Genomic DNA, 65,393 nt, shown 5'->3' with positions numbered 1-65,393 from the left:
CAATTCCAGTATGGTACCGAGCTTTGTGTTGCCATCTTCACAATTGGGGTATAACCCTTTTTTGTGATCCTCTAACATGCGATCGAACTTCAGCTTCTCCTTTTGACTTTCCATTGCGTCCTTGCATCGACAATGACCCGGCGGAGATCATCATCATCGGGCACATCGTCTGGTTCCTCTTGATCTTCAGCAGCTTCACCCGTTGCAGCATCATTGGGCACATCGCCTGGTTCCTCTTGATCTTCACCAGCTCCCCCCGTTGCAGCATCACCGTATTCAGGGGGCACATAGTTGTCATCGTACTCTTCTTCTTCGCCGTCTTCCATCATAACCCCTATTTCTCCGTGTTGGAAATATGCCCTAGAGGCAATAATAAAAGCTTTATTATTATATTTCCTTGTTCATGATAATTGTCTTTATTCATGCTATAATTGTATTATCCGGAAATCGTAATACATGTGTGAATAACAGACACCAACATGTCCCTAGTAAGCCTCTAGTTGACTAGCTCGTTGATCAACAGATAGTCATGGTTTCCTGACTATGGACATTGGATGTCATTGATAACGAGATCACATCATTAGGAGAATGATGTGATGGACGAGACCCAATCCTAAACATAGCACAAGATCGTATAGTTCGTTTGCTAGAGTTTTCCAATGTCAAAGTATCTTTTCCTTAGACCATGAGATCGTGTAACTCCCGGATACCGTAGGAGTGCTTTGGGTATACCAAACGTCACAACGTAACTGGGTGACTATAAAGGTAGACTACGGGTATCTCCGAAAGTGTCTGTTGGGTTGACATGGATCAAGACTGGGATTTGTCACTCCGTATGACGGAGAGGTATCACCGGGCCCACTCGGTAATGCATCATCATAATGAGCTCAAAGTGACCAAGTGTCTGGTCACGGGATCATGCATTACGGTACGAGTAAAGTGACTTGCCGGTAACGAGATTGAACGAGGTATTGGGATACCGACGATCGAATCTCGGGCAAGTAACATATCGATTGACAAAGGGAATTGCATACGGGGTTGATTGAATCCTCGACATCGTGGTTAATCCGATGAGATCATCGTGGAGCATGTGGGAGCCAACATGGGTATCCAGATCCCGCTGTTGGTTATTGACCGGAGAGTCGTCTCGGTCATGTCTGCTTGTCTCCCGAACCCGTAGGGTCTACACACTTAAGGTTCGGTGATGCTAGGGTTGTGAAGATATGTATATGCAGTAACCCGAATGTTGTTCGGAGTCCCGTATGAGATCCCGGACGTCACGAGGAGTTCCGGAATGGTCCGGAGGTAAAGAATTATATATAGGAAGTGCTGTTTTGTCCACCGGGATAAGTTTCGGGGTTATCGGTATTGTACCGGGACCACCGGAGGGGTCCCGGGGGCCCACCGGGTGGGGCCACCTGTCCCGGGGGGCCACATGGGCTGTAGGGGGTGCGCCTTGGCCTAGATGGGCCAAGGGAATCAGCCCCACTAGGCCCATGCGCCTAGGGTTTCCATGAGGGAGGAGTCCCACTAGTGGAAGGCACCCCTAGGTGCCTTGGGGGGGAGGGAAACCTCCCCTTGGCAGCCGCACCTAGGAGATTGGATCTCCTAGGCTGCGCACCCCCCCCTTGGCCCTCCTATATATAGTGGGGGAGAGGAGGGACTTCACACCCCAGCCCCTGGCGCCTCCCTCTCTCCCCGTTACGTCTCTCCTTCGTAGTATAGGCGAAGCCCTGCTACTGTGACGCCCTGCATCCACCACCACGCCGTCGTGCTGCTGGATCTTCATCAACCTCTCCTCCCCCCTTGCTGGATCAAGAAGGAGGAGACGTCTCCCGTCCCGTACGTGTGTTGAACGCGGAGGTGCCGTCCGTTCGACGCTTGGTCATCGGTGATTTGTATCACGTCGAGTACGCCTTCCTCATCCCCGTTCTTTGAACGCTTCCGCGCGTGATCTACAAAGGTATGTAGATGCATCCGATGACTCGTTGCTAGATGAACTCCTAGATGGATCTTGGTGAAACGAGTAGGAAAAATTTTGTTTTCTGCAACGTTCCCCAACAGTGGCATCATGAGCTAGGTCTATGCGTAGTTCTTCTTGCGCGAGTAGAACACAATTTGTTGTGGGCGTAGATTTGTCAACTTTCTTGCCGCTACTAGTCTTTTCTTGCTTCAGCGGTATTGTGGGATGAAGCGGCCCGGACCAACCTTACACGTACGCTTATGTGAGACCGGTTCCACCGACTAACATGCACTAGTTGCATAATGTGGCTGGCGGGTGTCTGTCTCTCCCACTTTAGTTGGAGCGGATTCGATGAATAGGGTCCTTATGAAGGGTAAATAGAAGTTGACAAATCACGTTGTGGCTTTAACGTAGGTAAGAAGACATTCTTGCTAGAACCCTAATTCAGCCACGTAAAACTTGCAACAACAATTAGAGGACGTCTAACTTGTTTTTGCAGCAAGTGGTTTGTGATATGATATGGCCAAAGTTGTGATGAATGATGAATGATCTATATGTGTTGTATGAGATGTTCATGCTATTGTAATAGGAATCACGACTTGCATGTCGATGAGTATGACAACCGGCAGGAGCCATAGGAGTTGTCTTTATTCTTTTATATGACCTGCGAGTCATTGAGAAACGCCATGTAAATTACTTTACTTTATTGCTAAATGCGTTAGCCATAGTAGTAGAAGTAATAGTTGGCGAGCAACTTCATGGAGACACGATGATGGAGATCATGATGATGGAGATCATGGTGTCAAGCCGGTGACAAGATGATCATGGAGCCCCAGATGGAGATCAAAGGAGCTATGTGATATTGGCCATATCATGTCACGTTCATTATTTGATTGCATGTGATGTTTATCATGTTTTACATCTTGTTTACTTAGAATGACGGTAGTAAATAAGATGATCCCTCATACTAATTTCAAGAAGTGTTCCCCCTAACTGTGCACCGTTGCGACAGTTCGCTGTTTCAAAACATCACGTGATGATCGGGTGTTTTATTCAGACGTTCACATACAACGGGTGTAAGACAGATTTACACATGCAAACACTTAGGTTGACTTGACGAGCCTAGCATGTACAGACATGGCCTCGGAACACAGAAGACCGAAAGGTCGAGCATGAGTCGTATAGAAGATACGATCAACATGAAGATGTTCACCGATGTTGACTAGTCCGTCTCACGTGATGATCGGACACGGCCTAGTCAACTCGGATCATGTAATACTTAGATGACTAGAGGGATGTCTAATCTAAGTGGGAGTTCATTAATAATTTGATTAGATGAACTTAATTATCATGAACTTAGTCTAAAATCTTTGCAATATGTCTTGTAGATCAAATGGCCAACGTAGTCCTCAACTTCAACGCGTTCCTAGAGAAAACCAAGCTGAAAGACGATGGCAGCAACTATACGGACTGGGTCCGGAACCTGAGGATCATCCTCATAGCTGCCAAGAAAGATTATGTCCTACAAGCACCGCTAGGTGAAGCTCCCGTCCCACAGAACCAAGACGTTATGAACGCTTGGCAGACACGTGTTGACGACTACTCCCTTGTTCAGTGCGGCATGCTTTACAGCTTAGAGCCGGGGCTCCAAAAGCGTTTTGAGAGACATGGAGCATATGAGATGTTCGAAGAGCTGAAAATGGTTTTTCAAGCTCATGCCCGGATCAAGAGATATGAAGTCTCCGATAAGTTCTTCAGCTGTAAGATGGAGGAAAATAGTTCTGTCAGTGAGCACATACTCACTATGTCTGGGTTACATAACCGCTTGTCTCAGCTGGGAGTTAATCTCCCGGATGATGCGGTCATTGACAGAATCCTCCAGTCGCTTCCACCAAGCTACAAGAGCTTTGTGATGAACTTCAACATGCAGGGGATGCAAAAGACCATTCCTGAGTTGTTCTCAATGCTGAAATCAGCGTAGGTAGAAGTCAAGAAGGAACATCAAGTGCTGATGGTCAATAAAACCACTAAGTTCAAGAAAGGCAAGGGTAAAAAGAACTTCAAGAAGGACGGCAAGGAGGTTGCCGCGCCCGGCAAGCAAGTTGCCGGGAAGAAGCCAAAGAATGGACCCAAGCCCGAGACTGAGTGCTTTTATTGCAAGGGAAGCGGTCACTGGAAGCGGAACTGCCCTAAATACTTAGCAGACAAGAAGAACGGCAAAACAAAAGGTATATGTGATATACATGTAATTGATGTGTACCTTACTAGTGCCCATAGTAGCTCCTGGGTATTTGATACCGGTGCAGTTGCTCACATTTGTAACTCAAAGCAGGGGCTGCGGAATAAGCGGAAACTGGCAAAGGACGAGGTGACGATGTGCGTCGGGAATGGTTCCAAGGTCAATGTGATCGCCGTCGGCACGCTACCTCTACATCTACCTTCGGGATTAGTTTTAAACCTTAATAATTGTTATTTAGTGCCAGCTTTGAGCATGAACATTGTATCGGGATCTCGTTTAATTCGAGATGGCTACTCATTTAAATCCGAGAATAATGGTTGTTCTATTTATATGAGAGATATGTTTTATGGTCATGCTCCTATGGTGAATGGTTTATTCTTTATGAATCTCGAACGTGATGCTACACATGTTCATAATGTGAGTACTAAAAGATGTAAGGTTGATAATGATAGTCCCACATACTTGTGGCACTGCCGCCTTGGTCACATAGGTGTCAAACGCATGAAGAAGCTCCATGCAGATGGACTTTTAGTGTCTCTTGATTATGAATCATTTGACACGTGCGAACCATGCCTCATGGGTAAGATGACCAAGACTCCGTTCTCAGGAACAATGGAGCGAGCGACCAACTTATTGGAAATCATACATACTGATGTGTGCGGTCCAATGAGTGTTGAGGCTCGCGGTGGCTATCGTTATGTTCTCACCCTCACTGATGACTTGAGTAGATATGGGTATGTCTACTTAATGAAACACAAGTCTGAAACCTTTGAAAAGTTCAAGGAATTTCAGAGTGAGGTTGAGAATCAACGTGACAGGAAAATCAAGTTTCTACGATCAGATCGTGGAGGAGAATACTTGAGTCACGAGTTTGGCACACACTTAAGAGAATGTGGAATAGTTTCACAACTCACGCCGCCTGGAACACCTCAGCATAACGGTGTGTCCGAACGTCGTAATCGCACTCTATTAGATATGGTGCGGTCTATGATGTCTCTTCCCGATTTACCGCTATCTTTTTGGGGCTATGCTTTAGAGACTGCCGCATTCACTTTAAATAGGGCTCCCTCGAAATCCGTTGAGACGACACCGTATGAATTATGGTTTGGGAAGAAACCTAAGCTGTCGTTTCTAAAAGTTTGGGGATGCGATGCTTATGTCAAGAAACTTCAACCTGAAAAGCTCGAACCCAAGTCGGAAAAATGCGTCTTCATAGGATACCCAAAAGAAACTATTGGGTATACCTTCTACCTCAGATCCGAAGGCAAGATCTTTGTTGCCAAGAATGGGTCCTTTCTAGAGAAGGAGTTTCTCTCGAAAGAAGTAAGTGGGAGGAAAGTAGAGCTTGATGAAGTATTACCTCTTGAACCGGCAAATGGCGCAACTCAAGAAAATGTTCCTGAGGTGCCTGCACCGACTAGAGAGGAAGTTAATGATAATGATCAAGATACTTCTGATCAAGCTCCTACTGAAATTCGAAGGTCCACAAGGACACGTTCCGCACCAGAGTGGTACGGCAACCCTGTCTTGGAAATCATGTTGTTAGACAACGGTGAACCCTCGAACTATGAAGAAGCGATGGCAGGCCCGGATTCCGAAAAATGACTGGAAGCCATGAAATCCGAGATAGGATCCATGTATGAAAACGAAGTATGGACTTTGACTGACTTGCCCGTTGAACGGCGAGCCATAGAAAATAAATGGATCTTTAAGAAGAAGATAGACGCGGATGGTAATGTGACCATCTATAAAGCTCGACTTGTCGCTAAGGGTTATCGACAAGTTCAAGGGGTTGACTACGATGAGACTTTCTCACCGGTAGCGAAGCTAAAGTCCGTCCGAATCATGTTAGCAATTGCCGCATTCTACGATTATGAGATATGGTAAATGGACGTCAAAACGGCATTCCTTAATGGTTTCCTTAAGGAAGAATTGTATATGATGCAGCCGGAAGGTTTTGTCGATCCTAAGAATGCTGACAAGGTGTGCAAGCTCCAACGCTCGATTTATGGGCTGGTGCAAGCATCTCGGAGTTGGAACATTCGCTTTGATGAGATGATCAAAGCGTTTGGGTTTACGCAGACTTATGGAGAAGCCTGCGTTTACAAGAATGTGAGTGGGAGCTCTGTAGCATTTCTCATATTATATGTAGATGACATACTGTTGATGGGAAATGATATAGAACTCTTGGACAGCATCAAGGCCTACTTGAATAAAAGTTTTTCAATGAAGGACCTTGGAGAAGCTGCTTATATATTAGGCATCAAGATCTATAGAGATAGATCGAGACGCCTCATAGGTCTTTCACAAAGCACATACCTTGATAAGATATTGAAGAAGTTCAATATGGATCAGTCTAAGAAGGGGTTCTTGCCTGTGTTACAAGGTATGAAATTGAGCTCAGCTCAATGTCCGACCACGGCAGAAGATATAGAAGAGATGAGCGTCATCCCCTATGCATCAGCCATAGGTTCTATTATGTATGCCATGCTGTGTACCAGACCTGATGTAAACCTTGCCGTAAGTTTGGTAGGAAGGTACCAAAGTAATCCCGGCAAGGAACACTGGACAGCGGTCAAGAATATCCTGAAGTACCTGAAAAGGACTAAGGAAATGTTTCTCGTTTATGGAGGTGACGAAGAGCTCGTCGTAAAGGGTTACGTCGACGCTAGCTTCGACACAGATCTGGATGACTCTAAGTCACAAACCGGATACGTGTATATTTTGAATGGTGGGGCAGTAAGCTGGTGCAGTTGCAAGCAAAGCGTCGTGGCAGGATCTACATGTGAAGCGGAGTACATGGCAGCCTCGGAGGCAGCACATGAAGCAATATGGGTGAAGGAGTTCATCACCGACCTAGGAGTCATACCCAATGCGTCGGGGCCGATCAAGCTCTTCTGTGACAACACTAGAGCTATTGCTCTTGCCAAGGAGCCCAGGTTTCACAAGAAGACAAGGCACATCAAGCGTCGCTTCAACTCCATTCGTGAAAATGTTCAAGATGGAGACATAGAGATTTGTAAAGTACATACGGACCTGAATGTAGCGGATCCGTTGACTGAACCTCTCCCTAGAGCAAAACATGATCAACACCAGAATTCCATGGGTGTTCGATTCATCACAATGTAACTAGATTATTGACTCTAGTGCAAGTGGGAGACTGTTGGAAATATGCCCTAGAGGCAATAATAAAAGCTTTATTATTATATTTCCTTGTTCATGATAATTGTCTTTATTCATGCTATAATTGTATTATCCGGAAATCGTAATACATGTGTGAATAACAGACACCAACATGTCCCTAGTAAGCCTCTAGTTGACTAGCTCGTTGATCAACAGATAGTCATGGTTTCCTGACTATGGACATTGGATGTCATTGATAACGAGATCACATCATTAGGAGAATGATGTGATGGACGAGACCCAATCCTAAACATAGCACAAGATCGTATAGTTCGTTTGCTAGAGTTTTCCAATGTCAAAGTATCTTTTCCTTAGACCATGAGATCGTGTAACTCCCGGATACCGTAGGAGTGCTTTGGGTATACCAAACGTCACAACGTAACTGGGTGACTATAAAGGTAGACTACGGGTATCTCCGAAAGTGTCTGTTGGGTTGACATGGATCAAGACTGGGATTTGTCACTCCGTATGACGGAGAGGTATCACCGGGCCCACTCGGTAATGCATCATCATAATGAGCTCAAAGTGACCAAGTGTCTGGTCACGGGATCATGCATTACGGTACGAGTAAAGTGACTTGCCGGTAACGAGATTGAACGAGGTATTGGGATACCGACGATCGAATCTCGGGCAAGTAACATATCGATTGACAAAGGGAATTGCATACGGGGTTGATTGAATCCTCGACATCGTGGTTCATCCGATGAGATCATCATGGAGCATGTGGGAGCCAACATGGGTATCCAGATCCCGCTGTTGGTTATTGACCGGAGAGTCGTCTCGGTCATGTCTGCTTGTCTCCCGAACCCGTAGGGTCTACACACTTAAGGTTCGGTGACGCTAGGGTTGTGAAGATATGTATATGCAGTAACCCGAATGTTGTTCGGAGTCCCGGATGAGATCCTGGACGTCACGAGGAGTTCCGGAATGGTCCGGAGGTAAAGAATTATATATAGGAAGTGCTGTTTTGTCCATCGGGACAAGTTTCGGGGTTATCGGTATTGTACCGGGACCACCGGAGGGGTCCCGGGGGCCCACCGGGTGGGGCCACCTGTCCCGGGGGGCCACATGGGCTGTAGGGGGTGCGCCTTGGCCTAGATGGGCCAAGGGCATCAGCCCCACTAGGCCCATGCGCCTAGGGTTTTCATGGGGGAGGAGTCCCACTAGTGGAAGGCACCCCTAGGTGCCTTGGGGGGGAGGGAAACCTCCCCTTGGCAGCCACACCTAGGAGATTGGATCTCCTAGGCTGCGCACCACCCCCCCTTGGCCCTCCTATATATAGTGGGGGAGAGGAGGGACTTCACACCCCAGCCCCTGGCGCCTCCCTCTCTCCCCGTTACGTCTCTCCTTCGTAGTATAGGCGAAGCCCTGCTACTGTGACGCCCTGCATCCACCACCACGCCGTCGTGCTGCTGGATCTTCATCAACCTCTCCTCCCCCCTTGCTGGATCAAGAAGGAGGAGACGTCTCCCGTCCCGTACGTGTGTTGAACGCGGAGGTGCCGTCCGTTCGGCGCTTGGTCATCGGTGATTTGGATCACGTCGAGTACGCCTTCCTCATCCCCGTTCTTTGAACGCTTCCGCGTGTGATCTACAAAGGTATGTAGATGCATCCGATGACTCGTTGCTAGATGAACTCCTAGATGGATCTTGGTGAAACGAGTAGGAAAATTTTTGTTTTCTGCAACGTTCCCCAACACTCCGTGCCTCGTCCAAACATTATAGTGTGGCATGAAACCCTTGTAAAGGAGGTGGGAGTGAAGGATTTTCCGGTTAGAGTAAGACCTCGTATTCCCACATTGAGTGCATGGACAACACATAAAACCATTCTGCTTGTTTGCCTCAGCCGCATCGAGAAACTCATGCACGCCCTTAATGTACTCGCGGGTGTGTCTGTCACCGTACATCCATTGCCAGTTCATCTGCGTGCATTATATATAATTAAGTGTCCAAATTAATAGAAGTTCATCATCACATTAAAACCAAAGTGCATACATAGTTCTCATCTAACAACATATAGCTCTCTAGAGCATCTAATTAATTAAACCATACATTGAAACTATGTAAAACATTTCAATGCGAAAACAAATGCGATCATAATCGCAACCAAGGTAACAATTGATCCAATGGCATAATGATAACAAGCCTCGGTATGAATGGCATATTTTCTAATCTTTCTAATCTTCAAGCGCATTGCATCCATCTTGATCTTGTGATCATCGACGACATCCGCAACATGCAACTCCAATATCATCTTCTCCTCCTCAATTTTTTTATTTTTTCCTTCAACAAATTGTTTTCTTCTTCAACTAAATTTAACCTCTCGACAATAGGGTCAGTTGGCATTTCCGATTCACATACATCCTACATAAATAAAATCTATGTCACGTTGGTCGGCATAATTTTCATAAACAATAAATGAACCAATAGTTATAAAGATAATATATATAGCACATCCGAATCATAGACAGGACGAGGGCCGACGGGGGCGGATACCAAAACCATCGCACTATATAAGATGCAATAATAAAAGTAAGAAAATAATACAAGTATCTATGTAAACATACAAGTAAGAATATTTTTCTTTTCAGAAAGAAGATAAGAACAAGAGGCTCACCACGGTGGTGCCGGTGATGAGCTCGGCGCGGGTGATCGACGGCGGTGAAGACGGGGACGGGGCGTGACGGGCCGCTAAACCTAGACAAATATTATGGAAAATGGAGCTTGGAGGTCGAGCTTGGAGAGGAGAAAGCTTAAGTAGTGTGGCTCGGGCATTCCATCGAACACCTTGTGTGCATAGGAGGTGAGTTAGAGCACCACCAAGCCCTCTCCCCCTCGGCCAGAGAAAAACAGAGCACTGGGGTGCTCTGCTCGCGAGCGAGGGGTATATATAGGCACCTCATTGGTCCCGGTTGGTGACATGAGCCGGGACTAAAGGGGAGCCTTTGGTCCCGGTTCAAGCCACCAACCGAGACCAATGGTGGTGGGCCAGGAGCGAGGCCCATTGGTCCCGGTTCATCCCACCAACCGGGACCAAAAGGTCCAGATGAACCGGGACCAATGGCCCACGTGGCCCGGCCGGCCCCCTGGGCTCACGAACCGGGACCAATGCCCACATTGGTCCCGGTTCTGGACTGAACCGGGACTAATGGGCTGACCCGGCCTGGACCAAAGCCCCGTTTTCTACTAGTGTAGCTCGGGCAACACACACACCAAACTCACACTACATAGTAGATAGATAGGGTAGCTAGGGCAACACCGCCATGTCTTCACCGTCGTCTTCACCTTAACCGCCGGCTTCACCATCTTCTTCGCCGCCGGCTTCAGTACTCCTCCTCCTCAAGGCCGTTGTCGCCGAGGTAGTACGGGAGGCTGTGCATGCGGTTGCGAGCGGGGAAGACGCTCTCGAAGTCGGTGAAGATGTTATAGGTCGTGAATGCGATGAACTCGCACCCACACCAATACACCTTGCCAAGCAGGTAGTAGGCATCGAACTTGTTGGTGAAGTGGACGACGAGCCCTACCACTTGAGCGTTGGCGTGGGGACGCTGCTCCACGAGGTTGAACATGGGCGGCGAGCCCGCCGGGAGGTGGTGGAAGCCCGCACGGAGGAACCCCCGTGCAAGCTCAGTGCTTCCCCTCCAGCGGGAGAACGTCGGCCGACACGCGGAGGGATTCCTCGACGACGACGTTGGCGGGGTACCGCCGTTCCGGCACGGTGGGCGGCGCTTGGAACGTCGACCCGTTGTACTGCATCAGTGGAACGACTTTGGCTTTTGGGGGAAGAAGAGAAGTTGGAGGCGCAGATGGATCTGTAGAAGAAGAGGCAATGAAGGGCAGTTTAAATAGCCCAGGGAGACGAGGTGGGTACACGCGCAAACGGCGTAGATCGTGACTCAGTGCGTGCGTGAACCGATGCGATCATCAATGTGTGAACGTGAATCGATGTGAGCGTGCTTTGCGTGCTCTGCGTTGGCGGCTGCCTGCCTCCCCCTTCTGCGTGCTCTGCGTTGGCGGCTGCCTGCCTCCCATTCACGAGCGTGCGTGCAGCCTGCGGTGTGAACCGATGCCTCGACATATGGACGCGACCGTGCGTGCAGCCTGCCCCTTCTGCCACCGACACGGATGCCTGCGACGCGTGAAACGACGCTGCGGAGCGACTGAATCCACCGGCAACCGTGCGGCACGGATCGATGCATGTGTGTCGGCGTGCATGCATGTTATTAGGTCTAGATCACTAGATGCGTGCGTGGCGGTGTTCGCATGCATAGCAGGCTACATCGATGCCAAAGCCGAGCATGCATAGCAGGCTGCATCCATCGATAGCAGGCTTTTTTAATTTATTACCAACAAACTAACGGGCCCGTCCTATGAACACAAACACGGCCCAACCAACGAAGCCACAGCCACAGTCAACAGAGTCCAACGTGGCCCCACAAGTCAGTTAACGGTCAAGACGGCAAACGTCTGTTATGAATATTTGCGAGAGTTTCAGCTAAGGGAATGGGGAAAAGTGAGCAAAAATTTAAAGCGTGGAAAAAACTGAACACAACTAAGAAATTAGGGGCACAGATGGAATAAGCCCTAGAAGAAATGGGCGGTAGGCTCTTCGCCCTACAGAGCCAAGAAATCGAGCTGAAGATCATGGACGCATGCAGAAGATGGCGTGCGCGCGTACGTACCTTCGATCGCACTGCATCAATCTCCCAGATACGCCTCCGGGAATTAAGTTCTCGTCATCCCCTGGCCGGCCTCGATTCCAGGGGCGCATGGCATGCGTCAAACTGGCCTCGCTGTCGCACGATCCAGAGAAAAGTGGCGACGCATCCATCACCTGTTGACCATGGCACGCACTCTTGCAGCGCTGTCCGGCTGCGTGTCGCTCGCGTCGGCGCTAGCTTCAGACTTGCGCATCGCTCGACGCCTTTGCCCGCGCTATAAAGATCGCCGGCCTCGGGGCATGCAAAGGCACCCACGTACGACAAGAAAACTGCACCAGTGCACACCAGTGCTAGTGTGTGACACGCCACTATGAGGTCTCTGCAGGCTGTGCTCGTGGCGGTCCTCGTCCTGCTTGCCGTCGCCGCGACGACAGACGCCGCGTGGGCGCCGATACCGGATCGCGACCTGAACGGCATGGTGGTGCAGCAGGCGGGCCGGTTCGCCGTGCTCGTGCATGACATCACGCGCCGGACGACCCTGGTGTTCGTCAAGGTGGAGCGCGGCGAGATGGAGCGGCCGGCGGGCGGCGGCCTCGGCACCAACTACAGGCTCGTGGTGACCGCGGCGAGGGCGCCCGGCGGGAGCAGGGGCCAGTACGAGTGCGTCGTGTGGGGCGTGCCCGGCTCGCGCACCAGCACCTGGAAGCTCCTCGGCTTCAAGGCGCTCTAGCTACATGCATGGCCACCGAGCACTCGTACGTGTGGGTGTGACGGTCCGAGGCAAAGCCGCGCGCGTACTCCGCTGAATAATCTACGTTTCCCCGGCATATAGTATGTGCATGGGTTTTTTAAGTACTGGTACACGTCGTTTAATTTGTTACGCGAGTAAGGCACGGCAAATACCTGTCTGCGTGCAGTCCGCACACAGTAGCGCCGGAATAAGCAAGTCCGCAGAGTCTTTTTTGTCATCACTGCCCGAATGATATATGTTGGTGATTTTATAAGAGTCTGGATACTGTGATTGTTCTCAAAGGTGTTTTCCCTATACTCCACTATAATTCCAGCGTCAAATTTTTGAAAATGGCAAATCGAATGTTTTTTTATGATAATATGTGTTTGCCGATGATGACAAATTTAGTTGATATGCATGTCAAATCCGTCTCAGTTTTTTTTTTGTCAGGGAATTTTTGTGCTCGTGAACTAAATTTGCCATAAAAAAATTAAATTTTCCATGCTTAAAAAAATTGACGTCAGATTTTTTGCATTACCGTTTTTCTATACCAATTACGAAATAAGAGAGATTATAGTAACAAGTACAATGCATTAGTAGGAGATTGTGCTGTCTACCTTCAATCTCCACATCCTGGAAAGAAGAAAACATAGGTGATTCTCACGCATTAGCAAAACTCAAAACTTGCTAGTCCTACTTCCCGCGGTTGGCCGATCTTCGGGGGACTGCGTAAACCTAACACATCCGGCTAAAATCGTTCTCGTCCTGAAAAAGCCCGAGGCCACAAAAGTCGAAGACTAACACCTGATCAGCGTGATAATATGTTCAAGACAAGATGATGCTTAACCTTCTGGTGCCTGACATTCCGACACTAGTATCCAAGTGCTAGAGTCCATCTAGTGTCCATCTAATTGGTCCAGCACGCCAAATCCAAAACTATGCTTAATCACTCAATGAATTATCTCATGTATCTATGGTTGTAAGCATGTACAATTGATACAGCTGAGCTCAAAACCAAACCCAAACTTCATACCATATAATCAAGCCATAGTGATCTCCCACGACAATAAGTTCATTACAATGGATAGAAGTCTAATACATCAAAAGCAGAGCAGTATAAGAAACGTATATGGTTCGGCTATGGCGTAACATCAGACTACATATATATGGATAGAGATAGTTTGGTCTGACTGCTTTGTCGCCTGACTCTCTGCGTTGTAAAAACCTGTTGATGGACATATCCATTGAGTGTGCCATATGGACATCATCACAGTAAGAATACAGTTCTTCTACTGACCCTTATGTACAGCAAGATTTAGCCATCCGACAAATGAGTAACTCCTTGACCAGAGCTAAGAGCTAGTATCAATTTCAGGCACCTTGACCAGATATGCGCAATACCAATATATCTGAAAATGAGCACAAAGAGACACCTAAGTTTCAGAGGTGACATTACCTTGTTCTCAAAAGCCTGACACTTTTAACCAGAATTAAACCAACTATCAGTATATGACTACCACGAGCGACGCCGCCGCAAACACCACAACACAAGAGCAGCATGAGGAGTCTATTACACATCATCATCGACCCAAACTTCGAATGATGATTTGCCTGATCGACCTGCTCTGCTGCATGCAATGTAAGCCTCCTATATCCTAGCACGGCATGTGATATATGAATTAACATGGTAAGTGGATAACAGAGTAAGTACATAACCTAGAGCGAAAACATGGTTCGCTTTAATTTAAAATTTGTGGTTTCTTACATCCAAGCCCATTCTGTAGCTCTATAACTACATCAATTTAGAAAAATCTTACACTGGATCCGGTAGTTATGTTTTTAAGGCGACGCCTTACCGCCTTAGGGGGGGGGGGGGGGGCGCTTTGGCGCCTAGGCGACGCCTAGGCGGGCGCTTTGGACACCTAGGCGTCCAAAGTGATCGATTTTCCAAAGCGGAGGGGGAGCGCTTCGATGCCTAGGCGTCGCCTTAGGGACGCTTTAAAAACGTAGTCTGGTAGGCATAGAAGCCTACTCGTGCTTACCATCATTTAGATTAGAAAGATGGGGAGGTTGTGCAATTTCCTGATGTACTAATCATCTAATACAAATAACCAATGCATCAAAAACCTCTTTTACGTGGACCATATAGAACAACAGGAGATGGGATAGTGACAGTACAGAATAAATTGCCGGCAGTGGAGATCAGTGGCCTGCCTGGAATCCTTACGTTGCAGGAGTAAGCGGGGTTGTCAGTTAAGCTGGTCAGGATCTCTCCAAAACCCCGTTGAACGCCGATGGAAACTTTAGAAGCATTTAGGCACTAAAGGTGACATCCCAACACCTTTCTGTTGATGTCTTGCCTACAAAATCACACTCAAGCATCACATCATGTAATACATGTCGTTATTAAATGTTGAATAAATAAACACTTACCTTCCTTGGAGACTAAACACTAACCTATGTAGTTGGAAAAAAACTGAAAAAAAGAAAAGAAGATTATAGACAAAGTGAACTATATCTGTCACCAAGCAAAATAATTGAAGTGGAAGGTTGCTTCATATAGCAGAGCATCAACGACGTGTGCCTCGACCAGGAGTGGAGGGGGAGGAAGTTAGATGAACAGATGGAAGAGCATGGAGAGAGGAAGCACCTAAACGTGGGAAGAGGGGCGCCACCATGGCTAGGGTCATACCAGCGCATTTTCACGGCAGAGCATAAATTCAATGACCCACACTAACTATCACGAACCTAAAAGCATGCAGCAACGTGCTATCTCATTTACCACAACAGAAAAATCAAAAACTCTCCGAGATAACTAAATCTATTTTAACCCACATCTCACATCAGATCCATATATTACAACCTCAAGACGACTGAATCCGTTTTAGCATTCATCCCTCACAAGATCCATTGATTCGTCAAACTAATACCAATCAAAAGGAACACAATTGAAACAACAACGCACCTCCTGGGCAGGTCCTAATTATCAGATGGCAAAAACAACTCCAAGACAACATAATATATGTTAGCCCTCAGCTCTCACCAGATCCATATACTACAACTCCAAGACAGCTGAATTTATTCCAACTGTCATCTCTCAGAAGATCCATTTATTCATCCAAAAGTACTAACCAAAAGAGGGAAAAAACATAGAAGCACCTCCTAGGCAGGCCTAATTATTATATAACCTCAAGAACTCAATTTCTCTATTTTACAAAACCATATGGATCCAAGAACTCCATTCCTCTGTTTTAGGCTCTGGCCCTCAGCAGTTCCATTTATTCTTCAAAATATCAATCAAAGCACTAAAACACTAAAGCATCTCTAGGAATAGTACTCATCACACAACCCCAAGAAACTTAGCAGGCCTAACTCTTTCTTACACAACAAAGCCATATTTCATTAAGAACACAGCTAGATCCAATGTGCAGCCGCATAAGAAGCCATCAACAGAACAAGACGAATCTAAATATCCCATTCCTTGGAACCTAGCTAGACCAACAACAACAAAACCACCAACACTCCACCAACAGAGGAGCAGCAATTGCAGGCCCTACCAGGACAATACAAAGAAAAAAAGACATAAATCTACACCGCACCAAAAACAACCAATAGCACCTTTGGCCTTTACCAGAGGCAAGACAAACAACAAAAGGCCCTTGCCGGCCAAAGACATGGTCAAGCCTAAAAGAGCCCTTGGACCTGCCGTTGTATGCCTAGCACTCTAACAGAAGAGGACCGAAAAGGGGGGAGAAGAGGGATTAACCTGCAAATCCATGAATGGAGACGCAACCGGATCAGAATTAAGGAGGCACCAACAACACTGGACGAATCTGCAAGGAAAACAAGGGGAAGTCAGAGATGAAGAGAAGCCAGCGGCCAAGAAGAGGGCTGAATACATGTACCTGTAAATCAACGACCACAACAGCAGATCGACGACCACCACAGCAGATTCGGCGGAGTGACCAGATTTGATGGGACCTGCACAGAAACAAGATTAGAGATCAATGAAGAACGGCGTGGAAAACCAAAACGCAGCAAGGTTGCCTTGAGCAGTGCTGGCCCCATTTGCCAGGGGCACAATCGTCCACACACGCGCGCACTGCACCCACACACACACACAAATAGCCGCTCGGCCATGGCCAGCACTCAGCAGTAGCAGCGACGAACAGCGGCGGCAGCAGGTGGGCCAGCAGTGCATGGAGCAGTGATACGTCTCCAATGTATCTGTAATTTTTGATTGCTTCATGCTATATTATCTACTGTTTTGAACTATATTGGGCTTTATTTTTCACTTTTATATTATTTTTTGGACTAACCTATTAACCGGAGGCCAAGCCCAGAATTACTGTTTTTTGCCTATTTCAGTGTTTCGGATAAACGGAATATCAAACGGAGTCCAAACGGAATAAAATCTTCGGGAACGTGATTTTCTCACCAAACGTGATCCAGGAGACTTGGACCTTGCTCCAAGGAACAAAAGAGGCGGTCACGAGGGTGGGGGCGCCCCCCTAGGGCGCGCCCCCTGCCTCGTGGGCCCCTCGTTGCTCCTCCGGCGCACTTATTCCTCCTATATATACACACATATCCCCAAACGATCAGAACAGGAGCCAAAAACCTAATTCCACCGCCGCAACTTTCTGTATCCATGAGATCCCATCTTGGGGCCTGTTCCGGAGCTCGGCCGGAAGAGGGCCGTCATCACGGAGGGCTTCTACATCATCATAGCCCCTCCGATGAAGTGTGAGTAGTTTACCTCAGACCATCGGGTCCATAGTTAGTAGCTAGATGGCTTCTTCTCTCTCTTTGAATCTCAATACAAAGTTCTCCCCCTCTCTTGTGGAGATCTATTCGATGTAATCTTCTTTTTACGGTGTGTTTGTTGAGACCGATGAATTGTGGGTTTATGATCAAGTATATCTATGAATAATATTTGAATCTTCTCTGAATTCTTTTATGTATGATTGGTTATCTTTGCAAGTCTCTTCGAATTATCCGTTTGGTTTGGCCAACTAGATTGGTAGTTCTTGCCATGGGAGAAGTGCTTAGCTTTGGGTTCGATCTTGCGGTGTCCTTACCCAGTGACAGAAGGGGCAGCAAGGCACGTATTGTATCGTTGCCATCGAGGATAACAAGATGGGGTTTATTTCATATTGCATGAATTTATCTCTCTACATCATGTCATCTTGCTTAAGGCGTTACTCTGTTTTTAACTTAATACTCTAGATGCATGCTGGATAGCGGTCGATGAGTGGAGTAATAATAGTAGATGCAGAATCGTTTCGGTCTACTTGTCACGGACGTGATGCCTATATACATGATCATGCCTAGATATTCTCATAATTATGCTCAATTCTATCAATTGCTCAACAGTAATTTGTTCACCCACCGTAGAATACTTATGCTCTTGAGACAAGCCACTAGTGAAACCTATGGCCCCCGGGTCTATTCTCATCATATCAATCTCCATCACTTTTATATTGTTTTGCTTTTTTACTTTGCCTTTACTTTTTACTTTGCATCTTTATACCAAAAATACCAAAAATATTCTATCTATCAGATCTCACTCTCGTTAGTGACCGTGAAGGGCTTGACAACCCCTAATCGCGTTGGTTGCGAGTAGCTATCGTTTTGTGCAGGTACGAGGGACTTGAGCGTGGGCTCCTACTGGATTGATACCTTGGTTCTCAAAAACTGAGGGAAATACTTACGCTACTCTGCTGCATCATCCCTTCCTCTTCAGGGAAAACCAACGCAAGCTCAAGACGTAGCAAGAAGGATTTCTGGCGCCGTTGCCGGGGAGCCTACGCAAAAAGTCAATATACCAAGTACCCATCACAATCCCTATCTCTCGCATTACATTATTTGCCATTTGCCTCTCGTTTTGCTCTCCCCCCAATTCACCCTTGCCGTTTTATTCGCCCCCTCTCTCTCTATCCTCCCTCTCTATTTGCCTCTTTTATCCGCTTGCTCTTTGTTTGCTCGTGTGTTAGATTGCTTGTTTGTCGCGATGGCTTAAGATACTACTAAATTATGTGACTTCACCAATACCAATAATAATGATTTCCTTAGCACTCCGATTGCTCCTCTTACCGATGTTGAATCTTGTGAAATTAATACTACTTTGTTGAATCTTGTTATGAAAGATCAATTCGCCCTCCTTCCTAGTGAAGATGCCGCTACTCATCTGAATAGCTTCGTCGATTTATGTGATATGCAAAATAAAAAGGATGTCAATAATGATGTCGTTAAATTGAAGCTATTTCCTTTTTCGCTTAGAGATCGTGCTAAAGCTTGGTTTTCGTCTTTGCCTAAGAATAGTATTGATTCATGGAACAAGTGCAAAGATGCTTTTATTTCTAAGTATTTTCCTCCCGCTAAGATCATCTCTCTTAGAAACGATATAATGAACTTTAAACAACTTGATCATGAACATGTTGCACAAGCTTGGGAGATAATTAAATTAATGATACATAATTGCCCTACTCATGGTTTGAATTTGTGGATGATTATACAAAATTTTTATGCCGGATTGAATTTTCCTTCTAGAAATCTTTTAGATTCAGCCACGGGAGGCACTTTTATGGAAATCACTTTAGGAGATGCTACTAAACTCCTAGATAATATTATGGTTAATTATTCTCAATGGCATACTGAAAGAACTTCTAATAAAAATGTGCATGCGATAGAAGAAATTAATGTGGTGAGTGAAAAGATGGATGAACTTATGAAATTATTTGCTACTAAGAGTGTTTCTTCTGATCCTAATGATATGCCTTTGTCTACTTTGATTGAGAATAACAATGAATCTATGGATGTGAATTTTGTTGGTAGGAATAATTTTGGTAACAACGCTTATAGAGGAAATTTTAATCCTAGGCCATATCCTAGTAATCCTTCTAATAATTATGGGAATTCCTACAATAACCCTTATGGAAATTATAATAATCTACCCTCTGATTTTGAATCTAATATTAAAGAATTTATTTCTTCGCAAAAGAATTTTAATGCTATGATTGAAGAAATATTGCTTAAGATTGATGATTTGGCTAGGAACGTTGATAGAATTGCTCTTGATGTTGATTCTTTGAAACTTAGATCTATTCCACCTAAGCATGATATCAATGAGTCTCTAAAAGCCATGACAATTTCAATTGATGAGTGTAAGGAAAGAACCGCTAGGATGCGTGCTTCTAAAGATGCCTTTATTAAAGCGTGTTCTTCCAATTCCTATGAAAATCAAGATGAAGATCTAAAAGTTATTGATGTGTCTCCAATTAAATCTTTATTTTGCAATATGAATCTTGATGAAACTGAATATGATCTTCCTTTACCTAGAAGGCGTTCTAAAAATTCGGAGTATTTAGATTTAATGACGAAATAGATGAAAGTGTGATTGAAAGAAATAAAAATATAGATGTTGCTAAACCCACTATATTGGATTTCAAGGAATTTAATTATGAAAGTTGCTCTTTAATTGATTGTATTTCCTTGTTCCAATCCGTACTAAATTCTCCACATGCTTATAGTCGAAATAAAGCCTTCACCGAACATATTGTTGATGCCTTGATGCAATCTTATGAAGAAAAACTTGAGTTGAAAGTTTCTATCCCTAGAAAACTCTATGATGAGTGGGAACCAACTATTAAAATTAAAATTAAAGATCATGAGTTTTATGCTTTGTGTGACTTGGGTGCTAGTGTCTCTACTATTCCCAAGACTTTGTGTGATTTACTAGATTTCCGTAATATTGATGATTGCTCTCTAAACTTGCATCTTGCGGATTCCACTATTAAGAAACCTAAGGGAAGAATTAATGATGTTCTTATTGTTGCAAATAGGAATTATGTGACCGTAGATTTCATTGTTCTTGATATAGATTGCAATCCTTCTTGCCCTATTATTCTTGGTAGACCTTTCCTTAGAACGGTTGGTGCGATTATTGATATGAAGGAAGGGAATATTAGATTTCAATTTCCATTAAAAAAGGGCATGGAACACTTTCCAAGAAAGAAAATAAAATTACCATATGAAACCATCATGAGAGCCACTTATAGATTGCCTACCAAAGATGGCAATACCTAGATCTATCCTTACTCGTTATGCCTAGCTAGGGGCGTTAAACGATAGCGCTTGTTGGGAGGCAACCCAATTTTATTTTCATTCCTTGCTTTCTTGCTCCTGTTTAGTAATAAATAAATTATTTAGCCTCTGTTTTGGTTATGTTTTTTGTGTTTAATTAGTGTTTATGCCAAGTAGAACCGTTGGGAAGACTTGGGGAAAGTCTTGTTGAACTTGCTGTAAAAAGCAGAAACTTTAGCGCTCACGAGAACTGCTGTCATTTTTATTTGAAGAGTGCTATTTAGTTAATTATTTTTTCAAATGATTAACAGATAAATTCCTCACGTCCATCAATTTATTTTAGAATTTTTGGGGTTCCAGATCTTTCGCTAGCTACATATTACTACAGACTGTTCTGTTTTTGACAGATTCTGTTTTTCGTGTGTTGTTTGCTTATTTTGATGAATCTATGGCTAGTAAAATAATTTATAATCCATAGAGAAGTTGGAATACAGTAGGTTTAACACCAATATAAATAAATAATGAGTTCATTACAGTACCTTGAAGTGGTCTTTTGTTTTCTTTCGCTAACGGAGCTCACGAGTTTTCTATTTTGAGTTTTGTGTTGTGAAGTTTTCAAGTTTTGGGTGAATTCTTTTGATGGATCATGGAACAAGGAGTGGCAAGAGCCTAAGCTTGGGGATGCCCATGGAACCCCCAAAATAATCCAAGGACACCAAAAAGTCAAAGCTTGGGGATGCCTCGGAAGGCATCCCCTCTTTTCGTCCACTTCCATCGGTAATTTACTTGGAGCTATATTTTTATTCACCAACATGATATGTGTTTTGCTTGGAGCGTCTTGTATTATTTGTGTCTTTGTTGTCTAGTATACCACAATCATCCTTGCTCTACACACCTTTTGAGAGAGCGATACATGAATTAAAATTTGATAGAATGCTCTATGTGCTTCACTTATATCCTATGAGCTAGACAATTTTTCTCTATGTGCTTCACTTAGATCTTTTAGAGCACGGTGGTGGATTCGTTTTAAAGAAACTATTGGTCTCGCATGCTTCACTTAAATTAATTTGAGAGTCTCTTAATAGCATGGTAATTTGCCTAATAATAATATTCTTGGTATTCAAGATTTGTGAAACTTTATTTTGAGTGTGTTGAATACTAAGAAAAGATTGAAGCATGATAATTGTTTTGAGATATGGAGGTGATAATATTAAAGTCATGCTAGTTGAGTAGTTGTGAATTTAAAGAATACTTGTGTTGAAGTTTGTGATTCCCGCAGCATGCACGTATGTTGAACTGTTATGTGATGAAGTCGGAGCATGATTTATTTATTGATTGTCTTCCTTATGAGTGGCGGTCGGGGACGAGCGATGCTCTTTTCCTATCAATCTATCCCCCTAGGAGCATGCGCGTAGTAATTTGGTTTGATAACTTCTAGATTTTTGCAATAAGTATATGAGTTCTTTATGACTAATGTTGAGTCCATGGATCATACGCACTCTCACCCTTCCACCTTTGCTAGCCTCTCTAATACCACGCACCTTTCGCCGGTATCATACACCTACCATATACCTTCCTCAAAACAGCCACCATACCTACCTATTATGACATTTCCATAGCCATTCCGAGATATATTGCCATGCAACTTTCCACCGTTCCGTTTATTATGACACACTCCATCATTGTCATATTGCATATCCCGGTACACCGCCGGAGGCATTCATATAGAGTCATATTTTGTTCTAAGTATCAAGTTGTAATTGATGAGTTGTAAGGAAAATAAAAAGTGTGATGATCATCATTATTAGAGCATTGTCCTAGTGAGGAAATAATGATGGAGACTATGATTCCCCCACAAGTCGGGATGAGACTCCGGACGAAAAATAAAAAAATATATAAAAGAGGCCAAAGAAGCCCAAAAAAAGAGAAAGCCCATACATATAAAAAAGTGAGAGAAGAATAGAGAAGGGACAATGTTACTATCCTTTTACCACACTTGTGCTTCAAAGTAGCACCATGATCTTCATAGTAGAGAGTCTCTCATATTATCACTTTCATATACTAGTGGGAATCTTTCATTATAGAACTTGGCTTGTATATTCCAATGATGGGCTTCCTCAAATTGCCCTAGGTCTTCATGAGCAAGCAAGTTGGATGCACACCCCCTTAGTTTCTTTTTGAGCTTTCATATACTTATAGCTCTAGTGCATCCGTTGCATGGCAATCCCTACTCACTCACATTGATATCTATTGATGGGCATCTCCATAGCCCGTTGATACGCCTAGTTGATGTGAGACTATCTTCTCCTTTTTGTCTTCTCCACAACCACCATTCTATTCCACCTATAGTGCTATATCCATGGCTCACGCTCATGTATTGCGTGAAGATTGAAAAAGTTTTGAAAAAGTTAGAGTATGAAACAATTGCTTGCCTTGTCATCGGGGTTGTGCATGATTTAAATACTTTGTGTGGGGAAGATGGAGCATAGCCAGACTATATAATTTTGTAGGGATAACTTTCTTTGGCCATGTTATTTTGAGAAGACATAATTGCTTTGTTAGTATGCTTGAAGTATTATTATTTTCTATGTCAATATAAAACTTTTTCTTGAATCTTTCTAATCTGAATATTCATACCACAATTAAGAAGGTTTGCATTGAAATTATGCCAAGTAGCACTCCGCATCAAAAATTATCTTTTTATCATTTACCTACTCGAGGACGAGCAGGAATTAAGCATGGGGATGCCAGATACGTCTCCAACGTATCTATAATTTTTGATTGCTCCATGCTATATTATCTACTATTTTAGACTATATTGGGATTTATTTTCCACTTTTATATTATTTTTGGGACTAACCTATTAACCGGAGGCCCAACCCAGAATTGTTGTTTTTTGCCTATTTCAGTGTTTCGGATAAACGGAATATCAAACGGAGTCCAAACGGAATAAAATCTTCGGGAACGTGATTTTCTCACCAAACGTGATCCAGGAGACTTGGACCCTGCTCCAAGGAACAAAAGAGGCGGTCACGAGGGTGGGGGCGCCCCCCCTAGGGCACGCCCCCTGCCTCGTGGGCCCCTTGTTGCTCCTCCGGCGTACTTCTTCCTCCTATATATACACACGTACCCCCAAACGATCAGAACAGGAGCCAAAAACCTAATTCCACCGCCGCAACTTTCTGTATCCACGAGATCCCATCTTGGGGCCTGTCCCGGAGCTCCACCGGAAGGGGGCCATCATCACGGAGGGCTTCTACATCATCATAGCCCCTCCGATGAAGTGTGAGTAGTTTACCTCAGACCTTCGGGTCCATAGTTAGTAGCTAGATGGCTTCTTCTCTCTCTTTGAATCTCAATACAAAGTTCTCCCCCTATCTTGTGGAGATCTATTCGATGTAATCTTCTTTTTGCGGTGTGTTTGTTGAGACCGATGAATTGTGGGTTTATGATCAAGTCTATTTATGAATAATATTTGAATCTTCTCTGAATTCTTTTATGTATGATTGGTTATCTTTGCAGGTCTCTTCGAATTATCCGTTTGGTTTGGCCAACTAGATTGGTAGTTCTTGCCATGGGAGAAGTGCTTAGCTTTGGGTTCGATCTTGCGGTGTCCTTACCCAGTGACAGAAGGGGCAGCAAGGCACGTATTGTATCATTGCCATCGAGGATAACAAGATGGGGTTTATTTCATATTGCATGAATTTATCTCTCTACATCATGTCATCTTGCTTAAGGCGTTACTCTGTTTTTAACTTAATACTCTAGATGCATGCTGGATAGCGGTCGATGAGTGGAGTAATAGTAGTAGATGCAGAATCGTTTCGGTCTACTTGTCACAGACGTGATGCCTATATACATGATCATGCCTAGATATTCTCATAATTATGCTCAATTCTATCAATTGCTCAACAGTAATTTTTTCACCCACCGTAGAATACTTATGCTCTTGAGAGAAGCCACTAGTGAAACCTATGGCCCCCGGGTCTATTCTCATCATATCAATCTCCATCACTTTTATATTGTTTTGCTTTTTACTTTTCCTTTACTTTTTACTTTGCATCTTTATACCAAAAATACCAAAAATATTCTATCTATCAGATCTCACTCTCGTTAGTGACCGTGAAGGGCTTGACAACCCCTAATCGCGTTGGTTGCGAGTAGCTATCGTTTTGTGCAAGTACGAGGGACTTGAGCGTGGGATCCTACTGGATTGATACCTTGGTTCTCGAAAACTGAGGGAAATACTTACACTACTCTACTGCATCATCCCTTCCTCTTCGGGGAAAACCAACGCAAGCTCAAGACGTAGCAAGCAGCAACAACAACAGTGGTAGGAGCAACAGCTAGCGGCAGTAGGAAACAGCAGTAGCATCGCCTAGCAGAACAGCAGAGCAGCAGCAGGCAAGGCAACTAGCAGCAGCTCAACAGCCAGCTGCAGCAGCAGACGCACGCGGCAAAAGGAGCACGAGGACACGGGGAGGGGGGGGGGTCTGGTGGTGGCTACAGTCTCCTGGGTTGTACAATCATCCAACACACACCACTTCCATCATTTACAAACCTTCTCAACCTAAGAACCAACAGCAGCTCACCTTGCCTCATGTTGAGTCTCAAGGAGGGTGTCAAGGAGGCGAGGCACCCCAACTGCAACAGGGTGAATCAGAGGCAACCCATCTTAACTCGACGTCCTGGTCCTCCTTCAGGCAACCGTCAACGGAGTGAGCAGAAAGTAAAAAGTAGGAAGATGGACAAACCAATAAATGTTCCTTTTGATGAAAATGCCCATTCTTATTTTAGTTCATTGTACCTTGCATCTTGTCAGTTCACTGAAAATTAAAGCAAACATTAAAAAGGAAAAGGTTGAGAAAAGCGGTCCTCACCGAAGTACAAAATATAAAGTAAACATGAATACAATGTATTTTATATTTGATTGACTCTCAAACACATGCTGTTATTAAAGTAAAACAATAGAAAGGACGTGTACTTTTCGAACACATTCAGATTCAGAACAGATCAAACTGGTGGAATTGATTCATCATGGTATTGAGGCACATGTATCTTCTAACAATAGAACAGTTTACTTAGAAAATGCTCTTTCAACAAAATGATTAATGGATCATCAGATGGACTGGTTGTTAGCATGATCTGTCATCTCGAATGTGAATGAAAGAGTAAACTATTTTTCAAGATTGTTCACCTAAATTTAGGAGAAGTGCAATATAAATCAAGGCATCTTCAGATGCCTAATTGGATGAATATGTTCCGACGACCAAGGAAGTAACAATAATATAACTAATATGATATATGCATACTCCTATCTAGGTATCTAAGTTCCTGCAGGAACAGAAACTATCAAAATTCATATCGACTATTTTAAATGTCCGAGAACCCCTGCCATAAGCACAGAATAGTTAGACCAAGCATTTTAAAGGAATGAAATAGCAATTGGAATAGTAGATCTAACTGACGACATGGCTAGAATAATCACAGAGCGAGCAAGTTCTTGATAGGCCATCATGGTCATGTAGTTGTAATCTACAACGACAAACCCATACAATTGTTGCAGGTATCTATTTACCTGGAAAGCAGCACCCTCATAAGCAATCAACAATGCCAAAATTCATCATGTCATCCAAAAATATATACATACATACATACCCGCACCTAAACTCCAAAGGGCCATAATACGACCTATCTACATAAGAAGCTAGAAACCCCAAGAGCAGAACAACCTCAAACATTTGTGCTAGATTCGATGAGTCTGGAATATCCTGACACCAACCAGATCTGAATCTCAGGCAGATGTGATGGTTGGGACGTTCTCCCAAGAACTATAATATTGGTCTCTCGGTAACCGGTAAAGTGGATGACGTGGCCAACACACCCAACCGGAAGACCTATTATTGTAGTATCTTGTTTGAAGAAGTTGGCCACCTCCTCATAAGGATCTCGTAGAATTTATTCCAATAGTAGTTCCTTATGGATTTTTGAGTTCCCGAAGTCCGACCTTTTACTTGATGTCCTAGATACCAAACTATATCAATAAATGGGTTATGCTAGCACATCAAGCAGAACATTAGAAGCAGAGTGCTAAATGTCTCTCGGTCGATCATCCAGATCTTGATTCCTTGGCCTCGCTAAGGTGAAATCGGAGAAGGTGTTATCTCCCTTTACATCTGCATCATCCATCACTATTCGTCATGGTAGTATGTTGTGTTGCCAGGATCCTTGACACGGATATTGGTAAAACTTGATGATTATGGAAATGCTCAAGTTCTTGAGAGCACGCGCAAGCACTAGGATTATCGTCGGCATTAATTGGGATCTCCTCTCAGTTTCTTTGATTATGCCATAACCTTCCTAACAGTGGAATCACTCTCTACTTTTGAGTTTCTCCCTAGTTACTAGAATCATTCCCAGCATTTGCATTTTGTTCCTAGCTTGCACCGCCATTGTGCCATTCAACCTTGGACTACCCTTCTTGGTAATTCCTGGTCAGGACCACCTTCAAAAGTGGTCCTACCATGGGTCCCATCCATTTCTGATGATAAGCAAAAATCATTCCTTGCGTTGTCTTCAACAAGGTAGTGCACATCATCCATTCGAATCCGGATATGCCATTCCTTTGAACTCCGCCAGACGATCGATTGTGATTGCCTTAGGCTGGTATAAAGAGTTTCAATGATCAAGATATCAGAAGTAATTCTTTTTGCCATTTAAGGGAATAACCCTACGAGTCACCTTCCCCAAGGTGCCCCATTATGGGATCATGGCAATTATTTCCTCGCCACCTTGACACCATCCACGATCTCTCTAAGTGTGGGATTGTTGCCCACCAAATCAATCCTCGTCGTTTGTTCTTCCATCCCTCTCGATGTGTTTTGTGTCTCAACTCGAGATGTTTCAACATATCATTCCGTGAGTTGATCATGATTTGCTTGATCTTCGAGAAGATCAATCATGTAGAGTTTCCTCCCGTCGTCATCGTGTTGAATGAAGATCTCGAAAACAAAGACGTCAAGATCAATGTGATGCAATATATCGGTATCTTCGAGAAGGGCAGTTGGATCGAGAAGACTGTGATAGTTTTGTGACCCCTCTGTCTTCTTACTTCACTTCTTGAATCTCAGGATGAGATTCTTGTTTTAGTGGGGGTGAGTTGTCACATACCTAGTTCTAGTATGCTCTGAGCTAGCTAGTCATGTGTTGCATCATGTTTAAATTCTTATGAATTTGAATTGGGGACTGTTGAAACCCTAGCACAGATGAATCCAACTAGGTTCAAATAACAAAATCATTTTCAATGAACCCAAAATTCCTTTGGAAAAGTTCATCATTTTTGAATTGGTTTAGAACCTCTGCCAAAAATGGTGCACATTTTCCTAGGTCACTTTGGATTTTTGAATGAATTCATAAAGTATTTGAATTTGGGCATTTAATTGCTATAAATAATTAAAATGCCCAAATAATTCTGAAAGTGGTTGAGGGCTATTGGAAATATTTTCAAAAGTCCCCACAATTATTTTCAGGGTTTTTGAAAATGCCTTGGCATTTTATTTAAGTTAAAACAATTATAGAAAAATAGAAAATAGAACAGAAAAATAAAACAGAACACAAACTTACCTGTAGCCTACCTCGGCCCAGTTACTATGAAGCCCAGCCCACGCAGCCATTTGCCAGTCGTCGTCCTCCTCTTGACAGAAGGACGCGAGGGCGTGTGCCCACCGCGCGCCGGCACGCGCCGGCCACCTCCTGCTTACCTGCTTGCCGCTGGAGGCACCCGAGGGCGCCACGCACTCCCCTCGACCCCTTGCACCTCTCCCCTCTCTCCCAGGACTCCATCTCCCTCCTCTGCTCACTTCCACAGCGCCACCGAGTGCTGCCGTCGCCGCCGCTCGTCGTTGCCGCGTCCACCGGCCCTCCCTCGCCCATCCAGCGTGTCCAGAAGAACCGCCGCGGTCCGCTACGTCGTCTCGCCCGAGCCCCGAGCGCTCGCGCGCCTCGACGCGACCACCCCGACCTCGTCTTCGTCGTTCGGCCGCCGAGATCGCCGGCGACCTCCCGTCCTCATCAGCCCCACCCCGAGCTCACCGACTCGCTCGTCGTGTTCTACGTGAGCTTCTGATCATCCTCCCCCTCTCCGTTCTCTCTCTTGCACTCTGTAGCCGCCACGCCCCTCTCGCCCGACTGCGCCGCCGCCTGCACTCGCCGCCGACATGACTCCAGTGACCACTTGGTCCGGGCGTCGTGTCCAACACACTCGCTGCCTCGCGTAGCCGCTGTAGGGGTCACGCACGCGCTTCCACGGCCATTGCTTCTGCATCACCGCGCTCACCCGAACGCCGCCGGCGCCCCGAGCTCGTTTCCGGCGAGCTCCGGCCGTCCCCGCTGCCACCACATGCCGCGTTGGATGCGGGTGAGCTCCAGCTCCCCGCAGCTGCCCTCGGCTGCTCGTTTGGGCGCCGGGGAAGCGATCCCGACGCGCTCCGCCGCGTCTGGACTCACCGGCGGTTAAACGCCGGCGACCGCTGACCCGTTGACCGGCGTGGGTTGACCCCACTGCCCTGTTTGACCTCCCCCTCTCTCTCACTGACTTGCGGGCCCCGCTCGACTAATTACCCTAGTTAGCACTAATTAACTAGTTAGGTTAGTTACTACAGTCACTGACAAGTGGGCCCTGCCTAGTTAGTCAGGGCTAACTAACTTAGTTAGTTGACTGGGTCACTCACTAGTGGGTCCCACTAGTCAGGTTTGACCTGGTCGATGCCTGTTGACTGCCGACGTCACCCTGACGCAGTGCTGACGCAATAATGTAATTTATGGATTAAAAACAATTCTGGAAATTCCTAAAATTGCTTAAAACTTCCAAAAATCATAGAAATTCAACCGTAGCTCAGAATGAAATAAATTATATATGAAAAATTATCAGAAAAATCCAATCTATCCATCTGTACCATTTTCATGCATGTTAGAACAACTTAAGGCCACTATTTAGGACAAATCAAATGAATGATATTTAAATAACCACATGTGGAGTTTGAATTTGAACTTTGGGTTCAAACCAACTTCATTTAATTGTGTTGCTAGTTGCATTAGCTCAGTCAACAACATATTGCCATGTCATTGTCATGCATCATGTTGTGCATTGCATTGATTGTGTTCCTTCTCTATTGCCGGTGGTTGTCCCCTCTCGATAGACGTTGTACCGACGCTGTGATCGTTGACACTGATGAAGACCCAATGATATCTTCAGAAGGGCCAGGCAAGAAAAACCCCCTTGTTCATTCCGATATACTCCCACTCTCTCGCTCCTGCTCTCTTTTACTGCATTAGGACAACAACGATTCAACTGTATCATGCTGCGGTAGCTGAACCCCTTCCTCTGCATGACCTATCATTGCCACAGTAAATAGATGAAACCCACTAGGATGAGTAGGAGTTGTTTGAGCCCTGATGTGCCTACTCATTCATGCTTGTTTGTCATGCCTGCTATTGCATAGAGTTGTGTCGGGTCTGATTCATCGGGAATGAATTGGAATGGTGATGAACATGTCCTACTGTGTGTGAGCTAAGTGTGTGAACACGATTTGGTAAAGGTAGCGGTGAGAGGCCATGTAGGAGTACATGGTGGGTTGTCTCATTGAAACCGTCCTCAGGAACTAAGTTCTGTGTTTGTGATCCATGAAATAGCTACTACCACACATTGGGCCCTGAAATATGACCCCGCTCGACTTACTGACCCTCTCGTCCTCTGTCCAGGAGTTGCAACTAGTTTCTGGTGTTTATAGGTTATGTGTTGGCGGCCGTGCGTAGCGCTGACCCCAGGGGTTGGCTATGATGCGGTAGATACACCGTGGCACGATGTACCGAGCGCCCGTTTGGTGTCTCGGGAACCCTGAACACATCGTTTGGGGCTGTGAGCGAAACTCCGGCCGGATCTCCTCGCGGATGGAACCCGAATAGGCGATAAACCTGGACTAGAGACTTGTGCGGTTAGTCAGGCCGTGGTCTACACCCACGTCGGCTTTCGCTTGAAGTCTGCCAAGCACATGTCGTGTGCAGACACTAAGTGGTGGAAACATGTGTGACGAAGTACACCCCTGCAGGGTATAAAACTATTTGAATAGCCGCGTCCGCGGTAAAGGACTTCTGGGTTGCCTATAACAGTTCATAGACAAGTGAAAGTGGATACTCTAAATGCGCAAGATAAGCGTGAGTGCTATGGATGGCGTTCTCATAGGGAGACGGGAGCGGATCCATAGTGGGGTATTGATATGGTGAATATGTGGACTCGTGTGCGCCACCTCAAAAGAGTTGCTTGCAGTCGTAGTTCAGGTTAGCCACTGAGTCAAAGCTAGCTTGTTATAGTTAAACTCCACCACCCCCCTTGTTGATACCGATGCATATGTAGCTAGTTCTGATGTAAGTCTTGCTGAGTACTTTTGTACTCACGTTTGCTTAATTTATGTTTTGCGGAGAGACGTTAGTCTCGCTAGTAGTTCCGTGTGGACTTCGACGTTTAGCTTGATACCTCAGCTACGATCTTGTGCCCTCGGTAGCATCTGGTAGATAGTCAGGCTTCTTAGCCTTTTTCATTTGTAGATGTCTGTACTCAGACATGTTAAGCTTCCGCATGTGCTTTGATTTGTATGCCATGATTGTTGGGTCATGAGACCCATGTTTGCAATATCTCGCTCCTCGGAGCCTAATGAATAAATACTTGAGTCGTAGAGTTATGTTGTGATGCCATGTTGTATTTACACATATCGAGCATATTTTGTGTATGATTGAAATTCTTGGTATGTGTGGGATCCGACAATCTAGTTGTTTATCCTTGGCAGCCTCTCTTATGGGGAAATGTAGTCTAGTGCTTCCATGAGCCATAGTAGTCCGCTACAGCCCGGTTCACCGGAGTCCTGCTAGCCCAGCACTACTGCTCAGGACACTTGACTGGCCGACATGTGTTTCACTTTGTTCCTGTGTCTGTCCCTTCGGGGAAATGTCACGCGGTGACATCCGGAGTCCTGCCTAGCCTGCTACAGCCCGGGTTCCCGGAGTCCTGTTAGCCCAGTGCTATAGCCCGGATTGACATGCTGCTGACCGACATGCTCGATGTGACTCATGTATGCATGTCCCCTTAGGTTGGTGCCGCTTTGGGTTCATGACTAGCCATGTCGGCCCGGTTCTCTGTCATATGGATGCTAGCGACACTATCATATACGTGAGCCAAAAGGCGCAAACGGTCCCGGGCCATGGTAAGGTGACACCCGTGGGAATACTGTGCGTGAGGCCGCAAAGTGATATGAGGTGTTACCGGCTAGATCGATGTGACTTGGAATCGGGATCCCGACAGCTTTGGTGTCAGAGCTTGACTGCCTGTAGGATTACCAAGCCATACTGGTCGAAGTTGAGTCTAGAAATGCTTTAGTTATATAAGGGAATTGATTGTGGAAGGGAATGTAAGGCTCTTTTTACTCCTTTACCTTATGCCCTTCTGATCTGAGTCAACCTCTTCTTTTCTATGAGGTTAAGAAACTAGGCCTTCTCATCTATCTATCAGGATGACGTGTTACTAATCCATAGACTTATAGGATTGATGGATTCATGTCTCAGGTCAGTTTCCAGTACTTCCTTGTGTTCATAGTTGGTCTCGGAACTTTGATATTGTGATGTTAAGTGGTTATGCCACCATTTTGTAGGATGTCTCAAATAATTTTGAGCATTTACAGCCGTTATGTTGTCCGAGTCATCCCAGGTCTCTAAATAGTCTGATGCATTTGCAAATCCTTCCTTCCCGTTTCTGATATCCTTTTGGGCCAGATTAACCACACTAATCGGTGAGTTGAGGCAGTCTGTTGCCTCGACATGTAGGTTGGAGCTAGTATTATGACCCTAGGTGTTTTAGAGGATCACCTAGTAATCTAGCCATGTCTTGTGTTCCCAGTGTGATGATTTTGGCCATCATTCTCGAAAGCATCCCGTGATGCCATTTAGTTAGTAGGTATTCTATTCCTGGGTTTGAGCCCGAGATTCACTCCAGTCACCTCCTGTTGATAGTGTTTGCTCGTTCCTTTAGGATATTAGTAACCTTGCGACGGTCCTCGAGGTCCGTGGTATTTCCTTCTTCCAAATACCATGAACCATTAAGGCAGAAATTCTTTGAACCAAAATATCACAATCAGAGTACTCTTGAGGAGTTCTCCATTCATAATTGTGATTCTGCCAGTTCTACCTTTCTGCATGGGTTATCTGGAAGAAACTTGTTGAACTTGGTTCGACATATTAATCTATGCATCCACAACTCAGAAAAATATATGTCCTCTTGAGTTATTCCTCTTCATTTGTATTCCGACCATCGTCTATCAATTGATAGTCAGGAGTAATTGTGCATCCGTGTTATCGATGTTATTATTCTTGTGGTCCGTTAAGCCATTCTATTTCAGAATGACTAGGAGAAACAAACTCCAGTACCTCATCCATATCCAGGATTGGGTCAAAGTAGTTGTGTTTTGCAGATCAAATGCCAATCCAGCTTTTGCTCTGTTCTACCTGGAGTATTACCCCCTTTATGTCAGGATTGTCATGAGAATTGCACCATCTCTCATGAATTCTTGATGTAGTGATACTTCTTGCCATCATTTTTCATTCCCCGGTTCCGTGTTGTTGCAACCGGAATACTGACAAGTGAACCGTGATGTGTGAAATCAATACTCCGAGCAACTCGTTGCTTTGTAGTAAATGGACAATATTCCCATTCTTAGAGTGTTGATTATTAAATCATCATCCTAAGATTGATCGTGCTACCTAGTCCTTATTCCTGGTGCACTCTTCGATTCATGAGTTGGGATTGTGTCAATCCCTCACTCTTTCGATCATATCGTCTTGCCCTGAAAAGCAAGATTGTTCTCAAGCATAGTAACATATCGGTGGTTCGTGATGTTCCGAATATCTTCTCGGAAGTATTACCAGGTTGTTACCTGACCGCTATGTTGAGTTCGTGATCATGCTGGTTTTCCTCCAAACCACCCATTCTCCAAGAATCTGTGTTGGATACCCCTGAGCTAGTTGGTTAAGCTAAACAATAACTTGGAGAGTTGGAAGATAAAAGCTTGTCTGACTTAGTTCATGTTAAGGGATATCTTTGTGTGTGTGTGTTGAAGAAAGATGACATCATCATCGATTGATCCTCGTGATCAACTATCGGTGCTATTGTCTTAACCAATCTTTGATTTGATTATGGGCTAGCGTCAAATCAAATCAGAACCAATGATATTCGTAATGTTGTCTTACTCGTGGTTGTTCCTCGAGCATACACCATTATATCTTTTGGGTCTGACTAATGCTAACACCTTGTTCACATGATTGTGGAATTCCATTTATATGGAAACCTGGATGAATTGTTGTTGAGCCCATCGACAACATCTTTGTCTCCTCCATGATTTGGTTGAACATTACACTAGTGTTGGAAACTTTATAAGCATTATCTTCATGTTCCGCTCATGAAGCATATGTTCGGATGAAAGGAGTGACTTACTCTAATTCATGTGTGTTTGATGCAAGTTGCCGCCATGAATTCAAGAAAGTTTGTTTTACCTCCTCTCGAATCATCTCAAGTCAGTCATGCACGTGCGAAGTATTCTATGGTCTGATAGACTGATCATCTTCATTCCATACGTATCTCTAGCACACCAAGCCACTGATTGACTTGTTCAGGGAGAAGAAGTCCTCCATAAGAGCTAATCATATGACTTATGCAAGGACTTCGATATCCTTGATGATGGTTCCCAACTAGGACTCGGTAGTGTTTCATTGTAAGACCACCATGTGGTCATGCTTGTCTGGGACAGCGTGTTCACATGTGTTTAGCAGAACCAACTCATGTTTTGGAGCTTACTACCATAGTCCATTTCCTGAGAATCTCGCAATGTCATCTTGTCGATTTGTGTTTCAAACTTTCATTTTCTTTCTAGACTCGATGAGTCTGGAATATCCTGACACCAACCAGATCTGAATCTCAGGCAGATGTGATGGTTGGGACGTTCTCCCAAGAACTATAATATTGGTCTCTCGGTAACCGGTAAAGTGGATGACGTGGCCAACACACCCAACCGGAAGACCTATTATTGTAGTATCTTGTTTGAAGAAGTTGGCCACCTCCCCATAAGGATCTCGTAGAATTTATTCCAATAGTAGTTCCTTATGGATTTTTGAGTTCCCGAAGTCCGACCTTTTACTTGATGTCCTAGATACCAAACTATATCAATAAATGGGTTATGCTAGCACATCAAGGAGAACATTAGAAGCAGGGTGCTAAATGTCTCTCGGTCAATCATCCAGATTTTGATTCCTTGGCCTCTCTAAGGTGAAATCGGAGAAGGTGTTATATCCCTTTACATCTGCATCATCCATCACTATTCGTCATGGTAGTATGTTGTGTTGCCAGGATCCTTGACACGGATATTGGTAAAACTTGATGATTATGGAAATGCTCAAGTTCTTGAGAGCACGCGCAAGCACTAGGATTATCGTCGGCATTAATTGGGATCTCCTCTCAGTTTCTTCGATTATGCCATAACCTTCCTAACAGTGGAATCACTCTCTACTATTGAGTTTCTCCCTAGTTACTAGAATCATTCCCAGCATTTGCATTTTGTTCCTAGATTGCACCGCCATTGTGCCATTCATCCTTGGACTACCCTTCTCGGTAATTCATGGTCAGGACCACCTTCAAAAGTGGTCCTACCATGGGTCCCATCCATTTCTGATGATAAGCAAAAATCATTCCTTGCGTTGTCTTCAACAAGGTAGTCCACATCATCCATTCGAATCCAGATATGCCATTCCTTTGAACTCCACCAAACGATCTATTGTGATTGCCTTAGGCTGGTATAAAGAGTTTCAATGATCTAGATATCAAAAGTAATTCTTTTTGCCATTTAAGGGAATAACCCTACGAGTCACCTTCCCCAAGGTGCCCCGTTATGGGATCATGGCAATTATTTCCTCGCCACCTTGACACCATCCACGGTCTCTCTAAGCATGGGATTGTTGCCCACCAAATCAAACCTCGTCGTTTGTTCTTCCATCCCTCTCGATGTGTTTTGTGTCTCAACTCGAGATGTTTCAACATCTCATTCCGTGAATTGATCATGATTTGCTTGATCTTCGAGAAGATCAATCCTGTAGAGTTTCCTCCCGTCGTCATCGTGTTGAATGAAGATCTCGAAAACAAAGACGTCAAGATCAATGTGATGCAATATATCGGTATCTTCGAGAAGGGCAGCTGGATCGAGAAGACTGTGATAGTTTTGTGACCCTTCTGTCTTCTTACTTCACTTCTTGAATCTCAGGACGAGATTCTTATTTTAGTGGGGGTGAGTTGTCACATACCTAGTTCTAGTATGCTCTGAGCTAGCTAGTCATGTGTTGCATCATGTTTAAATTCTTATGAATTTGAATTGGGGACTGTTGAAACCCTAGCACAGATGAATCCAACTAGGTTCAAATAAGAAAATCATTTTCAATGAACCCAAAATTCCTTTGGAAAAGTTCATCATTTTTGAATTGGTCTAGAACCTCTGCCAAAAATGGTGCACATTTTCCTTGGTCACTTTGGATTTTTGAATGAATTCATAAAGTATTTGAATTTGGGCGTTTAATTGCTATAAATAATTAAAATGCCCAAATAATTCTGAAAGTGGTTGAGGGCTATTGGAAATATTTTCAAAAGTGCCCACAATTATTTTCAGGGTTTTTGAAAATGCCTTGGCATTTTATTTAAGTCAAAACAATTACAAAAAAATAGAAAACAGAACAGAAAAATAAAACAGAACACAAACTTACGTGTAGCCTACCTCGGCCCAGTTACTGTGAAGCCCAGCCCACGCAGCCATCTGCCAGTCGTCGTCCTCCTCTTGAGAGAAGGACGTGAGGGCGTGTGCCCACCGCGTGCCGGCATGCGCCGGCCACCTCCTGCTTACCTGCTCGCCGCTGGAGGCACCCGAGGGCGCCACACACTCCCCTCGACCCCTCGCACCTCTCCCCTCTCTCCCAGGACTCCATCTCCCTCCTCTACTCGCTTTCACAGCGCCACCGAGTGCTGCCGTCGCCGTCGCTCGTCGTTGCCGCGTCCACCGGCCCTCCCTCGCCCATCCAGCGTGTCCAGAAGAACCGCCGCGGTCCGCTACGTCGTCTTGCCCGAGCCCCGAGCGCTCGCGCTCCTCGACGCGACCACCCCGACCTCGTCTTCGTCGTTCGGCCGCCGAGATCGCCGGCGACCTCCCGTCCTCATCAGCCCCTCCCCGAGCTCACCGACTCGCTCATCGTGTTCTATGTGTTGGTGGCCGTGCGTAGCGCTGACCCCAGGGGTTGGCTATGATGCGGTAGATACACCGTGGCATGGTGTACCGGGCGCCCGTTTGGTGTCTCGGGAACCCTGCACACATCGTTTTGGGCTGTGAGCGAAACTCCGACCGGATCTCCTCGCGGATGGAACCCGAATAGGCGATAAACCTGGACTAGAGACTTGTGCGGTTAGTCAGGTCGTGGTCTAAACCCACGTCGGCTTTCGCTTGAAGTCTGCCGAGCACATGTCGTGTGCAGACGCTAAGTGGTGGAAACATGTGTGACGAAGTACACCCCTGCAGGGTATAAAACTATTCGAATAGCCACGTCCACAGTAAAGGACTTCTGGGTTGCCTATAGCAGTTCATAGACAAGTGAAAGTGGATACTCTAAAATGCGCAAGATAAGCGTGAGTGCTATGGATGGCGTTCTCGTAGGGAGACGGGAGCGGATCCATAGTGGGGTATTGATATGGTGAATATGTGGACTCGTGTGCGCCACCTCAAAAGAGTTGCTTGCAGTCGTAGTTCAGGTTAGCCACTGAGTCAAAGCTGGCTTGCTGCAGTTAAACTCCACCACCCCCCTTGTTGATACTGATGCATATGTAGCTAGTTCTGATGTAAGTCTTGCTGAGTACTTTTGTACTCACGCTTGCTTAATTTATATTTTGCAGAGAGACGTCAGTCTCGCTAGTAGTTCTGTGTGGACTTCGACGTTTAGCTTGATACCTCAGCTATGATCTTGTGCCCTCGGCAGCATCTGGTAGATAGTCAGGCTTCTTAGCCTTTTTCATTTGTAGATGTCTGTACTCAGACATGTTAAGCTTCCGCATGTGCTTTGATTTGTATGCTATGATTGTTGGGTCATGAGACCCATGTTTGTAATATCTCGCTCCTCGGAGCCTAATGAATAAATACTTGAGTCATAGAGTTATGTTGTGATGCCATGTTGTATTTACACATATCGAGCATATTGTGTGTATGATTGAAATGATTGGTATGTGTGGGATCCGACAATCTAGTTGTTTATCCTTGGCAGCCTCTCTTATGGGGAAATGTAGTCTAGTGCTTCCATGAGCCATATTAGTCCGCTACAGCCCGGTTCACCGGAGTCCTGCTAGCCCAGCACTACTGCTCAGGACACTTGACTGGCCGGCATGTGTTTCACTTCGTTCCTGTGTCTGTCCCTTCGGGGAAATGTCACGCGGTGACATCCGGAGTCCTGCCTAGCCTGCTACAGCCCGGGTTCCTGGAGTCCTATTAGCCCATTGCTACATCCCGGATTCACACGCTGCTGACCGACATGCTCGATGTGACTCATGTATGCCTGTCCCCATAGGTTGGTGCCGCTTTGGGTTCACGACTAGCCATGTCGGCCCGGTTCTCTGTCATATGGATGCTAGCAACACTATCATATACGTGAGCCAAAAGGCGCAAACGGTCCCGGGCCATGGTAAGGTGACACCCGTGGGAATACTGTGCGTGAGGCCGCAAAATGATATGAGGTGTTACCGGCTAGATCGATGTGACTTGGAATCGGGGTCCTGACATATACAGCTATATTTGGCTGCACACTTGAGCATTTCAAAATTTCTCTCAAAAATTGTAGACTTGTGTTGCATGCATCAAAAGGAACATACTTTAATGACAGAATAAAGCATACAAACTTTGGTCTTTTTGGTACAAGTACACATATGATTATATTCTTGTAGAACTTTTAGCAAGTCAACATATTCCAAGTTTCTAACATGAACCTTCTCTAATCACACACACAATCTCCGGATACATCAAGAAACACATATAAATAAACCCCAGATGGATAAAACACATAATCTAATGTAGTAGCCATTTCATAGCCAAACCATCACCCTGATTTGTCACTCACTAAGCAAACAAACAAAGCTTCTCTGACCTGGCCATCTCTGGGACAGGAAACAAACAAAGATTCTCTACAGAGGAACCTAACCGAGGGAAACAACAAAACTAAAGAAAGATAAGTCTAAAACAGATCTTCCCCAGCCCCCTGATAAGTAAAAGGGCAGGTACCTGACAAAATTATTAAGCAAACAAAAGCTGGTATAAAGCCAGCAACAAACAAATCCTAAGAACCTAGGCAGATCCAAGCACCTAATGGAGTGATAAAAACAAACATCCACTCTGTAGAAACCTACACAAGGTGCCCAAAGAAACTAAAAGAAACAGCAGGACACCCATGAGTAGGGGCCTAGCAAGATTAAGCAGACGGTTCAAGAGAAAAGAATCACCTCTGTACGAACCTAGCCACATGTCCTCTGCATGAACCTAACTACGCATGAACCTAGCAGAATATCTCCAGTGCAAGCCAAAGCACCGTTCAACTTCAGCATAGAGAAGAAGGAGAAGAGGGGTCAACCTGCAGGTCCCTGGGCGGAGATGCGAAGGCTGCCACAGATCCAATGATGAGCCGGCAAGGACCAAAAGAAGGAGCGACTACGACCAGTCGACAGCAAAACAAATGTCAAGATCCCGGCTCAGGTGAAGCAGATGACGAAGAACAGGTCAAAACGAAGGCTTACCCATAGATCAAGGAGCGTGACAGCAGATCCAGCCCAGCGACGGACCGTCCTTGCGGCGGAAGTGGCAGATGCCCTGGTTCACCCAGTACATGACGGCGCAGGGGCAGAGCGCAATTGCATGGAAACCAACAAACGAGCCAATCAACCAATCAATCAATCGCCTGGGATTCCACGGATCGAGCTGTCGACCAGGAAGAAGGAGATTGGGGGAGGAAGGAGGAGGTGTAGCAGTCGATGGCGGCGCTGAGGCAGGCCATTGCGGAATCACGCAACGGCACGGAGCAGGCAGTGGACGGAGGAAGCATCCTTGCGTCGAGGGAACCACGCCGGGGAGCTCCTGTTCGTCGGGCTGCGCGGCGGCTGCCGGGGCCCCCTCCTGCCGGCGACAGAGGCGGCGCGGCTGCCTCGGCCTCTGCGAGTGCGAGCAGGCCAAGGAGGGACCCCGCGGCAGCGACCCGGCTGAGCTCCCGGCGGCGTAGGAGACGACGGTGGGGGGCAGGGAGGCGGGCACGGTTAGGGTTTGGATGGAGAGCGGCGACGGCTGCGGTAGAGAAGGGGAGAGGGGCGTGGAAAATAATTGGCTAGGGTTCTCACCCAATCGGGGACCCTCCTCACTCCTATGCCAAATGCAACCACCCACACGACGCCACGCGCGGCCACGCACACGAAATCTCGCAAATGCCCTCGGCGGGGTGGCAAAACTACTGGCGGTGGCACGATATTTGGACCGCAAAAGACTTACACAGGGCGCCTCCCTAGCCACAGCCGTCGACAGGCGCGGCCCACACACGAGGGGTCCCACAAGTCAGCGTGTCCTGGTCGAATGGACGGAGCGAGCGACACCGCGAGCCAGACGAGATCAACTATGCTATAGGGGGACCGGATTCGATCGGACGGACGAGGTCTTCCAGCAGCTTGATCCGGTGGACGGAACTCCATCAAGCAAATGAATCTAACGGCCAGGAAGACCAAATCGCTGAGGAGCCGGGGTTTTCGATCGTAGGCTGCACACTTGAGCATTTCAAAATTTCTCTCAAAAATTGTAGACTTGTGTTGCATGCATCAAAAGGAACATACTTAATGACAGAATAAAGCATACAAACTTTGGTCTTTTTGGTATAAGTACACATATGATAATATTCCTGTAGAACTTTTAGCAAGTCAACATATTCCAAGTTTCTAACGTGAACCTTCTCTAATCACACACACAATCTCCGGATACATCAAGAAGCACATATAAATAAACCCGGGATGGATAAAACACATAATCTAATGTAGTAGCCATTTCATAGCCAAACCATCACCCTGATTTGTCACTCACTAAGCAAACAAACAAAGCTTCTCTGACCATCTCCGGGACAGGAAACAAACAAAGATTCTCTAGAGAGGAACCTAACTGAGGGACCCAACAAAACTAAAGAAAGATAAGTCTAAAACAGATCTTCCCCAACCCCCTGATAAGTAAAAGGGCAGGTACCTGACAAAATTATTAAGCAAACAAAAGCTGGTATAAAGCCAGCAACAAACAAATCCTAAGAACCTAGGCAGATACAAGCACCTAATGGAGTGATAAAAACAAACATCCACTCTGTAGAAACCTACACAAGGTGCCCAAAGAAACTAAAAGAAACAGCAAGACACCCATGAGTAGGGGCCTAGCAAGATTAAGCAGACGGTTCAAGAGAAAAGAATCACCTCTGTATGAACCTAGCCACATGTCCTCTGCATGAACCTAACTACGCATGAACCTAGCAGAATATCTCCAGTGCAAGCCAAAGCACCGTTCAACTTCAGCATAGAGAAGAAGGAGAAGAGGGGTCAACCTGCAGGTCCCTGGACGGAGATGCAAAGGCTGCCACAGATCCAACGATGAGCCGGCAAGGGGGTCGACCAAAAGAAGGAGCGACTACGACCAGTTGACAGCAAAACAAATGTCAAGATCCCGGCTCAGGTGAAGCAGATGACGAAGAACAGGTCAAAACGAAGGCTTACCCATAGATCAAGGAGCGTGACAGCAGATCCAGCCCAGCGACGGCCCATCCTTGCGGTGGAAGTGGCAGATGCCCTGGTTCACCCATTACATGACGACGCAGGGGCAGAGCGCAATTGCATGGAAACAAACAAACGAGCCAATCAACCAATCAATCAATCGCCTGGGATTCCAGGGATCGAGCTATCGACCAGGAAGAAGGAGATTGGGGGAGGAAGGAGGAGGTGTAGCAGTCGATGGCGGCGCTGAGGCGGGCCATTGCGGAATCACGCATCGGCACGGAGCAGGCAGTGGACGGAGGAAGCATCCCTGCGTCGAGGGAACCACGCCGGGGAGCTCCTGTTCGTCGGGCTGTGCGGCGGCTGCCGGGGCCCCCTCCTGCCGGCGACAGAGGCTGCTGCCGGGGCCCCCTCCTGCCGGCGACAGAGGCGGCGCGGCTGCCTCGGCCTCTGCGAGCGCGAGCAGGCCGAGGAGGGACCCCGCGGCAGCGACCCGACTGAGCTCCCGGCGGCGAAGGAGACGACGGTGGGAGGAAGGGAGGCGGGCACAGTTAGGGTTTGGATGGAGAGCGGCGGCGGCTGCGGTAGAGAAGGGGAGAGGGGCGTGGCAGATAATTGGCTAGGGTTCTCACCCAATCGGGGACCCTCCTCACTCCTATGCCAAACGCAACCACCCATACGACGCCACGCGCGGCCACGCACGAAAAATCTCGCAAATGCCCTCGGCGGGGTGGCAAAACTACTGGCGGTGGCACGATATTTGGACCGCAAAAGACTTACATAGGGCGCCTCCTAGCCACAGCCGCCGACAGGCGCGGCCCACACACGAGGGGTCCCACAAGTCAGCGTGTCCCGGTCGAATGGAGGGAGCGAGCGACACCGCGAGCCAGACGAGATCAAGTATGCTACAGGGGGACCGGATTCGATCGGACGGACGAGGTCTTCCAGCGGCTTGATCCGACGGCCGGAACTCCATCAAGCAAACGAATCTAACGGCCAGGAAGACCAAATCGCTGAGGAGCCGGGGTTTTCGATCGTAGTCATTTTTCTGGTTGGTCACAGGGTCCTTGTTGTGAGTTTTGTTGACGTGAACCAAGTGCTCCCCCTCCCCCATGGGGGTTTTCGGGGCCCGGGGCCAAACAAAAACTCCGGGCCCTTTAATATAACAAAAATAATCACTATTACTAATAAATTTGTTATGCATTCAAACTAAATATTTATATCAGATAACTTGTATGTATTACCTTAACAATTTCTTCTAATACTCGATGCAAAGTCTCCTATGATGGGGTTGATGTTAGTCTCATCATTGATTCATTTCTGAAGTACTAGTATTACTCCTGAAAATTTTGTAAATAGTTTCTCTCTGTAATTCTATCACACTTAGTGGCGAAACTAGAAACATAACATGACTGACTTATAGCATGCAAAAAATTCTCTTATTGCAACAAAAAATGTTATAGTGTAAATTATATATTTGGCACTAACATACTTATTAATTAATCTACTAGAGAACCAAAAATAGCCAAGGTTGAAGGTATGAAGGCAAATTCATAAATAAATAGCATACCTGGATAAAGTTAAGTTCTCTCAATGGTTTTGGTGACTTGAATAAAAATGATGTTCTCTTCATTCTTTGTAAAGATGACTCCCTTAAGGTCATTTCCAATGCATTGGTGCTTATAAATGAGATGCTAAGTGCAGTAAAAACCTTAGCAACTAGTCTCCTCAATGCATAGGTGCTTGGCTTTTGTAGCTAAGTTTTTCTTCATTGAATTGTTTAACAATTAAATTCCTCCATGCATTGGTTGGCAGTCATTTTGCATAGGTCCACGCGCTTAGCACCGTTTTCTTCCGGTCACCATAATGTTATCTCTTCTCTTTAATTGATTTGTCTCATCACTTTTTTGCCTCCGTGGCGCCCTTAGCACCTATACATCGTGGAGCACTGGGAAGGGCCTAATGTAGCCAGGGGAATCTGTGGCATAATTACCTACCATCCTAGATATGATTGAATCATTACAACACTAGTCATCTTGGTACATATGCATTCATCAGAGGGTATGAAAATTAGAGAACAACAAACCTCTTCCGGTGAGATGGTGGCAGGATCGACGGAAGCATGTGGAACGCATATTGAAGGAATTCAGACGGGGTCGTATACTCGTGTGATTGCAGCGGATAGATGACCTTCACTATGCAGGGGCACCATGAGAGATCGTTGGCGGCGGACGATGGGAACCTCGGATTAGGGCTTTTGGAAAATAGGGACTGAGGAGATTAGACGACCATTTTATTGACATCAAGGAGATTAGATGACCTGCTTCTCTGATGCCCTCCTTTATATTCCCTACTACGTACAACTATGAGCGCAATACGCAACGATAAAGATACGATCTCGGCCGTGCGCTCATGCGTCTAACTCTCAGCAGATCGATCAATGGGTTATGCCCTCGCCTGTACGATCCTAGCACCATGCTCGAGAAGTTCATGGGCTGGCCTGCGTACTTGTGCGGGAGGGGGCCCCTCGATGTTGGGGGACCCGGGGCGGCCGCCCTCCTGCCCCCCCCCTCACCCACGCGCATGTCTTGCATCAAGGATATATGTTTTTGCATATGCTATTCGTTTCTGCCATCAACCCCTTTCACAAGAGAGTTAAGGTGGGATATCTGATGTCCTAAAACCCTATCAAGGGGCGTTTGGCTTGTTGCAAGATCTACATGTTTGCCGATGACACTAACATTCGTGTGAATCTTGTGGAAGAAGAGCTACATGCAGTCGTCGCGATTATAGTTGCTTTGGCAAGGCTGGTGGCTTGATCACCACTTTGTTCAAGATGTGTCCCTGATCTGTTGCAATGATATTGACCTTCCAAACATTCTTCCATCTTTCCCATCTAGAATACATGCAACAATGTTGCCCAAAAGAGATAGTAAGAAGCATTTGGCCCATAAGCAGGGCAAGCCCGTTAATCCAACAGTATCGAGCCCATTTCACACCATCCCTTTGTTGTTTATAGCTTCACCCATGGGAAAAGTTGTTCCTGCACATGTAAGTTGTGAATTCAGTGACGAAACTATTGTGTACGGTTGAACGGTTATCTCCATATGTTTGCATGTGTGCCACAAGGATATAATCGCGAAGCAACATGCAATTAGAGGTTGCTTTTATGACTTTGGGCCAGGAGCCTTCCAAATCTTAAAGTCCTGAAATGGGGGTAGCTTATGTGGAATTGTGCGCAATATGCAAAGCTTGGAAAGTACACCCAAGCACAACCCAACTCCAGTAATTTGGGTCATACCAAAAAGGACCGAGAGGCATTTCAAGCGAAAAAGGCCCAAAGGTCGATGAATTCCATGAGTTGTGTAGGTTCTGTGGTCAATTCTAGTGATAGATCTGATCAAAATTAAGTCCCTTTGGGATGAAGGGAAAGCAAAAGAATTTTGGACAAGATTATTGCACGAGGTTTTTCTTTGATTATTTGGAATAAATGAATGGCTACCCAAGATTCATGTGGAGTTCCAATGGATGGCTACTTCAGATGGATTTTGGAGGAAACCAAACATGAGGTAATAAAGTCATGCGCCCCCCCCCCCCCCCCCCCCCGGCAATTTATGTGTTTTTTGTGACATCTAAAATACTCTTTTGAATTTTCATATGGTTTACATTCCCATAGGGACTATGGATCACAAGGATAAATGACACCTTAATTCCATGTGATTTTTATGTGTCTCACCGCTTGTTTTTCACCTGTTCTGTTCCTAAAGTGATTTGGCGTATGGTAGGGTCCGTTTTTGGCATTGAGGTATGCCCTAACAATATCTGGTAATTTTACTCGTGGTGCTACTCTTTTTGGTCGGAAGGAGAACAATTTCACACAACTTTTCCTATACGCATGAGTGTGTTTATATATCATATAGTACTCGCTCCGTCCTGAAATATTCATCGGAGAAATAGATAAAATTAAATGTATCTATAACTAAAATACGTCTAGATTCATTCATTTTTTTAACAAGTATTTCCGAACGGAAAGAGTATTAAAGAAGAGAGTGGGGAGAAGAGTCCCCCTCCCCCCACCCCCACTTCGCAGCATTACATTGTTACATGCAAACACTGGTCCACCAACAATTTTATACGATTGGTTTAGCTGCGATCCATGAGCTATGTGGATTGCCCGAAACAAAGCTACCTTTGAAAAAAACTGATCCGAACTGTTAGCCTAGAGCACGCAATCAGATTGAGTTAATCAGTTAATGGATCAGTGACACATTTCATCACTCATGGAATGGGATTAGAAGCCTGGCTAAAAAAAACTATGATTTTTATGTTCCTGCCATTTTTTGTATCTTCGTTACAAAGCTCTTTTGTAGAATAAATCCGTCTAAAAAATGCTCTACTAACAAATCATACGTACTACTTCAGTAAACTACGGATTATGTAGCGTAGACTTCAAGGTTTTACTACATGAAAACCGGAAACGATAGCTGAAAAGAAATGCACCTGCTGACCTGCATGCTGCATCAACAAGTTCCAACACACGCTGCACCGCCCACGACTACCCGCCAATGCAAGCCGGCCATGCCAAGCTCATCATCCCGCTCATGCATGCAGATCTGAACTTGATCCTAGGCAAAACAAAAACAAAAACAAAAGGAAAACACGTAACGGCCGATCGACGCATTGCTTTCGCCTTTTCCGCACTATAAACCGGGCCAAAGTCTCACGTAATAAGCATTGCTCGCATCGGTGCAGCCTCCTCAGTCCTCACTCGTCCGATAGCAACATAGAAGATGAGGTCGCTGCCGCTGCCGCTGCCGCTGCTCGGAGCGGTCCTCATCGTGGCCGCCACGCTGCCGGAGGGGGCGGCGGCCAAGTGGACGGCGGTGAACCCGAACGTGGTGGTGGTCCAGCAGGTGGGGCGGTTCGCGGTGATCGTGTACGACCTGGCGCACAGCGCGGGCCTGACGTACGTGGGGGTGGCGCGCGGCGAGACGGAGGAGGCGGTGGGCGGCGGCACCATCTACCGCCTGGTGGTGGCGGCGGCGAAGGCCGACGGGAGCAGGGCGCAGTACGAGTGCCTGGTGTGGGGCGTGCCGGGGTCCAGCCTCAGCACCTGGAAGCTCCGCAGGTTCAGGAAGATCGCAATAGCATAGCCGACAGGGCAAGTATCAACCGTACTGGTACTTTGTTGGTTCACAAGTATGCTTTGCAAGTTTGTTTCTGTCGTCCTTTCTTTCGAGTGCCAGTGTATTTTTTTTTTAGAGGGAGTGCCAGCGTAAGTGGCCGTGCAATAAGGTTTCTCCCCAGCATAATGTGATTGCCATATGTTTTTTAACGTGTCATATATGCCTGAATCGAATAAACGATTTCACGCGCGTTTATCTCTTTTCTTTCCGGGGAGTTTAACTATTATTTACACTGCCTTATTTTTAAAGAAAATATCTGACTTACATTAAAGAAATAAATTATATCAAAAATACAATAAAGTGAATCACAAACAGACAAGAAAACCTCCATTCTCCATATGTCACTATTATGAACACACAAAGCTAACATAAGAAAAAACTTATATTACACTTCAATGTTGATTAGTGGTTCCCCTTCTCTAAGTGCCGAATTGGCTACTAATTGGAACCAGTGAAGACACGGGCGAGAAAAATAAAGCTTTTATCTGGCTTTTGCGTTGTTGCGAAGAATAGGACACAAATCATGCATGAGGCAGGATCCAATGGCGACAAATGTGGCTCGTAATGCTGGTTCTTAGGGACACGTGCACGAAGACTTCCCGGCTATTATCGACAAGGTTAGGCCGGCTCCAGTATGAGAGCGGCAACAACGGCGTGTAGCAGCTCGTCCTAGCGGCGGTAATGGTTGTTCGGTTGTCCATGGACCTTGATATAATTTTTATTATGTTTGGGGTGCTTTGTACTTCCGATGAATCTTTATAATAGATTTGATATTTTCATAAAAAAATCATGCATGAGGCAAATGGGCATGGCCACTCTGTTTTAGTCAATTTTGATGTCTTTTTGTTGGTTTCTTCTAGTTTTCAATAAGTGTTTTCGATTTATTCTGGTGTTGGTTTCTAGTTTTTTCCTTCCATTTTATAAACATTTTGAAAATTCATTTTATCTTTTTTTATATTTTACCTTTTTATACAAAATTACGTAAAACCATTTTTAATACTTGCTCAGCATTTTATTTCATACTACTATGCATGAATTCTTTTTAGAATATCCACAAAAATGTTCCGAAATTAAATAATTTTAATGCATTTTATTATTATATGAATATTTTATAATACAAAATGAACATTTTATTTAATATGTATTATTTATTTCAAAACATGAGTTTATAAAAATATTTAAACCTTTTTAATAACGTATACTTTATAAACATGTGATAATTTTTTATTTCATACATGAACATTTGTATTTACATATGCAGACATGTTTCCTTTTCCGCAAGAAGTTTTCTATTTTTTTAATTTTTTATAATATTATTTAAATGTCCTATTTTTGCAAATATATTATTTAATTAAAAAATTCTAACAATATTTTTTGTATATCCGTTAACATAAAATATGATAGAATCCTGAATGTGCCGCTACATAATACGCTAGGACACAATTTGCATGGTATTTTCCGGTTAAGCTGCATAATAGGAGCTCGCTCGGATCTGGAGCCCTCTAGGAGTACGTTCGACCCTGATTGTCTCAAAGGGGCCAATTGATCATTGCCCCACCTTTGCTCTATCTGGGCCAATATACGCCACCTTACAAACAGGAAAAAGATGGGTTGTGCGTGTGTGCTCTCTTGTGTTTTTGGCTAGGGGTCATTATGTCATTTCCATCTCTAATTACAGTTGTTAATTAAAAACAGATGTTTATTGCAATGTGGAGCATTTTATCTAGAGGCAGAGGCATTTTAGCAAATGCAACGGTCCTGCAGCCTTAACCGTCTGGACCGTGACAGTGACCAACTGCGGCCTCCCGGGTCCATGATGCTTAGAATTGATTGAAAGTTGCACAATCAACTACTATGAATATACCTGATTTTCTGTAGTGTTTTCATATTTTTATAGGCATGTTTTGAATTTTTGGGGCATTCGTACAAGATTGCATGGGCTACTAACATTTTGTTTTTTGTTTTGGGTATTTTGGTCTTTTCCACCCTCTTATTTTGTCGTACAATAAAGATACATCATCAAGTCAACTGTGGGGCATTTTATGTAGAGGCAAAGCAAGGATGAGGCATTCTATCAATTGCAATGTATAACATGGGCATATTGGTCGGGGCAGGGTAAAGGTGGGGCTAATGATCAATTGGCCCCATGTCAAAGGGTATAGTGTGCGGTACTCTCCTAGAAAAGATGAAAAACATGTGTTGATTGGGATTTAGCCAAAGTTTTTACTCTCTCTCTAAAGTGGAGGGCCATTTGAAGATCCAAGTGGTCGTCAACAAGAGTTATATCGGCACTCATGCCTCCCACCTCTCTCTCTTCATAAAAAGGTAGATAGGGTTTCGTTTGAGTGCTGATGTCGGCAGTTCCCCTTGTCTCCGGGTTCCTTCCTGCCAACAAGGTGGGGGACCACTGATTGGGGTTGGCCTTTTTTGGGTTGCCCTAATAACTTTGGCTAGGGCTAAATCTAGGTGTATGGCTTGCAATGACGAGGCGATACTGTAATCAACGACGTGGAATAAGTTCTTCCCATCCCTACCTTGTTCTAGCGATGCTGTTTGACATCGATGGCAAGCATGTGGAGCTTTAATCAAGGTCAGACATTGGACCCTGTTTTGTATATGTTTTATCTAGGTGGTCTTAGATAGCGTCGTTCGATGAACTGGATTGGACGACGATGGTTCATGTTTTGGTATTTTGATTTTTTTCTCCGTTCATCGATTCAAAACGAACTTCGGCTTCATCGGAAATATAGTAAGGTAAGGCCTTCCCGATTATGTTTGGCCAGACCTAGGATGGTTGTCCAGCCCCCCTTCATCACCTTCTCTTTTTTTGGTAGGCGATATGATCCTCGGTTCGTTGTCGCTAGCTTCCTATAAGTCCGACCGATGACTCTCTAGCCTTTGTGTTAACGACGTTACACTCGCTTTGAGGGTGTTTCGGAGATTCAAAGATGACATAGAGCTTTTCTCATGGTGCACCGCTGCAGAGTGCAAGGGAAGACAAAATCAATATACCCCATCGTTCGTGTTTAATTTTCTGCTTTTTGGAAGAAAAAAAATGTAAGATCTTGGCCCTCTCGAAAAGAAAGTTTAGGACCATTCAATCACTTTCTATCAAAGAGGCCAGACCCCAAGGTTCATTTGTCCAAAACCGTCCTTTAGCAACTTGTTTTGAGGACAACGACTTGCTCACATCTTTTTCGTTTTCCTTTTCCTTTTCGCTTACCCTGTTCAAACTTGCGCATGTACACAGATCTTTTGAGCTAGAACACCTTGCATTCCATACATTACTAGGGAGGCCTGTTGAAACACTTGAGCGCATTGATGTGCAACACGGCCCAAGAGAGGGGGAAGGCAAAACTACTTCTGAGAGTCAACTCGGCGAGCAAATAAGCAGAGAATGCACGCCGTTCGTTCTAGCACAATGTTGCATGGCTTTTCCCGCCTCGAGACGATCCAACTAACGAACCAGAATATGTGTACGTACTCGTTAATAGTCACAGACTTTGTCTTGGACCAATGTTACTTACTTAGCTGTCATGCGATGCCATGGGCTCATGGCCACGTACGTTCGTGATGGCTTCCTCGAAATCAAAATTGAAAAGAAAACCTGCGTACGTGCCTCCCTACTCGTGTGAATCGTGCTTAACTTCAAGCGGAGCACCGCCGTGTCTAATGCCAAAGTCAATGATCTTAATTACCTACTACGTGGCCTCAGTTGTAACACCGAGATCCAATGTTCACTGCAACCGACGGTGAGAAACTTAGGACAAGTAGTGTTCTGCCCCCGGCCGGCCTTGATAGTGGAGACGACTTGCTTGGACATGACAGCCAAGCTCAATCTAGGACTAGCCTTGCCCAAGTTTGTGAGAACCAATGTACACTTGTACTAACTTAACCACTCTCCAGCTAAGTTGATGGCCACCTTGCAGCTCTTTTTTTTTTATCATGGCGATGCATATATATGTGCGCGTGGTGGCATATGGGGTAATGCATTTCTCGCAAAATGTTGGTCGCTGACCTGACTGAGCAGAGCAGAGCAGGTCAATCGCCTCGATCCCACCTCCGCGGTTCAGCCCGGCCGTAGACTATCGCGCGCAGTGCATGGGGCTTCTCGTTGTATGCATGTCGATTGATCAACCGCGTTTGTCTTACTTCCAGCTGGCGCTGTACGTTTATCAAAAACTCCCCAATTGCAGAGATGCATCAGAGATCGATGTCCAAAAGCTAATTATTAAGTTTGTAACGAAAAGAACTTACCACTTGATCAGCCAGAGACACTCGAAGTCCACGTGTTCACTCATTGGTATTCGTATACATAGAGTACGTAGTACGTTCTAGCTAGCCATTTTGTGAAAACGTACGTAGCCCCATGCTATAAATGGGGCACAAGTGAAGTGATCTTTCCAACTCCAGCACGTCCCGTTCTAGCCCCTCTTTTCTAGCTCGAGCTACGGTAGGAGCTGTAGGCAGCCAGTGTGCATCCACACGGCCGTAACGATGCCAAACAAAGTCTACTCGATCGACATGAGTCCGTCGCTTCCTGTACTCCTCCCGCTCCTACTCGCCACCTTCTTTGCCATCGCCCATGCCGAAGCCGACACGGCCGCCGTGCCGTTACCAAGCCTAGCTACGTATCCGACGCCGGCTTGGACACCCGTGTCCCCACCGCCACCTTCTACACCGGAGTGGTCGCCAGTGTCCACGCCTCCACCTCCGCCACCGGCGTGGACGCCCGTGTCCTCCCCACCACCTCCACCGCAGGCGTCCCCGCCACCACCTCCACCGCCGGCGTGGACGCCCGTGGCGGACGTGAACGTTCAGTCGATCAAGCAGGTCGGGCAGTTCGCCGTCCGCATCCACGCCCTCCATGTGGAGGTAGACCTGGTGTTCGTGAAAGTCGTCAGCTGCCGGACCCAGCCGTCGAGCGACGGGTTCATCTACCAGCTGGTGGTCGCCGTGACGGGCTCCGGCGCTGAGTCGCCGCAGTACGACGCGGTCGTGTGGGGCATCCTTGGGACAATGCGCTGGGAGCTCCGGTCCTTCAAGCCAAAGTAAGGCTCGAGGATATATCGTGCACTCGTGCGTACATGCATCGGTGCATGAATGTGCGGCTGGGGTGTCCTAGGGTGCACCCTGTTTCTTTCGTGATTTGCATCAGAATGTTTGGAGAATTTGAGTGTAACTGATCAATTGTTGTTTGGTTGTTCGTGTTTAGTCCTCAGTTTATCCATACTCAACTCACCCATTGCACCATCTACCAGGCTTCCGAGAGTTAACTCAATCGTGTCTGTTTTACGACTCTTCTGCTTCTGTGTTTTTTCTCATTTTGTCACCTTGTGGTGTGGGTGCTTCTCTTTTGAGTATAATAAAGCTATATTCTCAACATGTGAGAGTAGTTAGGACTTACCCCCCCCCCCCCCCAACCCTGCCCCGTCCCCCGCGGGCGACCGGGTGGCGACGCCACCCCCTACCACGGCTCTCCTCCGCCACTTTCTCACCTGCCGCCGCCGCCAGCGGTCATATCTGCCAGAGCATATATGTAGCATCCCGGGATCGACGCAATATGGATCTAGCCATCTCCACTAGCCTCTGCATAGATTGATCCCAAGAACACTAAAGCTTCACACAACTAACATGCCAAAATGTGTCTGTCATGTGGAACAATTGATATCACAACACATATAACAAAACATAATCTGTGTGGGAGGCCTTCATGGTCGGTGAGGGAGCGGTTCCTCAATAATCGTGTTGCTCCGTCCTCACATGATTCTCCCCCTATTGTGCCAGTCCTATCCTGATTTGGGTCTCCTGTCGTCGTAGGTCTCAGCTCCGATGGCCAGAGATGAGGTGTCGCTCGGGTGCGCGTGGGCCAAGGCCAGAGGTGCTCTGGTCGTGGCGTACTCAGAGGCGGGTGTGCCAAGGCCAGAGGTGCTCTAGTCATGGCGTGCTAGAAACCGCAATGTCTTTCTTACATCTATTAGAACCGACTAGACATGAAAATAATGAGACCAAACTACGATGTATGATGTAGGGCAAAAGAGGGAGTAATTCCCACTGTCGGTGTCAAAACCGGCGGATCTCGGGTAGGGGGTCCCGAACTGTGCGTCTAAGGCGGATGGTAACAGGAGGCAGGGGACACGATGTTTTACCCAGGTTCGGGCCCTCTTGATGGAGGTAAAACCCTATGTCCTGCTTGATTTATTCTTGATGATATAAGTATTACAAGAGTTGATCTACCACGAGATCGGAGAGGCTAAACCCTAAAAGCTAGCCTATGATATGATTGTATGTTTTCTATCGACTAGCCTGGCCTCGGTTTATATAATGTACCAGAGGCCTAGGATAACAAGAGTCCTAGCCGAATACGCCGGTGGGGAGGTGTAATGCCTCGGACACACCCCCCGGTGGTCGTTACTACTGCCAGGATCTAGACTGGCCCCACAGATCAATACTAGTCTTTTCTGCGCACTTTGTCCTCACTCGTGCGCACCCGGGAGCAACTTCCCGGTCAGTCACCCATCCTGAAACTACTCCAAGCTGAGCACGCTTAACTTTGGAGTTCTGTCTGAATGGGCTCCCGGAAAAGAAGGAATTCCTTATTGATATGAATAGTCTATCATCCCTAATAAGCCAGGCTATCACATACACCCCCACTCAGAGGAACCGACGTCCTCGTCGGGCCACATGAACGTTTTCTCTTGGCACATACGTCTGTGCTTCCAGTCCAGTACATGTGCCATGCCGTGTGCCACAATGGGTCACAAACGTCATGAACAACATGACCACGCACATGTCCGCAACCATCCATTTAACCGCGAGGGTTGGCTCTGATACCAACTTGTAACGCCCCGGACACACCCGCCGGTGGTCGTTACTCCTGGTGGGATCTAGACTGGCCCCACAGATCAATACTAGTCTTTTCTGCGCACTTTGTCCTCACTCGTGCGCACCCGGGAGGAACTTCCCGGTCGGTCACCCATCCTGAAACTACTCCAAGCTGAGCACGCTTAACTTTGGAGTTCTGTCTGAATGGGCTCCTGGAAAAGAAGGAATTCCTTATTGATATGAGTAGTCTATCATCCCTAATAAGCCAGGCTATCACAGGAGGAGTCCTTGTCTTGATCACCAAGTCTTGTGGAATCTTCCATGTATGCGGCAACTGTCCGAACTGGCCCATGAGTATACGGTCATGGGGGTCCTCGGCCCAATCTAACAGATCGGGAGATGACGTGGTGAGTACCCCCTAGTCCAGGACACCGTCAGTAGCCCCCTTAACCGGTCTTCAAGTTAGGGACGCTCCTCGATTCTTCCAAACTATTCTTCATCTTCGGTTGTCGGTCTTGAAAACTGGTTCAACAAATCTTCTCATCTTCGATCTTGAGGGTTGCCGAAATGCATTCGACGAGTTTACATGTCGAGTATCCGAAGAGCCCCTTTAAGTTTTCGGCCTTTATCAATGCCTTGTTATTTTTATGCCACACCTCGGGTTTGAATTTGTTCCCGGGAGGCAGTGTCCTCTTGCGTCCGAGTTCTAACGTCGGACTGCATTCGAGGTATTTTTTGCAGCTGAGCACCAATATCGGACTGCTTTCGAGCTCCAACGCCGAAATGTATCCGAGCTCCAACGCCGAAATATATCCGAGCTCCAACGCCGGACTGTGTCCAAGCTCCAACGCCGGACTATATCCGAGGTGTCATATCACCTGGGTTAAAAAAAGTTGAAGGAGTTTAGCCGAGCTTAATGCCGGAAATGCCCTCTATGGAGCCAGCCACTAGCGCCCAAGCTTTATGCCGGACTGCTTCCGAGGTGGTGCACCACCCCGACTGTGGGCCGATTTTCTGTCAATATTTTTGATTGGTGCAATTTATTCTCTGCCGAGATATATAGTCAGTAGCCCTCAAGGTGTGTATCGGTTTAAAATCCGAGATGCACCTGAAGGATGACGTAAGACCGCTGATCCCAGTAGCCGCAAAGACTCAGGTTGATTTGCAAAATCGGCCTAAGGGTCAAGTCTTAACTCGACAAAATACTTCGGGACACAAAAAGCGGCGTGCTCAGTCCTCGAGACTCAGGTTGGGTGCGGCCGACCAACCTGAGGATCAAAATCTCCTCAGCAATTGTATTGCACTTAAAATTTTCTGCATTGGAGAGGCAATGCAGTAGCCCCTGAGACACTGGTCGGGTGGCAACACCAGATCAGAGGATCGATGTGCCCCTTTAATATTTTTAAATAATAATCCCGAAGCCCAGTAGCCCCCGAGCCTTAATGCGGGCACGGGTGGCCGAATTAAGGATCGATATCCATATTAAAATCACAAATTATGTGTAATGACTCTATGTATCCAAGTACTTTACATCATTTAATGCTCGGATCCGCATTGTACAAAACTTTGTTGACCGACATCGGCTTCCACCTCCTCGGCCAGTAGCCGATGAGTGTTTGTCTTACTTTATAAAGCCTTTATGAGGGCAAAGATTTACGACAAACAAGGCAATCTAGCCATACGGTTTTATAAACAAAGGTACGCAGAGAGATATGTTATATTACTGTTTAACATAAGAAATGTCTTTCAAAGAAAATAGTCCCGCTATCGATCCCTTTCTTTGGGTTGTCATGCTAAGCATGATCATGAAACCTCGGTCTAATGTAAGAGCAAAATATTGAGGATTTTAGTTTGGGAGGCTAGTTACTAGTCCCCGGTAGTGTTCGGCGACAATCAAGGTCAAGCCGTAAACACTTCGGCCAATGTTATGAATGGCCCGTCATTTAATACAGTCATCGGATTGCTGACCAGTTTACGCTTATTGTGACAGTCAGTTTTCGGCTTTCTCCACTAAGGTTCTTAACCAAGTGAGCTGGAAGTACAATCGCAGTGGTTCTCCCTTTGCACACCTAGCCGAACAGAGCGGAACGTAGGAGGCAAGCGCAGGAGCCGGGCAACCCAACTATTGACCGAAGACACAATTCGACACCGATGCATATATAGCAATATCCGAGAATGTTTTTGCCGAATCTCTAAAGGTGTCCGGTGTTGCACTGCGAGACTTGTGCTGAAAACACACAAATAGTTTAAAAGTGCCAAATGCTTGAAAAACCAAAAAACGTCAGTAAAAACATGACGTCCGAACAAGATCAAGTGTTCGGTGCCAATCCGAAAATTGGAAGAGAGAAAAAATTGTGCTTCTGTCGTGTTTTGACAATGACCAAGAAGAAAACACATTTACAGCTCATATATAAATTTTAAGAGCCCCCAAGTGACTTGGGTAAGAATTTTATGTATAATGATTGTATGTACCGAAGTACTTGTATCATATTTGTGTTCACCCGAACTTTAAACGCGTCTTAACCGACCGTCGGCTTCTCCCTCTTCGGCCAAGGGCCAAAAAGTGTCATGTACTTCGCCTGTCGAGAGTATCAACGGTGTTTCCGATGACCAGGCAATCAGGCCATAAGGCTGTAACAGACAAAGCGCGCTCAGGGAACTTATACTATATTACTAACAAAGTGTAAGAAGCATCTTCGAAGAAAATAGTACCCCCACCGATACCTTTCTTCGGTGCTCATTATTACTATGAGACTTGTGCAATAGATTTTTTGTACTCATGAGTTCCGTTGTGTGCCGACCATGATTGAAAACAATAAGAGCACTAGCTTTCGGCTTCACCCAGTCTGAGGTCAGAGTTCGGATGACCCGCTCGTGACAATCGCAGAGGTGCTCCCTTTACTCCCTAGCCGAACAATCGGGAACATAGGTGTAAGCACAGGAGCCAGGCAACCCAGCTTGCAAATCGCTTATGTCAATATGGTGCATATTGTGGCGTAATACACGAACAAGGAACGAAGCCGTACAAGTATAATCATATGCAAGAGCAAAAGCTCCGTCAAGGGAGCCCCCAAATAAACGGGGTATTTGAATTTGCCTGTCACAAACAAAGTTTTGACAAGGAGATTTTTTACAAGCAACTTTTTTCCAAAAAAGTATAATGCTTGGTCGAACCGAACACAAGTTAAAAATTAAAACTTTGAGCATGAAAGCGACTTAGCTGGTTAATGTGTTCGGCATTTATGACGCGGTCCGAGCTTGATGCGGGACAATGTTCCATCCCCCAAGCCGGTCCCGAGGTGGCGGAGCGGAGAGCTCGACACGCCGAAGTGGTGACATAGCACGGTCAATGCAGGCCGGCAGAGTGATGCCGAAGTCCCCGGCATGGGGTAATGAAGTGTTGACGAAGCCCCCCATCTAGCCGAGGTGGCGTGGTATGTTAGTACGCCGAGTTGACGATACTGCCCAATCCAGATCATTTTCCTGTGCACAAAAAATAGTGCAAACCGGAGATAATAATAATAATGATAATAAAAAATGTTGCATAATAAATAATTTATGCAAAGTAAGTAATAAAATAAATATGGCCTAGCGTCGAAGTCAATGTCGATGCAGGGCATCGGCGTGATGCGGTAAAGGTGTGGCAAAGCCTGAATTCACAGGTCGGTCCGAGTTCCGGATGCGGCATTCGCCGGACTATGTACGGAGACTGACCGAACCACCATGCGACCGTCGTTAATGCAGCCACCATTTGATAGACCTGTGTACATATGATGGACAAGCCAGAGTAACAATTTCTTGGGAAAAATGAACCCAAACAAGCAAAAAATACCGGGATTAATAGCACCTGGTTCATTTGTTGTAGCAATCCAAAGGAAGGTGATTCCTAAAATTGGGACTCGATCCGCACACCCATTGCCTGATGGGCGATAAAACGACGGCATGGCAAAGGTTGGCTCGCCGAGGCAAAGCCCTTGGTCCAGCTAACGTGACGGAGCTGGTCGGATAGTGATGCCGAAGTGTCCGGAGTAAGTTGATGAAGAGATCGCGAAGCCCCCGGTCCAGTCGAGACGTCGAAGCCTCGATGTCAGCTGATGAGTCGAAGTAGGTCGGCGTGATGGACACCAGCTTGAAGAAGCAATAGTGCGGCCCTGCCGGTGCAGGTCGTGACGTGGTCGATGCCGGCTTGATGAAGCGACCGTGCGGCGATGCCGGTATGCCCGCTCCATGTAATCCGTGGGGTGGCGATGTTGGTGACGATTTATCCTTCGCGATCCCGGACTCTTGTTCGTCTTGCCGAGATGATGATCCGAAGAAGTTGAGCTCGGCTCAACAAAGTGACGACGTGTCTAGTGCAGGTCGGCAGCCGTGGAACAATATTGCTGAACTGGTTTGACACCAGCATGATGTTGAAGATCATGTTCAAAAGATCTTAAAGTTGGCGGGATGTGTTCGGGAACAAAACACAATACCCCATACAAAACTTCCTTCAAAAGGGATGTCCAAATCCCGTTCATAAAATAGACGAACTCGGGTCGGATTCGTTTTCGCGCAGAAAACAGATCCGAAAAGTGATGCACTAATCGGAAGGTTCTCGGAGTTTGGACGGTCGGATCGAGCTGTTTGATAGGTGGTAGATATAGGAATTCCATAGCCGATCAACGGTTGGATTTTCCAAAGGACATCCAAGCTAGAAGCTTGACACCATGCCCTAAACTCGTCCAGATTCCCGTCCAGATTTGACAGGGCTCCGGTATATCATGGATTGCCAGAGATTCCTCTACTGGAACTCGAGAAATTTTCCAGGGTTGTTGTAGACTCAATTCCGCACAATTCCACCGAAGCAATCGTTAAAAAGACACTTGAGGAGGCGGTGGCGGCGGACACAAGTTTGCTGTCCAGAAAAATAGCACGGTCGCCCGAGGGCAATGTTGATGTTGAGCCCCCGGGCTCCCTGGATGATTTCTCCATGATCTTGATAGAGATCGGAGTTGATGTTGATGAAGGCCCTCATCCGAACATGACGATCGGAGGTAGGGCACAGTCCTCGGTCCAGCCAAGGTGACCGGCCGAGCCGGTGACGAAGAAGCCGACGTCGCAGTTGACCTACGGGCGAGCCATTGATTCTTTTGCCGGTCACACAGCAAAACTCTCAATGAAAGCACCAATGTCGGTGTCAAAACCGGCGGATCTCGGGTAGGGGGTTCCGAACTGAGCGTCTAAGGCGGATGGTAACAGGAGGCAGGGGACACGATGTTTTACCCAGGTCCGGGTCCTCTTGATGGAGGTAAAACCCTACGTCCTGCTTGATTTATTCTTGATGATATAAGTATTACAGGAGTTGATCTACCACGAGATCGGAGAGGCTAAACTCTAAAAGCTAGCCTATGGTATGATTGTATGTTTTCTATCGACTAGCCTAGCCTCGGTTTATATAATGTACCAGAGGCCTAGGATAACAAGAGTCCTAGCCGAATACGCCGGTGGGGAGGAGTCCTTGTCTTGATCACCAAGTCTTGTGGAATCTTCCATGTATGCGGCAACTGTCCGAACTGGCCCATGAGTATACGACCATGGGGGTCCTCGGCCCAATCTAACAGATCGGGAGATGATGTGGTGAGTACCCCCTAGTCCAAGACACCGTCACCCACCAATACCTAAAGATCACAAGGAGGATCAATAGGCAGATTAATACCCAACAACCAACCAACTCCATCAAACCCTAGGAGTCTACAAGCCAGATCTCCAGGGGTTGACTAACTAAAGCAACCACTTACTTAAAGAGAGTGTTTTAAGAGTCAATAGTACATATAATAACAGGACCAAAAGTAAAAGCCATCCACAACAAGTTAGCAACAACATAGACCAAGGAGTAAGACTTCAATATCAGCCAACCATGATTCTGTTGGCCCCAACACTCCATCCATGTGCCGCTTTGAAGACCTCACTTGCAATTAGCTCAACCATTCTTGTTGGAAATATGCCCTAGAGGCAATAATAAAAGTATTATTATTATATTTCTTTGTTCATGATAATTGTCTTTATTCATGCTATAACTGTATTATCCGGAAATCGTAATACACGTGTGGATAATAGACACCAACATGTCCCTAGTAAGCCTCTAGTTGACTAGCTCGTTGATCAACAGATAGTCATGGTTTCCTGACTATGGACATTGGATGTCATTGATAACGAGATCACATCATTAGGAGAATGATGTGATGGACAAGACCCAATCCTAAACATAGCACAAGATCGTATAGTTCGTTTGCTAGAGTTTTCCAATGTCAAGTATCTTTTCCTTAGACCATGAGATCGTGTAACTCCCGGATACCGTAGGAGTGCTTTGGGTGTGCCAAACGTCACAACGTAACTGGGTGACTATAAAGGTATACTACGGGTATCTCCGAAAGTGTCTGTTGGGTTGACATGGATCAAGACGGGGATTTGTCACTCCGTATGATGGAGAGGTATCACTGGGCCCACTCAGTAATGCATCATCATAATGAGCTCAAAGTGACCAAGTGTTTGGTCACGGGATCATGCATTACGGTACGAGTAGAGTGACTTGCTGGTAATGATATTGAACGAGGTATTGGGATACCGACGATCGGATCTCGAGCAAGTAACATACCGATTGACAAAGGGAATTGTATACGGGTTGTTTGAATCCTCGACATCATGGTTCATCCGATGAGATCATCGAGGAGCATGTGGGAGCCAACATGGGTATCCAGATCCCGCTGTTGGTTATTGACCGGAGAGCGATCTCGGTCATGTCTACATGCCTCCCAAACCCGTAGGGTCTACACACTTAAGGTTCGGTGACGCTAGGGTTGTAGGGATATGTATATGCAGTAACCCGAATGTTATTCGGAGTCCCGGATGAGATCCCGGACGTCACGAGGAGTTCCGGAATGGTCCGGAGGTAAAGAATTATATATAGGAAGTACTATTTCGGCCATCGGGACAAGTTTCGGGGTTATCGGTATTGTACCGGGACCACCGGAAGGGTCCCGGGGGCCCACCGGGTGGGGCCACCTGTCCCGGGGGGCCACATGGGCTGTAGGGGGTGCGCCTTGGCCTACATGGGCCAAGGGAACCAGCCCCAAGAGGCCCATGTGCCTAGGGTTTCAAGGAGGAAGAGTCCTAGGAGGGGAAGGCACCTCCTAGGTGCCTTGGGGAGGAGGGATTCCTCCCCCTTGGCCGCACCCCCTAGGAGATTGGATCTCCTAGGGCCAGCGCCCCCCCTTGGCCCTCCTATATATAGTGGGGGAAGGAGGGCTTTTCATACACGCCTTTGGTTGCCTCCTTCTCCCTCTCCAACACCTTCTCCTCCTCCATAGCGCTTGGCGAAGCCCTGACGGAGTACTGCAGCTCCATCATCACCACGCCGTCGTGCTGCTGCTGGTGCCATCTCCCTCAACCTCTCCTTTCCCCTTGCTGGATCAAGAAGAAGGAGACGTGGCTGTTCCGTACGTGTGTTGAACGCGGAGGTGCCGTCCGTTCGGTGCTAGGATCTTCGGTGATTCGAATCACGTCGAGTCCGACTCCCTCATCCACGTTCTTTGAACGCTTCCGCTCGCGATCTACAAGGTACGTAGATGCATCTAATCACTCGTTGCTAGATGAACTCCTAGATAGATCTTGGTGAAACCGTAGAAATTTTTTTGTTTTCTGCAACGTTCCCCAACAGTGGCATCATGAGCTAGGTCTATGCGTAGTTCTTCTTGCGCGAGTAGAACACAATTTGTTGTGGGCGTAGATGTTGTCAACTTTCTTGCCGCTACTAGTCTTATCTTGCTTCAACGGTATTGTGGGATGAAGCGGCCCGGACCAACCTCACACGTACGCTTACGTGAGACCGGTTCCACCGACTACATGCACAAGTTGCATAAGGTGGCTGGCGGGTGTCTGTCTCTCCTACTTTAGTTGGAGCGGATTCGATGAAAAGGGTCCTTATGAAGGGTAAATAGAAGTTGACAAATCACGTTGTGGCTTTCACGTAGGTAAGAAAACGTTCTTGCTAGAACCCTACTTCAGCCACGTAAAACTTGCAACAACAATTAGAGGACGTCTAACTTGTTTTTGCAGCAAGTGCTTTGTGATATGATATGGCCAAAGTTGTGATGAATGATGAATGATGAATGATCTATATGTGATGTATGAGATGTTCATGCTATTGTAATAGGAATCACAACTTACATGTCAATGAGTATGACGGTGACAAGTTGATCATGGAGCCCCAAGATGGAGATCAAAGGATCTATGTGATATTGGCCATATCATGTCACTATTATTATTTGATTGCATGTGATGTTTATCATGTTTTGCATCTTGTTTGCTTAGAACGACGGTAGTAAATAAGATGATCCCTCATAATAATTTCAAGAAAGTGTTCTCCCTAACTGTGCACCGTTGCTAAAGTTCGTCGTTTCGAAGCACCACGTGATGATCGGGTGTGATAGATCCTTACGTTCACATACAACGGGTGTAAGACAGATTTACACACGCAATACACTTAGGTTGACTTGACGAGCCTAGCATGTGCATAGACATTGCCTCGGAACACAGAAGACCGAAAGGTCGAGCATGAGTCGTATAGAAGATACGATCAATATGAAGATGTTCACCGACGTTGACTAGTCCGTCTCACGTGATGATCGGACACGGCCTAGCCAACTCGGATCATGTTATACTTAGATGACTAGAAGAGGGATGTCTATCTAAGTGGGAGTTCATTATAATTTGATTAGATGAACTTAATTATCATGAACTTAGTCTAAAATATTTACAATATGTCTTGTATATCAAATGGCCAACGTAGTCCTCAACTTCAACGCGTTCCTAGAGAAAACCAAGCTGAAAGACGATGGCAGCAACTACACGGACTGGGTCCGGAACCTGAGGATCATCCTCATAGCTGCCAAGAAAGATTATGTCCTACAAGCACCGCTAGGTGATGCACCTGTTCTCCCTGCAGAACAAGACGTTATGAACGCTTGGCAGGCACGTACCGATGACTACTCCCTCGTTCAGTGCGGCATGCTTTACAGCTTAGAGCCGGGGCTCCAAAAGCGTTTTGAGAGACATGGAGCATCTGAGATGTTCGAAGAGCTGAAAATGGTTTTTCAAGCTCATGCCCGGGTCGAGAGATATGAAGTCTCCGAAAAATTCTTTAGCTGTAAGATGGAGGAAAATAGTTCTGTCAGTGAGCACATACTCACTATGTCTGGGTTACATAACCGCTTGACTCAGCTGGGAGTTAATCTCCTAGATGACGCGGTCATTGACAGGATCCTTCAGTCGCTTCCACCGAGCTACAAGAGCTTTGTGATGAACTTCAATATGCAGGGGATGGAAAAGACCATTCCTGAAGTATTTGCTATGCTGAAATCAGCAGAGGTAGAAGTCAAGAAGGAACATCAAGTGTTGATGGTCAATAAAACCACTAAGTTCAAGAAGGGCAAGGGTAAAAAGAACTTCAAGAAGGACGGCAAGGGAGTTGCCGCGCTCGACAAGCAAGCTGCCGGGAAGAAGCCAAAGAATGGACCCAAGCCCGAGACTGAGTGCTTTTATTGCAAGGAAAGTGGTCACTGGAAGCGGAACTGCCCCAAATACTTAGCGGACAAGAAGGCCGGCAAAACGAAAGGTATATGTGATATACATGTAATTGATGTGTACCTTACCAGTACTCGTAGTAGCTCCTGGGTATTTGATACCGGTGCGGTTGCTCACATTTGTAACTCACAGCAGGAGCTGCGGAATAAACGGAGAATGGCGAAGGACGAGGTGATGATGCGCGTCGGGAATGGTTCCAAGGTCGATGTGATCGCCGTCGGCACGCTACCTCCACATTTACCTACGGGATTAGTTTTGAACCTCAATAATTGTTATTTAGTGCCAAGTTTGAGCATGAACATTGTATCAGGATCTCATTTAATTCGAGATGGCTACTCATTTAAATCCGAGAATAATGGTTGTTCTATTTATATGAGAGATATGTTTTATGGTCATGCTCCGATGGTGAATGGTTTATTCTTTATGAATCTCGAGCGTAATGTTACACATATTCATAGTGTAAGTACCAAAAGATGTAAGATTGATAATGATAGTCCCACATACTTGTGGCACTGCCGCCTTGGTCACATAGGTGTCAAACGCATGAAGAAGTTCCATGCTGATGGACTTTTAGAGTCTCTTGATTATGAATCATTTGACACGTGCGAACCATGCCTCATGGGTAAAATGACCAAGACTCCGTTCTCAGGAACAATGGAGCGAGCAACCAACTTATTGGAAATCATACATACTGATGTGTGCGGTCCAATGAGTGTTGAGGCTCGCGGTGGCTATCGTTATGTTCTCACCCTCACTGATGACTTGAGTAGATATGGCTATGTCTACTTAATGAAACACAAGTCTGAGACCTTTGAAAAGTTCAAGGAATTTCAGAGTGAAGTTGAGAATCAACGTGACAGGAAAATCAAGTTTCTACGATCAGATCGTGGAGGAGAATACTTGAGTCACGAGTTTGGTACACACTTAAGAAAATGTGGAATAGTTTCACAACTCACGCCGCCTGGAACACCTCAGCGTAATGGTGTGTCCGAACGTCGTAATCGCACTCTATTAGATATGGTGCGATCTATGATGTCTCTTGCCGATTTACCACTATCTTTTTGGGGCTATGCTTTAGAGACTGCCGCATTCACTTTAAATAGGGCACCATCGAAATCCGTTGAGACGACACCGTTTGAATTATGGTTTGGGAAGAAACCTAAGCTGTCATTTCTAAAAGTTTGGGGATGCGATGCTTATGTCAGGAAACTTCAACCTGAAAAGCTCGAACCCAAATCGGAAAAATGTGTCTTCATAGGATACCCTAAAGAAACTATTGGGTATATCTTCTACCTCAGATCCGAAGGCAAGATCTTTGTTGCCAAGAATGGATCCTTTCTAGAGAAAGAGTTTCTCTCGAAAGAAGTAAGTGTGAGGAAAGTAGAACTTGATGAAGTGTTACCTCTTGAACCAGAAAATGGCGCAACTCAAGAAAATGTTCCTGAGACGCCTGCACCGACTAGAGAGGAAGTTATTGATGATGATCAAGATACTTCTGATCAAGCTCCTACTGAAATTCGAAGGTCCACAAGGACACGTTCCGCACCAGAATGGTACGGCAACCCTGTCTTGGAAATCATGTTGTTAGACAACGGTGAACCTTCGAACTATGAAGAAGCGATGGCGGGCCCGGATTCCGACAAATGGCTAGAAGCCATGAAATCCGAGATAGGATCCATGTATGAAAACGAAGTATGGACTTTGACTGACATGCCTGTTGAATGGTGAGCCATAGAAAATAAATGGATCTTTAAGAAGAAGACAGACGCGGATGGTAATGTGACCATCTATAAAGCTCGGCTTGTCGCTAAGGGTTATCGACAAGTTCAAGGGGTTGACTACGATGAGACTTTCTCACCGGTAGCGAAGCTGAAGTCCGTCCGAATCATGTTAGCAATTGCCGCATTTTATGATGATGAGATATGGCAGATGGACGTCAAAACGGCATTCCTTAATGGTTTCCTTAAGGAAGAATTGTATATGATGCAACCGGAAGGTTTTGTCGATACTAAAAATG

At 45.9% G+C, this 65,393-nt stretch overlaps 3 protein-coding genes across 3 annotated transcripts; all 3 read left to right on the top strand.

Moving 5' to 3' along the window:
* The first annotated feature begins 12,357 nt into the window (after positions 1 to 12,357).
* Positions 12,358 to 13,049, top strand: LOC125554216 (uncharacterized). Its single transcript, XM_048717802.2, has one exon. It carries the CDS (start codon positions 12,416 to 12,418, stop codon positions 12,773 to 12,775), a length of 360 nt encoding a protein of 119 aa, XP_048573759.1. The 5' UTR covers positions 12,358 to 12,415; the 3' UTR covers positions 12,776 to 13,049.
* Positions 13,050 to 46,465: 33,416 nt separating this feature from the next.
* On the top strand, positions 46,466 to 47,080 carry LOC125554217 (uncharacterized). Its single transcript, XM_048717803.2, has one exon. The coding sequence runs from the start codon at positions 46,535 to 46,537 to the stop codon at positions 46,895 to 46,897; it is 363 nt and encodes a 120-aa protein (XP_048573760.1). The 5' UTR covers positions 46,466 to 46,534; the 3' UTR covers positions 46,898 to 47,080.
* A 4,239-nt stretch (positions 47,081 to 51,319) lies between these two features.
* LOC147976633 (uncharacterized) lies at positions 51,320 to 52,231 on the top strand. The gene has a single exon (XM_087519818.1). It carries the CDS (start codon positions 51,428 to 51,430, stop codon positions 51,983 to 51,985), a length of 558 nt encoding a protein of 185 aa, XP_087375944.1. The 5' UTR covers positions 51,320 to 51,427; the 3' UTR covers positions 51,986 to 52,231.
* The last annotated feature ends 13,162 nt before the right edge of the window (positions 52,232 to 65,393 follow it).

Source organism: Triticum urartu, chromosome 4A, assembly GCF_056163025.1.
Source record: "Triticum urartu cultivar PI428250 chromosome 4A, HENAU_Tu73, whole genome shotgun sequence".
Lineage (NCBI taxonomy): Eukaryota > Viridiplantae > Streptophyta > Magnoliopsida > Poales > Poaceae > Triticum > Triticum urartu.
Note: the sequence above shows the minus strand (reverse complement) of the source record. Positions and strands in the feature narration are given on the sequence as shown.

Bases quoted from the DNA above. Each gene is read 5' to 3' on its own strand.
- LOC125554216 (XM_048717802.2), top strand. From the start codon at position 12,416: ATGAGGTCTCTGCAGGCTGTGCTCGTGGCGGTCCTCGTCCTGCTTGCC.
- LOC125554217 (XM_048717803.2), top strand. From the start codon at position 46,535: ATGAGGTCGCTGCCGCTGCCGCTGCCGCTGCTCGGAGCGGTCCTCATC.
- LOC147976633 (XM_087519818.1), top strand. From the start codon at position 51,428: ATGCCAAACAAAGTCTACTCGATCGACATGAGTCCGTCGCTTCCTGTA.